General features: G+C 38.6%; 1 protein-coding gene across 1 annotated transcript; it reads left to right on the top strand.

The window, feature by feature from the left end:
- Nucleotides 1-14,737: 14,737 nt before the first annotated feature.
- LOC146322852 (aryl hydrocarbon receptor-like) lies at nucleotides 14,738-51,607 on the top strand. The gene is made up of 10 exons (XM_084724961.1): nucleotides 14,738-15,229; nucleotides 25,477-25,667; nucleotides 42,764-42,870; nucleotides 45,887-45,976; nucleotides 46,237-46,351; nucleotides 46,473-46,600; nucleotides 47,442-47,644; nucleotides 47,902-48,011; nucleotides 48,376-48,517; nucleotides 48,677-51,607. The coding sequence occupies exons 1-10, from the start codon at nucleotides 15,171-15,173 to the stop codon at nucleotides 50,445-50,447; spliced, it is 2,916 nt and encodes a 971-aa protein (XP_084581087.1). The 5' UTR covers nucleotides 14,738-15,170; the 3' UTR covers nucleotides 50,448-51,607.
- The last annotated feature ends 7,303 nt before the right edge of the window (nucleotides 51,608-58,910 follow it).

Here is a 58,910-nt window from a genome sequence, read left to right on the forward strand (position 1 = left end):
AAACAACAGGTATATTCCAAGACTCATACTACCATGCTATTGAGTATGCCACGAAAATATTTAGTATGTGCCTATATGTGGTATGTGAAATGCAATATGCCAAAAATACCAGGATGTCCTATTGCATCTGGTTGTATTTTGCAGTATGGAAGCCATCATGCTTTTTCTGGTTTTTCTGACCCACAGTCCTCTGTGCAGCAGAAGATTCATGACATCAGCTGAGCTGCTGAGAGAGAACAGACAGATGAATGCTCATTGATGCTATGTTCCAAATCACATACTTTTTCTTTTTTACTTTGAATTTCATGCTTCCAACTGCAACGAATGAGCAAGAGTCTCGAAGATACAGTGTTATGATGAGGCAGTATGTCCCAGTTTCATGTATACTGAAGGCAACAGTGCATACCTTGTAAGTGCAGCTGCCAAGCATACTAAAAGTAAAAAGAAAAAGTATGGGATTTTAAAATGAAATATTGATATCACGTTCATATTGTCTTGTTTTGAAAAAAATGAGAACTGATTCTCAATTGGCTTATCTGATTGAATAAAGGATTTTTTTTATTTCAAAATTTCTATTATAACGTGATAATATTGTTATTGTGAATTCTTTTGGCCTCATTAATTGAAAATCTGATATTATGACAGCCCTAGTGTTAGTGCTGGAGAAACTACTAGCACTACAGCCTTGAATTCAGCATCACATCAAAGGGAATGTCTGTGAGGATGACTACTTATCAAACATTTCATTAATGTGTCTGATTCAGCTTTCAGTTTTTCATGATAGAAATGTTCAGGATCGGGACTGGAATTTACACAATGTGAGTCTAAACAATGCGTGACATGTCATCACGTCTTTGTAGTACAGTAATGACTCACCAAAAGGACAGGTGTAGTCGAAGAGGTGTGGCAGAGATGTTGTTGATATTTTAACATGCTGCTATTTTAATGCAGGTCTACAGAAAATAATGCCAAATTATTATGAATCATTCTACTCTCTCGGTTTTCTCACTGGTCTCACAGTGACGGTAATGACTTCACACATATGCAGTCACCTCCTGTTTTGATTAGGCTCATCTTTTCCTGCACTTGCACTTTCACCTACGGCTACAATCTTGCTGCATTCACACCTGAATTCTCAAGACTTTATATAACACTTCCAGCCTGTCAGCATACAAGTGTGACTCACTGGCTGTTTCCTCTGTCGGCCTGGAAACCACCAATGTCAACACGGCTGACAGTCGACTACACCACTTCGTATTTCAGAGGCCGCTCAGTATGAGCAACGGTGTTTCAGTTTTGCACAGTCACGTCTGCTCATACCTGCCGTCTGGTGGATGTGCTTCATGTTTGATCAGTTGGAGAGAGAGGAGATGCATCATCCACCTTTATTTTACAGTCAGTGCTCAGGACACACAACAAACTGATGAACCATTCTAGGGCATTAACATTAGTGGAGTTAACTTCTTTTGGAGGAGAGCGAGGATGGAGCAACCACGTCTCAAAATACAATTTAATACACCTTTTGTTAAGGCATGACAATATGCTATTTAGACAGCAATTAAATCCTTTATTAGACTTTATTAGAGGGTAATTAGGGACTCATTACAACAGAACTGCACTGTAAACTAAAGTGTATTGATTTCTATTATTAGACCTTTACTAGATTTGATTAGAGAGCAGTTAGGGACATGTTATAACAGAAATGTAGACCTTGACAGTAAACAAAGTTACACCCTTGCTAGACACCATACATCTAAATTATGCTGTAATTAGAAACTGCATATCATGCCATATTAGACCCAAAATATAATATATGTATACTTACTTATTGTAGCATCAACTCCAATGGTCTCTGAGTGGTACAAGAACATAGCATTGTTGTCATTGAATTTAATTAATGCAGGAATTATGTTGTCTTTAAAACATTAACAGACAAATATACTACAGTATTTATTAATATATCAACATGTTTTAGGAGAAAGAGCTGCATGGGGGCCATCATAATCAAAAATGGAGATCTTTGAGGAGGTAGAACATACTCTGCAAATGTCATGGTTTGAGACATCTTCTGTCCAGGCAATTTAACCTGATGTTGACACAAGTAGAAAAGGTCAGGGGGTCAAAGTGCGGACAATGAATAGCCAAAGCTATTTTCATGGCTGTCTGGCCAATAGGTGTGGAGATTATTCTTGTTTTGGACTGATGGATGGATTGTTGAACTGATTAACTGAGCAGTTCATTATTTTTGTTAATAAACTTTGATTGTCTTATTTTTTCAGCTCCATTGATTAAAAAAGAACAGCCAAAGTTGTTGAATAAAAGACACAGCATGTAAAGTAGCCGTAACGGGGAAAGGGGAGGGTGTTGAACATTGGGAAGCAAGCAATAGATCTTTGCAGCCGACTTTGAGGAATGAATTCATTCCTCACACACACACACACAGTTACAGTACAGTACCAACACTTTCCTGTGTACACATCCTGACACACAAAGACACCCACACCCACAGGAACCAGAGTAATTAGTCAACAGTAAAACAACAATACTCCACATTCAGGTCTCACGGCTGAAGCCCTGTGAGGCCAGCTGAGGGGTTTGGCAAATCTATCTGTGCCAAATTTCCCCTGGTTTTACAGCAGGTTTTATTTCACTTCTCTGCAGTTTGGACTGGCTTTAACGGTGCCAGCAGGGAGGAGGTTCGGCTGCATTGTTTATCATTAAAACAACTCAAAAGCATGGCAACCGAAATGGTAGCTGACATTTTCTGCTCTACTCCACACCTGCATTAAAGCATACAAAGAAACGTACTGCAGCAGTAAGATGCTTCGCCTTGACTGTACAGAGAGTATAACACACAACAGACAGTAAATGTATTACTGTTATTTATCATACTTAGAAAGTTCCCTGCTTTGAGTTTTTTCATGAAACAATCTGTGTTTCAGCGTTTCTTATTGTGTTATGCATCTCACAGTTGAAAAACAATGACGAATTGACATAAAAACAGTTTTTCCACATTGTGGTGCAGGGTTTAGAAAACAATATAACACAATAATAATTCTTTGAAATACATTTTACTGAATATTTGCAGAGCACTCAAATCTGAAATTGGCACCACGGTTTCAAAGTTACCGCTTGACTGACATTAAGTGGCTGACGCCTAGGATCATTTCCCATTGTAGTTATTTCTTGTACACTAGCTGCCAAAATAGTGCACTGTCAATGTTAGAACATGCAAGGTTACATAAAGTCTTTTGTCTGAAAGAGAACAACACAAGGAAACAACCACAGTTTGTTCAATATGAAATTATTTTGCAAGATGTTTTTTGTTTTGTTTTCCTTTCATAATATTTTGCAAAGATCTCTCAGTTTTGTTGAATAGATTAACCTACAAATCAACTAAGAGAAAACAACCGGCAACTACTTTGATAAGTGATTAAAGTAAAAATTATTTAAAGATCCCCTCAGTGCATGAATTAAAAGGTCAAGCTAAAGGCTTCAAGTTAGAAGATTTACTGGGATTTATTGGCAGATTAAGGCAGGACTAGAATATAATTTTTATGAACAGCTTTTCATTAGTGTATAAAATAAGAGTTGCATTTTCATTACCTTAGAATTTTCAAGAGTTTAGTGATCACTACAGGTTCTTCTTCACACCTGGAGAGGGAGAAGCAAAATGTTTACAGTCTGCAAGCTCAATGTGAGACGCCATTAAATCCCTCACACTAGTCCTTCAATATATATATAAATAGCAAATTTTGTTAATTTTTAAAGTTTTCCTGCTGGACACAAGATGTCTCCTACCTCACTGTTAAATCCATTGTCAATGTAAGGACACTGGTTGCTTCAAGTTTCACACTCATATAAGTTACAAATCTGCGCAATTGTGATGTCACAAATCATGCTCATAGGCCCGCCCCTTAAAATCAGATTTTCAGTGAGCATAGAGAAACCTTCTACTTTCAGCAGAGGATTGTGAAAAGAACCTTTTATTTTCAACCTCTGCACATACAACATCCTGCTCAGTGAAGCTCAAACATCCAACAATAGAAACTGAATATATATTCTATTATTGCAATGATGACATCACCATGGGTGTTATAATTATGAGGGCTATTCTTCATTTCTGTATCACAGTGTTGCAATATGTGTTTTGCACATCTCTTTGCACATACTGCATGTCATGAAGTCTTCAAGCCTAAAGCTGAGTTTCTATGAACTGAAGGACTTTAAGTTGGCAGTGTGAACCTCTGTGTGATGCCACTGCAGCTGGTGACTCCATGTCACTCAGAAGAAGCACATGGTCGTCTCCTATAAAATACAACTAATTTGCATCAGCTAATATATTTCAGGCTAAACATAATCCCGCCAAGATTTTTTTTTATCATCACAATAAAACATTTATATTTATAGTTAAGTACAACAACTACTAGTGAGTAGTAATAACACACAGGGAACCACTAACTATTAAACCATTTAGAAGCACGTTTCATCCACCTTAAAAGCAACCAAGGGGGCACCTTTGCAGAATTTTTTCCAAACACTAAGGCACCAGGGGCCTTAAAAGATGTACTTCTGGGTAATAGAGCATAATGATGGCTATTTAAGGCAGCTTACAGTACAGCACTTGGTTAAAATTAGGGAATGATTGAGGTCTTAGTGAGACATTTGGAAAGTTAATGCTCATGCTTCAGCATCATTTTTGAGCAATGAATGAGGATCATCTTGACTTAACGTTAAGTAACAGTACACATATGGGATATAGGGCGAAAACCTATGACTGTATGTGTACTTGTATTATGTACTTCCTGTAGAGTACTGCCCCAAGCAGTGACAAGATATTGTACTCAGAAAGTACATTTTTGTTCTCCTGTTTTTTCTGTCGGTGGGATCCCTCCCTCTGGCTGCCAACCAAACACACAGTAGTAACTTCCATACCAAACTAATAACGTCACACTCGAAACTGTCTGACCACACAAGTGCAAATGAACAGAAATCCTGACACTCACAGCGTGCTTTATACGACCTGATGCTCATTTTAATGGAGCTGTGGTTGAGGGTATAATGGATCTCAGTTACATCTCACTGTGTTAAAAACTGCCCTCCCGTCCTTCACACGCGATTCTTCCCTTGCCAGAGGGCAGCAGTCCTGCTTCTTGTCAAGCCTCTGCCTGTTTGAAAAGGACTCTGCAGTTCAGAGAGACTCTGCTGATGGCCAACAGAACATCTGATCGTCCACGCTGGGTTGTCTACTTTTCCGCTAGATACTTCAACTGCGGCATCAAGTCCTTTGGAAACCCATTCCCACCACCGAAACAAACACACAATGAAGTTTAAGAGGCAAAAATGAAAACTCTCATGAGTGAGAGTGTTACAATGAATCAGAATTATCAGTCCCCCTCCACTCAAAAATATATTTTCCTTCTTTTTACAACATTTGGATATTTGAGCTTCACTGAGCAGAATGATGCATGTGCAGAGTTTGATACTAAAAAGCTGTTTTCACATTCATCTGCTGAAAGTGGAAAGTTCCTCTGTGCTCAATGACAATTTAATTCTTAAGGGGCAGCTGGAATAAGGGCATCAAAAATGCTCTGAAAATGTGTAAAGCCTCTTTTACAGTGGACCAAAAACCAATAACACCCATCAACATCTGTCTTTTGTTTTCCGTGGGAAAAGGTACTGTCACCATTCAGTCCCGAGTCACATGACACTGCAGTAGTTACAGGTATTTATCGCCTCCAGCTCTGATTGGCATTAATGTAAACATCACAACCGGGTGGACATGCTATTTTTGCCTCTTTTCAGCTGAGGCAATGAAGGCTTGTTGCCTCCACTGGGAACTTCTGTGACCCTGTTGCCTCTTTTGCTGCTTGGCTTGACTCAGTTTGACTATGTGTGTGTCAGCCCAGCACATTCAGCAGCAAAATCAAAACATAACACGACTTCTACAGCAGAAAGCAAAGACGAAACAAACTAAACTTTAAATGACGGAGATTCAGTCACAAGGTACAATAGTACTGAGAGCTGAACACAGAAACTTATAAAAACTGTTTTTCTCTCTGCTCTCCTGCACGCACATCGGCTTTTCAGCACATCAGATGGTTGTTATAAACCAACAGCTTGTTACCTTCCATTTTATAACTGACATGTAATCGTATACTAACAGTATCTAGTAGCCGCTAATTGTCTTGTTACTTCATCAGTGCTCATTTGTTTTTTACCGCTACAAAATGAGTAGTGCTAGTTACAAAGTAAGGATCAACCAATTTCCATGGCACCAAAAATTAAGAAAGAGAAATTATACTTTAAAAAAAAAAAATCACATCATGCACACATTATCGTTCTAAGCAGACTGTTTGTATATATATGTCTTCATACATGTCTGCAGGAGACCTTTCAATAATGTTAAGTGCCTGATAATTTTCATTTAAGTATAAATAATGGCATAATATCTGATAATTATTCCTAAGTGTTACACTTAATTCATCCAGGGTGGTTTACTGACCACGAGTGGTATGAACTTAACAAAGCCCTGCTCAAAATTAAGAGATAGTATTTCATAATTACCTACTAGTAAGTCATAATCATAGGTTACCCATTTATGACTCTTTATTATCCAGTAATTATGATTTATGCCTTATATCGTCAAACTGGTCTCATAACATTTAATAACATCTTACCTACAACTCCACCTGGTACCACTTCACTTTAAGTCCAGGAAATTCTTCATGATACGCCTCTAATGGTCTCATGACAGCCAGTGTCAAAACCAGACACACACGACAGTGTCATGTAATGTTGAAACATAAAGCTAAGCAGTTTCTTTAAGTTGGATAATGTCAAGTTGTCGTGACAAAGACATTGGCAGGTTATGCTGGTATGATTAAAGTCAAGTTGTCATAACAAAGACATCTCAAACAATGTCAGCTTTGCATTATAAGTGGCATAACTGACCACTCAGTGATAACAATCATAAACATGCATGCAGACCCCTTCATGTTCATGACAAGTGTCTTGACATGGTTATGACAGTATAATGTCTTAGCACACCCCTTCAAATAAAGTCTTACCATCTTAACCATGTAATATTAAGTCTTTTTTTTTGTTTGTTTGTTTGCTTGTTTTAAGAAATTCATAATTGTACTGGAAAATAATTCTGACTTTCAAGCACAATTTTGTCAAATGAGAATTAACATTTTTATTATTGGTCATTCTTGACAAATGTATTTACACTATTTACCTGGTGGGAGCACTGAGCTGCAATAAATCTTGCTCAAAGTAAAGGAAAGAATTAATTACAAAAGATTTTCTAACATATACCTGAAGGCTTCCGAGGCTCACTGCCACAGCTTCATGTGCTTTCTCTCTGAGGACTCATTTGAACAGACTGAACTGTACAAATGATGAAATCAAAACAGTAAAACCAGTGTTGTAATAAGTTTGAGGGAAGTTATAGAGAACAATAAAAGGCAGTGAGGTAGCTGGCCGTCCTAAATGAAAACCGCTGCCGGGCTGAATAAAACATTGCTCTAAAGTTAGTGTGAAATAAAGACATTGAGCCTGGTGTTGATGGCCGTGCACCGGTGGCTATCACACAGGAATGCGCCAGAGCCAAATAAACAAGCACACAAAGTGGGTGAAATGCATGGGAACAGTTGCATAGCGCTCACCAGCAACCACACGGCAGATTCTGTGGTATGACAGCTGCCATATTCACATTTCCCATTTCCCTAAATGCTTGGCTGCTTTGTTATCCTGCTCAGTGTGGGGGTCTCTGGCGGTACACGCAACCAGGTCAGCTAAAAAGGCACAGTTCAACTCCAAATCAAATATAGGCCTACATATTTTGCCTCTGGCCTGTAGTGCTGTTTATCCATCTAAAGTGTTTTGGTGTGAGTTGCAAAGTTTTAGAAGTTCACGTGGTGAAAAATGCATTCGGAATATAATTAACAGATCTTTTTTTTAATTCATATAGGAACTATTTTCTTTCTATTGAACAACACCTGCCAACTGTATCACTGTGCAGGAGGATGTGTGCATCTACTCATGGATGAGAGGTTACAGTTCAGCTGAGGAGGACAGAAATGTTTTTCCTGCACACAAGCATGAGCGTCTTATCCATGAGTAGATGCACAATTCTTTCTGCACAGGGATACATTTGGCAGTCAGTAGAAAGAAAATAGTTCCTACAATCCACAATTGAGTTTATATTGGAATGACACTCACAAAAGATAAAGCACAACTTAAAATCCTCAAATAGCCCAGGACTTTGAGAGTCTTTATCTGGGCCACATTTTCAAAGCTGCTGAGGGTCTTTTTGGTGGCAATTGAAAAACAAAAAACAAATAAAGTGGCTAAATCCAGTACCAGTGGAAGCTTTTTTGGAAATATTTAAAATGGAGCAGCTGACCTATTGAGAATCCAAAAAGTAATTAAATAAATATTAAAAATCCTGGTTTCTTTACTTTTGGCAGTAAACTGACTGTTTTTGGGTTGTCCGCAAAACAAGAAGCATTGGTTTAAGCCTAAATGTTAAGGTGCAAACTGTATGATCAAGTGGAGACTGGCCAGCTACTGGTCTGAAATCTCTTTGAGAAACTGGTCCTACATTCTCACCATCACACACTCAGTGTCTCTTTTCATTATCTACTGGGAGCATGTCTTTTGATCAGGGGCTGATTGTTTGTGGATACTGCAGGCATGGGCACCAGGACACAAGTCTTCTTTAATGAGATTATATTTCATACTGTATACTGATATTCCTGACTCTGTGTAAATTCAATGTTTTGTACTTTATAATCCATGAAGTAAACAGTGCAGATGCTGCTGCATATTGTGTGTTCTGTCAGTGGAAGGTACAGTGAACAAGAGAAAAATAAATCTCCTTATGTCATACTGACACAGATACGAAATGTTGAATTTTGATTGCTGAAAATCATTGAGTAATGTGATTACATACAAAAGACCACAACCCTGGTGATAAATACCCACAACACTGTAAGCACGAATGATTAGTGGCCTACAAAGTATGGTAATGAAGATATGTATAAAACAATAGCACATGTATGCAACAAATTAATTATCTTTTTGTTGTTGTTGTTGTTAAAGGAAAACTTTATCTTTTACATCGTGGGTCATAGATTTAGTTATGATGCCAATTGATTCACAAGTTTCATTGTAGAGATCTTGTGGGGTTTTACTCTCTGAGACAAAGCTTTACAAAGGAAATCAACACAAGTGATGATCAGACACATTTAAAGTCCACAGTTTAAACCAACCCACCCACCAACAAACAAACAAACAAAATACATTTCCTTCATGTCAAGTCATTTGCTCGACTTCTCTGGTCTTTTTTTTTTTTTTTTAGATGTTTTTGTAATAGGGTCTCACAATTTCAATTCTTAATCAAAAATTGATTGAAATGGGTTAAATCAAATTTTCCAAAGAAAAAAGAAAACAAAACAGTAGATCAAAGATGACATATCAGAGCCTACCACTAACCTGCAACTGCAGTTTTCTATCTTTTTAAAGAAGAATTTAAAATGTAAATGACAGTCAGGGTATAAAACTAATGATCTGACATCTCTATTTGCGCTTAGAAGTTTTGTTGCTATGGCTTTGTGTTGCCGTTTTGTGTTCATTCATACGCAAATGTGGAAAATAATAGAGCATGTTGTGACAATAGTGTCAGTAAAAACACCAAACACACGCTCACTTAAGACAGCAAAACAAAAAACAAGCCTCTTTTGTCACAACAGCTAATCCAATCATGCATTTAGGGGTGAAATAATTAAGCTGTGACACAAAAGTAAAATAAAGAAAAAAAAATACATGCAGTCATTGTGCCTGAGCAGCACGCAGTCAAGATTTTCTACACTGTCAGCCTGTCATGACTGAAAGTTAAACTGTTTTCTTTAGTGCCTTCACGGGTTTAATATCTGAACCTTTAACAAACTTCAAGCAGGGAATGTGAGCGTGACGGACAGCTGTTATGAGGAAGTATAGCGTGCCCAAGAGAAACGCTGCTGTTTACAGAAGAACAACAGGAAAAGCTTAGGGTGTGAATGGTCTCCATGGAAACTGTCAGCAACATGTCTGTAGCTGTCACTGATGTGTGGTGAGGTGATAAAAATCACATTTGCAACAGCTATATGTGAAAGGTTAGAGAGCTGCTTTTTGAATCATGAAGGAAATCAAAACATGAAACAATCACACAGAGAGGTTTTTCTGTTACTTAGACTATATTTTCATTGATATAAAGTAGCCATAATAATAGGAACACCTGTCATTATAACATAGTACAGTTTAGCAGCACTGCAACCTGCAGCCCCAGCCCTTGATCATACAAATCAACACCTCTCTTTAACAGTGGCAACAAAAACTGAGCACAATAACCTTGATGGAGGGAGGATTTATGGCAGGATTGTGGTGTTAAACCGCATTAGTTTTAAATAGGTATACCTAATAAACTGGCAACTGTATGCATGTCTTAATATTTTGCAGTTGTGAGCTGCAGCTCCATTTTCAAAGTGATCAAATGCCCTGTACTTCCAGTGGAAAAAAAACATGATTAGGTTTCCTTCCAGTGGACAAAACATGATAAAGTGCAGGATGCCCTTAAAGTGGACAAAACAAGATTCAGGGCCCTGTCTTACACCGGGGGGAAAGCTGTTGCACCAGTGGTGCAAGGCGCAGGACAGGACAGGATACCTCTGTGCCCCTGGCGCATGACAGCAAAGGTGGGTTTGGACACACCTTGAATAAATTAAATCTCTCTCTCACCTCGTGCTTTCCACTTGCACTTTAGATCAGCAAAATAGGGACCCAAAGTCCTAAAGTGTGCACTTCCAGTGGAAAGAATCATGACAAAGTGTACTTCCAGAGAACAAAGCATGACAGTGAAGTGCCCTCTAGAGGGCCTTAAGGTGGACAAAAGTGTTGTCTAGGGTGCACTTCCAGTGGAAGAAACATTGGACAAACATGAAAAAGTGCCCTCAAGGATGCCCTTCCAATGGAGTGGTCAAGGGGTTGAGAGGGTGGGTCGGGGGTGGGTGTGTCAGCAGGAGCTGCTCAGTGTGGTGGGCTGCCAACCTCTGATTAGACAACATTCATTTTTTTAAGGTAGAGTCAGTAGGATTTGTCCAAGCTGTTCCAAAACACATCAGGATGTAAAATACCAACATTTTTGGGTTGGTGAAATGTCCCAAGCACAGCAAAACAATGCGAAAAAAAATGAGGAAATAGAGGCAGAGGGATTTGTATGCAGATACAGCCATCACCCCACACTTCTACTGGATCGTAAGTGATGATCAAAAGGGATTATATCATATGGAGATTATACCTTTAACATAAATTAGTCCCAAACACTTGATTATATGTCAGCATTGGCTGTGCAAAGTTCAAGATGATTTCAAACTAATGTAACCCGATCTCTTATAATTAACCTGCATAGAGAGCAACACACAACACTCAGCTCCTGAGTCGGTGAGCCACGGGCCTGCTAGCCTCCAACCAGTTCCTGTTCCAGACTTGACCTGGGTCTTGTCTGCTTCCCCTTTTGGACGATTCCCACAAGTCTTTTCTGGGGGACAAGCTTTCAAGACAGCCCCCACAAGAAAGCAAGATTCTTCATGATGTCAAGGCTCTTTGTCGTCCAGTTCCCTATCAAATATGTTCAATTTGTTTATTTAAATGTACTTTGTTAATTATGCTATTCAAACTTCGCATTCAAACATTAAGTAAACTGCCATGAACTATTTCTGGGGCTTCTATTTTCACCCACACACCATCCTAGTCACCGGATTCATAACCTACAGACTCCAAATATTTCTCTGTATAGTACAATGGACAGTTTAGCTAGCTAGCTGCATTTCTATGTGGCTAATGCTAGCGATTGGTCCAACCTGTGACATTCAATGTTTGTCCTAAATGAGATGGATGGATGATGGATGATGACTGTACTGTCACAGCTGAAGGCAGAACTGTCTGTACTGTGATGTTATCCCTCTTTTTGATTTTAAAATAACATAATGTTGAAATTTCCATCCATTTTTTTCACTAGAGGCCATTATAATGAACTGACCGTAAGGTTAACTGGTATCACTGAGACATAAGTGGTGTTGTGAGATATCATGTGAACACGGCACATGGTAGTATATCAGTCTTTGTCATTTATTTTAAAATCTTGTAATCGTGCTAAATAATCCCAATTTTTACTAAATGTAACTGTAATCTGATTACGACTTTTTTTTTCTGCAATGGAGTACAGTTACCTTTTTTTGTATCCTGATTATGTAATCCTGTTTTATGTCATTTGTTACTCCCCACGCCTGCATTTAGTTTACAGCTCAAAAAACACGTTTAAAGGTCAAGTGTTTAAGATGAAGTGGAAAGTCCGTAGGGGTAGTGTTTGGTTTGTTCATTCTCATTCTTGTCCTCCGTTTCTGTTTTTCAGTGCTGTTCTTGTTTCAGTGCTTTGTCAGTTACAGTCATTGCTTTGTGTGAGTGTGAGTGTGGGTGGGGTGATTATTGTTTTATTGTATGAAGCACTTTTTACATTTTTTTGTATGAAAAGTGCTATATAAATAAAGTCTGAATGATTGATTGACACCTCCTTCTAAGGTATAAAATAACAACAAGTCTTATTTTAAGGTGATTATACAGTAATTAAATCACACTTATGGCACATCTGCCACATACATTTGAATACTTTTGCTCTAGGGCTGGTTTCAGTTAGACTCCTTAGTTACAGTGATAGTTTAGACAATGGTGTGCTACCAATGTTGTGGCAGCGGTTTGGGTACGGCCCTTTCCTGTTTCAACATGACAATGCCCCTATGCACAAAGCCAGATCCATGAAGAAAATGGTCTCCCGGTTTGGTGTGGAGGAACTTCAAACCCGTTGAATTTCTCGGAAAGGAAACATCAGCCAACATCAGCGGCCGATCTCAATGATCACGTGGCTGAATGGGAGCAAATTTCTGCAGCTTGGTTCCAAAATCTGGCGGCAGGCCTTTCCTGTAGACTGGAGAGTGACTGCAGCAAATGTTTACTATTTTGGAATGAGATGTTAAATCATAATGGGTGCAATATTTGATTAAAATATAACATTACTATATCAGTATAAAGTATTTACTGCAAAGTGCAGACATATATTTTCTAATTTAAAAGCCCTAAATATTCCTCTTTGAGTTACCCCACATTAGAACAAATCTTATTGACTGTTTTCATCACCATTGTATAAAACCAGTAGCAGTTAATCATATTGGACATTTGACGTGGACTAATGCTAAAATGTGTTAATTAATTCATTCATTCATTAACATGCTGAGAATGGCTTTAAAACTCTAATAGGGCTTCAACTAACAAATATTTTTATTATGGATTAATCTGACAATTATTTTAATGATTAATCAATTAATCATGAAAAATGCTCATCACAATGTCCCAGAGTTTCAAGTGACATTCAAATTTCATCTTTTGTCCAACTAACAGTCCAAAACCCAAAGACTCTTCACTTACTACTATAAATGAGAAAGAGAGAAAAGCAGCAAATCCTTTTATTTAAGAAGGTGAAATCAGAAAATGTTTGATTTTGCATGAGAAACGACTCTAACAATTACTCACTTATCACAGTAGTTGGCCCTGTTGTAGCTGTGCTGTAGCTCTACTCTCTAATAAGAGTGACAAACTTTGTTTTTGTTATTATTAAGAAATAAATCATGGATAATGAGCATTAGTTTATTCTCAGCAGTGAATTAAATACATGGGCGTAGTAGCCTGTGGGGTTAAATGTAGTGGTGGAAAGAGTACTGAAAATCTGTACTCAAGTACAAGTACTGTTACATTACTAAAATATTACTCAATTACAGGGAAAAAGTCCTGGTGCATTCAGTCAAAAGGGGTTTCTGTTTGTCCAAATTTTCTGCCTAAAATCTATTTAATTCTCATTTTTTTCTATTTTTCTTTTGTCAGTTTTTAAAGTTTTTAATATTCCTTATTGAATAAATGGCTCCGCCAGACAAAACATGTTATGTGGTGCAATTGACGCATGTACTACTGATTAAATACATTCTTAATTGACTTAATTATTAACAACAATCAATTGATTCATGATTAATCATTACAATCCTTACCCCAAAACTGTGTTGCTGCAGTGTTTCATTTTTCATTTGTGATTTTATTAGTGATTGTTCTCATTGCCCTGTTTGTGATAAGATAACCTCATTGGTTACAAAAAACAGATGAATTGTTTAAAATTTAATTCAAATTGTACTCACTGTGATATTATATCATGATTTTAAAAGTAACTAAGTAGATTACATGGTGTAATCCATACTTAAGTACAAGTAAAAGTACAGACTTCAAAATTTACTCACAAAAGTACAAGTACCCAAAAAACTACTTAATCACAGTAATTCGAGTATTTGTAATTAGTTACTTCCACCCCAGGTTAAATGTATGATCACACATCCAGTAATAAAGTTGGAAACTGTCACTAAATCCAGGTTGTAAAAACGTGCATCATATGATGCAAGTTGTGAGGGACAGTTTTACATTATATTTCTTGCTGTGGTCAGAAAACTTAGCCAAAGCAAAACATGTTTCCCAACCAAGTCAAAAATCACAACACATTTGGATTATTACAAAGACAGACGCGAACGTAAAGAGTCCGGTCCACCTTAAAACACGGCTCCGGCAGACTGTACGCACACATTTCCTGAAAACGCCCCGTACAAGAAAAAGCAGAGAACTTAAGTGACTCTGAATAATAATAATAAGGCTGCGCTGTTTATCCAGAGGTGGGGGTTGGACATAGGCTGGATCCTGCGCCGAGCTTTTTCTTGGTTTCCTTTTCCTCCCCCCCTTTCGCAAAACTTCCCAGCAGCATTCAGTCTTAACTTTTCCTGCCTCAACAGTCTCACCCTCACCGCAGCGCACTACCGACCAAGGTCAGTGACAGTGACCGCCCACGGGAGTTGTCAACGCGGCACCGAACTTGCTCGGACCCCGGCAGCTTTTTAACATGGGAGTTTGACTCGGCGGCTGAGGAGACGACGGACCACCGACTGCCCCCGTATGGATGAGAGAAGCCTCTAGCGAAGGAGTGAATCGGCCGCACAAACATTAGCCTAACGTCAAGTTAGTGAGCTTTAAAACGAAGTGACACCATGTTGGGAAACCCAGGGTCTTATGCTAACAAGAAGAGGAAGAAGCCTGTTCTCAAACAGTAAGACTTGTCACAAACCGTTGGGCTTAATTTAAGGTTTTTTTTTTAACTTAATATAATCTGTTGGCAGTTTTTGTGGTTATTCTGATTATATGTGAAACTGTAACCTTTATTCATTACATTTTGAAGTTTATGATACAAGTATTTTACTTTGCACCAACTACTAGAGAGTAGCTAACTTTCAGTTCACCTTTACGCTGCGTGTTGTAAAAGGTGGCCAGTAAAATGAACACGGAGATCAAATCTCGGCGAAAATGAAAATAAACCGGTCAGGTTTTATAATACTGAAGGAAAGGGGGCACAAGTTTACAGAATACCGATTATAAAACCAGGTAGTGCAGTCTTGCGTTTTGTGTTCACAGTCACGGTCTCCTAGGGTTTTGTTTCCATTTTTGCGGACTACCTTAAGAATGTGTGTCTCGCTCGGATCTGGCATGGATATCTTGCCCTCGCGCATTAATCACAATCAAGTTGGAGAGTCGGCTGCTGCTCTCACGCGATGCTCCGAGGAGGGCGGGGGGGAGGCGGGGGTGAGGGCTCGCGGGCTCCGAGTATGTTATTGTAATCTGATACGGCCTCGCGCTTCATGGTTTTGGGATCACTGATGGCTGCGCTGTGCGTGCGTGCGTGCGTGCGTGTGTGTGTGTGTGTGTGTGTGTGTGTTTGCTGCAGTGCCTGTTCTTCTCTGTATCCCACTCTTGTTTCGTCCTCATAAAACTTTGACATTAGTCAGTTACCAATCCAACTCACAAGGTAAAGTCCTCCCCCCCAAAAAGTAATTTAGTTTTAGTTAGTTTTTTCCTTCATCATCAAAATATACCCAAATACAACTTGAAGAAGGGTTCTTTTCAGTGTTGAATTGTTTATGTCAGAGATTGACTTTTTCAGCGTGTGGACCACCAAATGCTGATTTGTGTCAAAAAACAAAACAAAAAAGAAAAACAAAAAGGGATTTTAAAAGTAACATAGTCTTCCTCAAAGATACTACACGGAGTTTTTAACTGGTTATGAAGCACTGATACTGATGTCTCTATATGACCTACATAACCAAACAAGACCATCCTGAGAAGATTTATATTTTGTGGTTATTACGAAGAAAACACAATATGAAAGTTCCTTGTAGTTTTTACTTAAAGTAAAATAGTAATGTCCTGAAATCCGTCATATTATTGTCACTTGAATTCCTGCTTCCATTCACTCCTAATTTCATTGAGGTTTCGTTCTTTCTTAGTCCGCCTGTTATGTTTCTGGTTCTCCTGGTAAGGACTGCATTAGCAGTGTGAGTAGGCTTAGTAAACTCATAATTCAGTAGCCCCGACATATCAGTAGCTCGCCAGCGACAAGTAGACCGCTCTTTGTTGTTTTCACGTTCAATTTAAAGGCACAAAGTAATCGGGATGTTTGTGGAACTGTAACATGTTGATGAATGCTCACCGTATGGGGATCAAATGTCCATCATATTCTCAGAGGTCAAATTACCAACCAGACAGACAAAGTCAGCAACCAGCTGTTGAACACATCATTTAGTCGCTGAAAAGCCGGATATTTTTCTCAGGAGTTGGTGGAGACCAAAAACTAGCTAAATGGAGAGTGAATATTGGACATTTGTCAGTTGACCCAAAGTTTCATACTCAAGCATGAAGTTTAATACTAATCAGGGCTGCACGATAAGGTTAAAAAAAAAGTCATATTGCGATTTGCAATACAATTAGTGGGAATGATAATTTTTAAAATAAAATTTTCATTTTTACTGAAAAAAAAACACTATCAAAGAAGTGATGATGCTGTTAATATTATTTTTTGGAGTTTGTATGAAACAAACATGTATTCTTTCATCTGAAGAACAAGATTTTTAGGGTCGGACATCTCTGCACCACTACAGTACTTCTCTATAATGCTTTTTTTCTCACATGTTTATCTTTTTCAAACTATTGTGTTTTGGTTCTGGTTCTGTGATTTTGATATAGCACTTGGCCATATTTCGATGATATTGTGATTAATTGTGCAGCCCTAATGCTAATCAGTCAGTCAATCAATCAATCAATCAATCAATCAATCAATCAATCAATCAATCAATCAATCAGTTTTGTTAACTTGCAAGTTTATAGTTAAAGTGAATGTCCTTTACAGTAAAACATCATAAAAAATTAAGCAAATGAGAGAGAAAACAAATGCAGAACTACACAGTAGTGAAGTGTGAAATGTGAACAATAGTACATAGCTACACCCAACTTTATATTTATTTTATTTAAATATTTTAAACAAAAGGCCTTGCCCTCTATCACAACCCAAAAGACTGGCTCCTGTTATTACTTTTAAATTGATTGACATCTCATTATTACAGGGATTAACAGCAGGCAACAAATCAAATCCAAGTTAAAGTTTGTTTACATAAGTAGCATAAACACATAGCAGTTTAAACTTTTTTACTTTTAAAATGTAGTAAAAGTACCATTTTACAGTTATTAGAAATCACATTGTCAAACACAGATTTACTATGAGTCCACAGAGTGTAGTATAGACATGCCTGCTTTTAGTGATTGCATAGAGGCTGTTCCCAGTTTAACTCCCAAAATAAAAAAGGTGGCCTGTGTGCAGACGTCTGTGTTTCTGAAGATGTGGGACTGCAATGAGGACTGAGGTTTCCTGGACGGCCAGCTGGGCTCAGCTGCACAAAGGCACCATTGAGCCTGACTGTAAAAAGCTGTGGTCACCACACAGGGGCATTCCATGGAAGATCTGGCCATCCAAATTTTCTTTTTTATTACCCGGACGCCCTTTGCGTATGCCGTACATCATACTATAAAAGTACCAATTTAATGTATTGTGTGTAAAAATGCATCTTCCACTCACAACACACGTTTTCAGCATTTTTAGTTTGTTTGCATGTAACGTTGATCTAATGCATTTAACGTAATCACTGGATCATGTTCAAAAACGCATATTCACAAATTCCAAACTGTCAAGCATCATCTGGCCACGAGCCCACATTTATAGCCCAACTATAGTCTTCCACATTGACAACTAAGTGACGAGAACTGACTGATTTATTGCATTGCTTTTATCGTCTTTGTGTACCTGCTGTGCAGCACTGCTGAAAACACAGTAATAACACGGAAAATTCATTTGGAACCTGCTTTGTCCCTTCTTAGCTCTATCCAGTGTTATTTTTCAAAAGTAGCAGTATTTGTGCAGGTTGCTGAGAAAGTATGAATTCATTTGGTGCGTAAGGCTCATTAGCGGAAAGGTCTGGTTAAAGCCCCCATATCCTGCCCAGAGAGTACAATGGTAATGTGTGAATATGTGCTTAACACCGACTAAGTGGATTAGTAAATTATACGCTTTAAAGTGTGACTATGCATTTATTTTATCAGGCAATTCTACCCTTAATTAGAAGGGATAATATGTTTCACCAGCGCAAGTACTTTTTGCACAGTAATCTAAAGGGATTGTGAGAAACACAGGCAGACGTGCTGATAAGAGGTTTGGCAGAACACCAAAACACTCCCGGTGTACAACAAAGTTGCCCTTTGTTCTTTGCCCTTTGTTTCATTTTCAAAGAGGAGTCCTCACATACACCAGTGAAACACTTTTTTTAATCATTGTCTAACACTCATACAGGAAAAATGTCTCCATTTATGATGTATATGAGGTAGAAGATCAATTAGTTAGAAGTAAAGTAAAACTCATTTTATTATTGTTGTATCACCATTATCTCATTAACATTTGAAAGTTATAATGTCTCTCAGTCAGTCTGGTTTCGCTTTATATCAATCTGCATGGTGGTGGAGAGCAAAACAAATGAGGCAGTTGTTCAGGAGGTAAAGCTGGTTGGTAGGCCATTAAACGTAGGGTTGGAGACTTCATCCCCAGTTAGTCCTGTCCACATGTTTAAGTGCCCTGAAGGAAGACACTGACCAAAATTGCTCCCCATGTCTATGGGATAGGGAAAAAAAGTTGCTTTTTACAGAAGTGACTGTCAGAATGCGATGTAAACAATGGCTCAGGGTGACAAATCATGTTTTAACCCCTTGTAACAGCCCTGTTTTTTTTTTCCACATGAGTATTGTCCAGTATCTCTAGAAGTTAAAAAACAATTTGCATGTTTGACAATAAGTAGGGCTGGGTGATATGATCAAGGTTATAAATAATGTCTTGATAATTGAAGTCAGTTCTGTAATATATGATAAATATCTTCTATATAGATGTACACATTTTCTTAAGCTTAATATGTGTAAAATGCAGACATGTTTCCTGTAGTGGAGTCTGTTCACAGTGGGGTCGGTATTAGTACTTGTGCCTGAGTAATGGACCTGAATACTTCTTTCACTTCTGTTTAGCACACCCACAGCCTAACTGTGTTACTGACTGAGCCTTCCCCCTTTAAGGAAGGTGGGCTTGTGGGTAACCTGTGTGTGTGGGCTAGAGAGGTTTGCTATGAAAGTGAGCTTAGCTAGTTAGCAGTTATAAGTCATGGTGAAGACAATTAAATTAGTCTAAAACTTGACGTCTCCCAGGTATATTTTGGAGCTGGAAGCTATGGGTAGATGATTGATCGTGCTTTCTCATGTGATTACTTTCTGCCACAACAACAACAACAAAAATCCCAATGACTTGTAGTTGCTAACAAGTTAGCTTTCCATGGACCAACTCTGCTGTAAAGAGAACAAGAAGATGCTGCAGTAATGTTATATAAAGAGGGATTTGATATTTTTTCCTGTGGCTGCAAACATTACACATGCTTTTAGTAAATATTATAGCCTGCTGCGACTTGAGCTTATCTACAGACTTTATGGCTGACTTAAGTAACAAAACTACCTCTCATAGGCAATCAGCAGGAACTCTGAAAACTCAGATATGATGATATGGTCATCTGCTAAATTGCACATTTATTCATACTTGATTATATTGACTATATGTGATCTCCCAGCCCTGTATAAGGTAAAAGCAACCCGTGTGTCATGCGTCAACAGAAGAGACTGTTTCCCAGAGTATTACTTGGGGCAGAAATGTCAGTCCAAAGCAGTCCCACAGCCATTAAAAACTTTGGCACAAGTCTGATCTGAAACCAGTATTTGAAAGTTGGCTCTACAGAATTGGTAGCTCCCTCCCTCCCAGAGGATGGTACTTTCAATGGACTTCTCACTTCAACTTCTGCATCCAATTCTCCTCTGTGAAGCCACATCCTTCTAACACTCTTCCACATTCATAGTTTCTCCAGAACAAAACTGACTACACGACTTGTGTTGCATAGCTGAGGCTCCTCTGGCAAAGTGATGCCTCAGATTATATCTGTTCTTGATTTTGGTATGCATTCGTGCCGCTTTGTAATTTTGTTTTTGCCGTATGATGCAACTAGAGAGCAGCATTCATCATCTTTTCTGTGAAATGAACAGGAGTAGGATTTTTTTTCAGCATGAGCATGAAGTAACAGACAAAGGATTTATTGCAGAATGCTTTGAATGTTTGGTGAAAATCACTCCTCCCTGTTGGATATAGTTAAATAGAACTGTTTCTGTTGTAACCCTGTCATTATCTTTGTTGTCATACATTTATGTACAACATAGCCTATGCATGTTATTTAGTGTCAGTTCTCTATTCTATTTTTTGCCTCTCTTTGGAAAGCTCTTTGTAGGCTTGAGTCCGCTTTTGTAAACTATTCTACTTCCAAATCCACAGTCTGTGTTTGTCAGCAGCCAAACATGTGTATGGAAAGCACACTTTTCATACTTTTGAGCCACTGAGTCATCCTTGTGGATCTGGCAGTCGCTCCACCTACTTTGGGCAGACAAATGTGTGTCAGTGTCATTACAACAGACTGAGTGCAACATGGACTGCCTTGACTCTGAGACAGAGGTGTTTGGGTTCAAATCCCTGCTCTTTTGCCCTTAAGATAAGGAATCCAAACAGAAATGGAGGGATGAGGTAAAACATCCCCTTTCGGGCAATGAATGTCCTGATGTCTGCTGCTCAACCCCGTGATCCATAGCAAATCAAGGTGGAAAAAAACAGTTCTGAATGCTGGCTTTTGTTTCCGTTAGGCATTTCTTGAGAGTGAGATCAGTCCCGCTACTCTGAGAAGGTACAGCTCGGGTCCAAAGCCAGCAATCAAGTTTAGGCTATGTTCCCTGCAGACTGTTCAGTGGCAGAGGAGGACATTTTATAGCCTATCATTAACCAAAGTTTAAGTTAAAGAGATACATTTAGGGAAAGTAGAGAAATTGCAATGGAAACTGACAGGGCAGATATGTTTCGTTGATAACTGACCTGGATTTGTTGCTGAGGCTACTCTGAAGCGTTTTAGGGCGGAAGCCAACTGATTTAATGCGATAAGAATAGGCTGGTCAGATACAGTCACTGATTGCTTCCTCTTCCTAAATATTTACAAAGAAAACTCCTGCTTTTATAAAAAAAAAAAAAAAAAATCAGTGACCACTAGAGTCAGCCATCAGTCTCACACTCTGGATGTGAATGGTGACCTACTAATGTTTTGTCTGACCGTAAATAAACCGTAAATAAATCACATTTTATAAGCAGAGCATATCTATGATATTGACTGCTTTCACATTGAACACAACAAAGCCTTTGTCAGGATGTGGATTAAATAGCACTTTCAGGATTTGTTGATTGAAACATGGTTAAACTAAACATCGAGGGGCAGATCGACTCATGCTTATTAAAATCACAGTGATCTCATAACCTTGTTACTTTGCAAGGTTCTCTGTAAACCATGGCCCAATGGCACATGGCCCTGCGGGCACCAAGCTTTATCGTTGTACCACGACCTTTGCCAGCACAACGCCACAGGTCCACAAACATCCTGATTCCTTCACGGCTTCTAGTCCAACATTTTATGATCACAACAAACAGTCCTCTTGTTGGATAACTACTGATATGATGGGGCTACAGAAATATGGGTTTACTAAACTTAGTCAAACTGCTAACAAGACCTTTAAGTGCAGAATCTAGTACATTTCACTATTACAGCTGGAGTTTGCGGACGTGAGTCAGTATCACTATCCCTATCCCATTGCAGATACCTGAAACAAATGAGGGAACAATAAAGTGATATTACTTGTGAGTTGTGATAGTAAATACTGTGACGCAGAAACACAATTCAGCGGTAAGTAGGAAGATATTGGGGGTGAAAATAAAAATAAGTGCAAGTTAAATTAGAGTAGGAATTGATAAACAGGATCAGAAATTCACTTTCTTGAAGATTCCTTAAGAATCGTAATTTTGGAACTGGTTCCACTTGAGAACTGGCTCTCAATGCCCAACCCTAGCAAAGAACCAGAAACACAAAAGGTGAACTATCAAAAAAAAAATTTAGGAGTGAATGGAAGCAGGAGTTTGAGTGGCTAGAATCAAGGACTCAATACACTGCAGTGTGTGCCAACAGCTTCCTTAACTAGCCCAGACGTCTGGCTTGTTTTTCATCAGAGACAATCACGAAACACCACATCACAATTTGGGAAAATTAAATAGCTTTTTCTCTGTTGTTTTTTCATAAGTTTACAGTGTGGCCACCAAAAATATGCCTTGGCCACCAAATTTTTGGGCTTTATGGCCTGTAAAGCCAGTGCTTACAAATATTAGCCTCTCTCAGGACTTTGATAGACTACCCACTCCTTCTGCAAAATGCGACTTCACCACTGTGTATATAATAGAAGCTGGCATGATTGGAGCAACAGCTGGCAGCTGGCACTTTTGAATTGTTCCAGAGAGAACTTTGATGCAGTTAGGAATTATTTTCCCACCCATTTGAGGATATAACCATTAACATTTGCTCAACTTGTGCAAGAAGATTATCCCTTTTAAGTAAACAAAATAAATCACTCTTATTCTCTAAAAAGTCACAAATGTGAGATACTTTGATTTAATATTGTATCTATTTCTGTCATTTTGGTTTACTATATTATCATTTTAAGATACTTATCATTCTCTACTACAGACTTGGTATTCCCTGTTCTTTACTTTTGTTTTCCTGCAAGGAATGAGCTTTAATTTACTTTGAGGTGGGTTTCTTAAAACTCCAGAAAGTTTTAGTTTTTTTCTTTATGTGGTGTATATAAAGGCTTTCTAGGACCTGAAAACTGTAAGCCTTTAAGGTTTGTGTTTTTCTCAGCAGGTGCGTAGCAGAGGAATGTCAACAGCACTGCAGTTGCTCCCTTTCACTGTCACTTGGTTTAACTCCCGGTGTAGCATGTGTGTCTGATTTGTGAGTAATGTACTTCCAGCAAGCCTGGTGTGTTTGTATTTTACACTTGAGCATGGGTGGTCTCAAACCCTGCTGACCCTAAAGTGAAAGTCAAGCAGAGAAAATAAAGAGGCTGTCATGGTTAAAAAAAAGTGGTTTTAATTATGACAAACTGCATGAGTAGCCAATGGAATGACTTGTGGTAACATTGTGTATTTTGCATGGTGGTGTCGGTACCATTTATTATGGGTCGAATATCATTTCCGTGAGAGAGAAACCAACTCTGTATTGAAAAGACGGACAGCGGACTGGGTCTTCTGAGTGGCTCATCTTTCTCTAGATAAACTATCATGACGATGGCAGCAATTTACATACAGACCTGGGTTCACACCAGGTGAAAATTTAAGTGGCGGTTTTATACTTATCACCATAATAGCCCATAATTGAGGCTTAAAGTATCTCTTCTTGTCTGTGAGGGAAACATTAGCTCAAGCAGCTAGATTACAGAGGTGTCAATGATATTAGAAGTAACACGTCAGATATAAAAACTTTTACAATGTTTGGGTGACTTACTTTCAGTTTATCTTGATTACTTTAGTTGGTCATTTTTATTTCATAGGAAATGAGCCATGTGAGGTGTGGAGGTGACTGTGTCAGCATCATGTGTTGTGATTCCTTTTATGTAAACTAAGATATGATTGTGACACACTCTCTTGACACATTATTCTGTTGCTCAACGCCCACTTGATATCCTTTTCACCACCAAAAAGACTAGTGGTTCAATTCCTGCTGCTGTACTTTCAGATTAACCATGCATTTAAAAGATCCTGGCAAGAAATGTAGCTTCAGCTGTCAGAAAAGTTGATCCCATCAGAGCTTTTTATGCTCAGTATCATCTAGAATGGCAGGTCTACCACACAGTGCTGTTCTCTGTTGCTAAACTGGGTTTTTCTTTTTCAGCTCAATTCAATAATTTATTGTCATATCAACCACAGTTTATTGAAATTTGTTTTGGTGTGCTTTACACAACAAAGACATAACATATAATCACAAACAAAACAAAGTAACACAAAGATAGATTACATTGCAGTGACAGTACAGTACAATAAATACACAAGTGCAATTCATCATATTCATCATCTTGATTTAGGATGCAAATGGCTTCAGGGTAAGTGCCATTGTGAAAGCGAGATTTTCTGGTCTTGATACTGCATAATCTTTTGCCCAAAGGAAGAAGACTGGGTAAAGTTTTGCAGGGTGTGAGGAGTCCTTTAAAACTTTCAGAGCTTTCCACCGGATGCAGATGTGGCACAGTTCAGACATGGTGGAGAGATTAGTCATCATCAGATATTCCTCTTGGGCTATAGAATTACCATAGCATATAGTTAATGAGAAGGTAAGCAGATCACTTTGTAGATCTTTAACATTTGACATTGTGAATTCCCTAAGCTGTCTCACAAAGAAAAGTCTTTGGTGAGCTTTTTTCAGGATGATGGAGGAGGTAGTGCTCCAGAAGAATTTCAAATTATTCACTTTCTTTACCTCCCGGTTGTTGATAACCAGCTGTAGTAGCTCTTCCAGGTCATTATGGAAGTCCAACAGTTCTTTAGTTTTTAGTTGTTTCTTTCATCAGTCTTTCTGAAAAGCTGAAACATGATACTGTTTTTTTTTTGGTTCCAAGCTAAATGAGGATCTTGTACTCATTGTTTTAACTAAAATGATTGCGTTGGACTTGATTAACTGCAGCTTCCATGAGGCTTTGATAGGATTCCTGTATTTAACACTCATCATGGAAACTGATGCACTGTTGACTCACCTGATCCACAGTTGCATTTGTGAGTTGCTCAGTAGGTTTGAAACTGGAACATTGTGAAAAGTTAATATGTCTCATTTTTAATTGGCATGTACCACACTAGACTGCGCAACAGAAGGCATGCTGTGGCAGGGCTGGTCAGCGAGGCCTGACCTGAGTCAGTCATGGTCCACTTTCTTAATCACAGCATATTTAACCCTTCGATAAACAGCTGTACATTTCTTTACTCCACAGAAAGAAGCTCCCTGACAGTAATGAAGTCATTAAATCAAACCCTTCAAAACGCCACCGGGATCGGCTGAATGGGGAGCTGGACCGGCTGACGGAGCTCCTGCCCTTTTCTGAGGAGGTTCGCTCTCGTCTGGACAAACTGTCGGTCCTTCGCCTCAGTGTTGGATACCTGAGAGTCAAGAGCTACTTCAAAGGTAAGGGCCAGCCTGGGTCAACTACAGAATTCTGTTACATCTCCTAAAATTCCTTTTATTTAACCGTATCATACACTACTGTCTACTTTATGGGTTACCAGACGGCATTAATTCAAAATCTCTGTCACAAGGGCAATCACAAGACATCTATCAAATGACAATAACAAGAGCCAATCAGATGACAAAGTGGTAACACTCACCAAGTGCCAAATGCGGGTGGATTTTCCATTTGGCAAGTAAATCTTGAAGAGGCTATCCACCACACTGGAGGGGGAATGTTTGCACCAAAATAGTCATGTAATAAAGAACTGTGCTGACAGTCTCTACCACAATTTGGTGTCATTTACGGGCAGGCTGCTTCTGTCCTCTGTTTTGTGTGTCAGAGTTTGACACATACACGTGCACACACACACACACACACACACACACACACACACACACACACACACACACACACACACACACACACACACACACACACACACACAGGGACAAGGAATCATGGTGCATTCAAGTACAAAACTCATATTCGTTCTCAACAACAGGTCCCCAACTATCTCTATAATCATTTTCAAGATGTTTTATACTTATACTTAATACACAATGTTGTAAAGAATACATAAATAAATAATTCCACATGATAAATATAAGGCTACAAAATAGACCCAATCTGTTATTGGTATCAGCTGACACTGCTTCCAGCGATTGGTAAATCAAGATCGGCTCCAGAAATCCTGATTGGAGCACCCTTAGTCTGGATAGATGTAAGATAAGCTAATTCGGAATAATTAATTTAGATTTATATGATTCATAGAAAACATGATTGCCTTTGGCACAGAAGTTTAGTTGTTCAGGCTTGTGCATATCTCATCTTCTTAAGAAAGTAAGAATTATGACTACATGGATTAAGATAAATGGAGTCAAGACTTAGTTACTGAAGAATTGAATTAATAAACAGGCAAAACAAAATTACTTACAATCCAATCGTTGGACCTGGGCCTGATTTTAGAGTGAGATATGTAAATGTACCGGCAGTACATTTGACAGACACGGCAGGAATGAGAAGCATGCTGGAATCTGGTTTTAGGAAACAACACATCCTCAATACTAGTAACCTTACTCCACCCTCTGTGTAAGCAACACAATAGTCACCGTCACCCTAAAATAAATTATCAAGTGTTTTTTTTTAAAAGATCAAGTCTTCGATCCAAGTTAACTAAACTCGCAGGCACACTGGCTTTGAAAAACCCGATGAGTCGTGCATGAGTCAGTTATATGAGTCACGCACATAACATCTCCGCCACCCACAGATGATAGGTTTCTTTGAGTTAAACAGACATTTTAACTGAGGTGTTGGCAGATCGACTGCTGAGTAAGTTGCCTAGTTGCCTCTGGGTTCATTGAGGTTGTCAGAATTTATGTGTCTTGTCTCTGTTTCTTTAAATCAAACAATAAAAGCTGGTAGTTACGCTGAAGAAGTAGCCTAAGTGTGCAAAAAATGTATTCCAATAGTATGACATTGTATATATTTTATATATATCATATATATCAGGATTTGATGTCTTATTAATTGTAATTTTTCAGAAATGTATTCTTATCTGTGTAAGAGGGTGCTAGTGCACTTTAGAAGTCGACCTTCTATAATGTTTTTAATGCAGTCTTATCCGATAAGTACCTGTTTATACATAGTTAGCAAGCTAGTTGTTTGCAGTGTGAACATTCAGTATGAATGGACATGTTTCCTGCAGTCTGAGGAGTTGTGACATTCCAGCGCCGCTTGTTCTCACACCCTTTTGCCTACTTCTTTCCAATGCGGGTGAGACAGGCTTTAGTGACACTGTTGCACCATCATGTCAGATAGCAGTGTCCATAAACCTTCCAAACTGCTGCATGACAATTAACAGCTGTAATGGGAATTTATAACTCTGTAATGGAACTTGTACTGTACTTGTCTGTCCTTTAGCTAATAATACGGGGTGATACTTTGTCCTCTTTGTGCTTGTGTGAGAGTGCTCAAATAGCTGATCACAACTTGTTGCCAAATATTATCATGGGAAAGTAAACTGACGGATGCAGAATGCTTCTCCTTGGGATAGATAAAGCTATGAATGAACAACTGTGCAACTTAAAAAAAACTGTGTATTATAAAGGTTGAGTGCCAGTGTCTGAGGAAGACAAACTGTTCTGGCATGCATGACACTGCAGGCAACAATACAGCTTCTAAAGCAGGGGAATCTGTCTGCAGATGAGAATGAATATCATAGTAAAACTCTGAAAGAGTTGCTTCTTTAAATTCACTTATTTCAGAACTTTCCATAGCACCAATAATAAACACCCCCCCAGCTTTGACCACCTGCTTTAAGTAATTTTGCTGAGGTAAATCTACGGATGCACAATCAATTAAAATACTATCGCAATATGAACAAGTGCAATATCCAAATTGCAGAATGCCTGTTTCCAGAAGAGAAAAAATGTTTATTTTATGACATTTATTCATATATTTATATACTTTTTTGTGTGAAGCATAAAGGGATAACAACTAGCATTCTGTCATACAACCCATATAATGAACCTTGTACCTGGTTAAATAGCCAAGTAGCCTTCAACAGCATGATTTGTCACTCTAGGTCTTGGAAAGCCCACCATTGCTCATGTTTGTCCTAATGTATAATCTAAAAAGATGTGTAAAGACATGTAACAAAAAGACATAGTATAGTAGTCGTAATTCAGACACATACATCACAATACAGCAACAATATTTAACAGTTATTTGCTCGTGTCTTGTGTGCATATGCAACAGTTTCTCAAATTTAGATTTCCTTTCTAGACATGACCTCACAGAAGCTGCATTTTTTTAATGAAGAAAAAATGTGTGACAAAGAGTATCATAATGAAATACTGTAGTACTGCAGAGATGCCCTGGCTTACAAATCTTCTCCAGATGTAAGAAAACATGTTTGGTACAGACCCCAACAGATGTCACATTATCATGATGTTAATGGTTAAATCGTGCTGCAAAAATGATCATGCCCACAAATTGTGAATCTTAGTGCAATCGCCTGAGGTAAATCTGTTTTGCTATTGATAGAGTTGGGAGGAATATGTGGACAGTTCATCTCTAATGATTTGTCCTAGAAGTTGAAGAGATTCCATCTAGTTTACACGCACCTGCTGAACACCATATCTCATGATCATAACTCAAATGTAGTTTGTATTCTGTTCATGTAGTGTGCACTATGAAAGATTATAGTGCCCTCTCAGGTACAGAATTTGTCATGAATTCAAATAAATCATTTTGAAGCATAAAAAACAAGTTTTCCATGCAGGGTTTGTTTTAGATGGTTTGCCTCTACTGTTATATGTAGACAGACAGCACATTTGGAGTATCAGTGAAATCATGTCAAACTCCTCTCAAACACCTGGGGCCAGATGTAAAAATGGTGCTTTAACACTAAAACTATGCCTTTTCTAAAACATAACCTAGCGATGATAAATGAGGAACATGCAGTAGGAATGTGTGCACCTCACACAGACCATGCAAACACATAGTTTTACAGTGCCAGACAAAAATGTTATGAAGTGAAAACTGAATCTCATATCTAAGGTTGAAATCCAATGTCAGTGCATGTTGCCATCTACACCCCTAGCTTAATTATGCTAGTGTAAAAGAGAACAATGTGTGCTTTGTGTGGCTTAATAAATATGACAAATAAGTGATATGCATTGTTCTTGCTCTGGGCAGTTGTTGAGTTTTAGTCTTAAACTTGCACAGACATTTGGTATTTGTTCTCAGGTCCTGTTGTTTGTAGGTCGTAGAAGAGTTTGTCAGCTCTTCCACTCCAGAAATCCTCTTGGCATATAGACATAGACTTACAAAAACTTTATTGCCCTCTGAAAGGCAATTTTTTTATAGAGCACAGAAACATATTGACACTGATGACCCATGAAACCTAGCTGCTGTTTGAGACCGTCTCAGCAGTATCAACAGCTGGATGGCCCAAACTGTTCTTCAGTGCAAAAACTCAAAATCAGAAATCATGTTGTTCAGTTCACCAAATTCTGTCAGTCCAACTGAGAATAACCTTGGTCCGTCTGGTTGTCTGCAAATGTGAACTCTACTGCCAGAAATTTAGGAGAAATATTTGATTCAGATCTTAGCTTTGATCCACACAACAAAAAAGTTGTCCTGGCCTGCTACCTCTATTTATGAACCATTTCCAGAATCAAATCAATGTTCCCACACACTGACCTGCACGTATTTTCTCTTGACAAGACTGCTGCAACTTTTTCCTTTCTGGCATAAACCAAAAATCACTTGCCTCCAACTGGTTCCTCTTACTGGTTTTAACAGACCATATCACATCACCCCAATCCCTGCTTCCCTCCACTGGCTTTCCATTTGTGCAGTATACTGCATAACACCTATGTATTCATGTGTTTCACATCCTCTAGTCCATATATTTCCACAGAATCATAGTTGCTATTGCATCCTGGTTAATCAAGTTATCGCCATGGGAATAAATTGGAGACACTGAAATCAGAGAATTTGGACATTCTTTCTTAAAAATGACTCAAAGCAATTAAAAGATCATTTTACAGGTTTGAGCGCAAATGAACTTGAAAAGCGAACAACTGCATCCAGAACTTTGAGCTCATTTGTAATGTTTTATAGAAAACAGAGAATTTGATGAGCTGTCATTTTTATTTTTTCTCTTTTTGCAGCTTCATACGTTGCGGTAACTTCCTGCAGTTTCTCAGTGTTTATGTCACTGCTCGTCTCCACAACACTGCCTTACCCTCTCCTTCGGTTCTTTTGACATCAGCAGTTATCAGGCACACAGAAAAGATGGTCCATGCCCTGCTGCCATGGTATCAGAATCACATGTCACGTCACACTTCCCATATGCAACCCATCACCCATAAATACAGCTGCTTTGTCATTGTATCTGTGCTCACTGCAGATAATTTTACAAGTTAATTAAATTTTGTCATCTCAGCAGTTAATAAATATTCTTTGACTTAAGTGATTACAGAAACACAGTCTTGATTAAATAGTCTGTTAGTCATTGAGTTGTGCCAGTACAAATAAAATTATCCGGTTACAGCTAAAAATCAGACAGCATCTGGGTAAAACGAGCTGCTTACACGATGGGTACATAAATATTTATGAGTCTGTGAGTTGCTGGCTGAAGACACTCCCTCCACTGCAAGTTATTCATTTTTTTTTCTGAGAGAAGGACACAGCACTCAGTAAATAGATGTTAGCAGGCTGTTAGCTGGTCGAACAGGAAGTACATCTCAGACATCTTCAGAGCTTTAAAAAACAAGAAAACAATGGATGAGACCAAGTTTGAAGCATGTCAGTAACAGAACATCTTTGGTATGTTTCATCCAGCTGTTTACATTGTTGTACGAGAACTGATAGAGTCGTGGATGGTTCAGCATGCTCAAAGGTTACTTAATGTAACTCACATCTGAGCTTTTATGAGCATAATCACATTAACATATTCAAAATATGGGCTGCCGCACCATAGTCACATTGCTGCCTGACAAATGCTACATGTGGGTCAGTTTATGAGTCATAATAAGTGCGACAGCCTGTGAAACAGTTGTATTTACACCTTCCGTGGCTCTGGAGTTCATCATGTCTAATAAAATAATCTCAGCTTTAACAGAGCATTTTATTTACTAACTAGGAACATGGAGTTACAGAGATGTTGGCATTTTCCTGGCGGGAAAAATATGCCATTGGTAACATTTTGAGAAATGTAGGATCCAGTGTTTTTGAAGCCTGACCAATACAAGCTGGCTGTGGCAGAGCCATTCTGTGTGGAGTTTGCTTGTTCTCTCTGCGCTTTCGTGGGTGCCCTCCAGGCGCTATGGTTTCCCCCACTGTCAAAAATATGTATGCTAGGTCAGTTCTCCAGTCAGTACCCCTGACCAAGGCACTGGCCTAGAGTTGGATGGGTTAAATCAGTGGTTCCCAAACTGGGGGGCAGGTCCCCTCTAGGGGGGCATATGGTCACTGCACGGGGGTGTGGATGAACAAGAGAAAAATATAGAATGGATCAAAGTTTATGCTGATGCTATCATGCTGACCTTTACTTCACTAAAATTCAATTTGAATCTGTTTTTATCAGATGCTTCTAAAATAAGTTTAGGATTGCTAATAATTGTTGGGGCGGAGTGAACTTTTTCATCTTTTGAAGGGGGGCATTTCAGGACAAGTCCATTAACCACTGGGTTAAATGCAGAAGCTGAATCTCACTGCATTTTGCACTATTATATATGTGACAATAAGGCTGAATATTCGCTTTGAAAAGTCAGGGTACCTCAGGTACTCCTGCTTTGATTTTCACTGATCTTTCTTCAGTCTCACTCTTGTTAGCCCCCTAACTTAATAGATGTGTAAGACAAAATCAGTGGACTACAGCTTTAACTGCATTACGACTGATGTGTATGTGAAGGTTGCCTCTGATTACTGTTGGAATATTCAGACTGACACCAAACATCAGCCAACCCCTCTCCATGACACTCATCCTGACTTAGGTTGGAAGTTTGTGGGACGCTGTCTGACTGTGGTGACCAGAGTACGTCATCAGCTATAACTTATTTGAACTATGTTTAAAAGTCATTTTGATAGGGTTACCCAATTAACTTGCTACCAACTCACTGCCTCTTGTCCCTGCCAGAACCTGCTCCTTATTCATCGTCCCCAAGAACCAGAGTCGTGGTCAGAGCCGCTGTAAATCACCCTGCTACTATATTCCCAGTTGTCAAACTGGCCTCTGTCTGTGTCCAAGGCTGTGTCCCAGTCTAATAGGATTGCTGACTGAGCTAATTAGCTAATAGCACCCACAAGTCTCCAGCACAGTTAGCAGCAGTATGCCAGGGTTTTTTTGCAACCAACAGATAAATCAAAACTTGGTCCATTGAGATTCTTCTCACCGACTAACAGTTGAGTAGACTATTAGGGGGCAGCATTATGTTTTAAATGTCAACTTTTTGAACACGAGAGATAAGGAAAGAGTGCGTTTGTGTTTGTGCAGGAAAGAAGAGAGAGAGAACCTGACTGGTTAAAATGTGATATAATTGTGCATAATTAGTGGTAAATTGTAGTAAACTACACTGCAGACTGGAGTCTCTATTAACAGTCAGAGATTTACCCGCGACAGTCATCTGTTGGCACTGATGTGGAAGTGACATGCGATACACCTATACAACAACAATACACAGTGTCAGCCATGCCAAACTTTCTTCTTGTGTGCCATGACACTTTACACCAGCTGAGTGTTTTGAAAAGACTCGCTGAAAGGGATCAGTATTATACTGATGACACGAGTGTTTGATAAGTGAACAATGGACGTTTAAAAAAAAAGTGTGTTATTCATTATTAGTGGGATATTGGGTTGCAGCATCACGTATCTCAGTGTTTTGTTTGTCTGCTTTCAATAAAGTAATCATGTGGTGTGATAAGTAAGGTGTGATATCACCTTTAATAAGACAGGTTACTGTCTGTTTATTCCAACCAATTTCTCACACACTTGATCATAGTTTGTTTAGGAATCAAGCTTATTGCAAGATTATTGTGATTTCCCAATTTTTCCAGCCAAAGTTACAGTGAGTACTATGTTAGCCAGTTAAAAGGAAGAACGTGGAGATTTCATTGCGATATATTTTGGCGGCATGTTTTGTGGTTATGGCATAGGAAACACTACTGCTTTTGTCTACAGGGGCCTCTGAAGTCAACACAATATTAAAGTTCCTTGTAATAGCTTTACAAGAAAGTGCACTGTAAGCTTCAATGCAATAAATGAATGAATGAAGACAGACATCAGATCAGAAGCGGGATCAAATGGTGAGGAAACCTTAAAGGAATGTTTGAGAATGCTCAGACTTGATGACTGAAATAAAAAAAAAGTACAGTTTCAGACATGAGTCATTGTCTAATCGCTGCTATTATCAGAAAAGCCAGTGGTGAAGGGACATCACATAGATGTTTTGATGTGTTCAAAGAGTGTTAAAAGACCTGTACACTCTGCATACACATGTAATACCAAGTCAACAAGTAGTTTTTGAGATAATGAAGAAAGTAAACACACACTTTTCCAGATACAAACACACAGCAACAGCTGGGCAGAGTGATAAGCTCAACTAAAACTCTAGTTTCAATTGTATCAGCTTCGACATGATGAATTTGCACAATGTTCAGACAGATGATGGCTGTATACAGCATTGAATTTTCAAACACAGAGTCTGCTATATGTCTACTCTGTGGGGTTATCCCAGTCAAAACATAAGCCAGGGATAGGTGTTCAAGTGTGGACATGCCTAGAGTTTAAGATAAGCATCCCGTAAATCGTTAGGTAAAAGAAAAGGCTTTTGAGAAAACAGCAAACATAAGCAATGTCAGAGGGAACGGGTGAGATTAAAAGACCTGATAGTGAGACAAGCTATTTATGGCTGCCTTGAAATGGCAGATTTCTCTGAGCATGCTGGACTGTTCGCCTCATCGCGTGACTTTATGAGGCAGTACTGGATATTTTGAAAGGCTTGTGGCTCGCTGCTGCTGACATATTTGTGTGACGCTGTTAGAAATTTGAGAAAAATGTGGACTGGCTTTCCAAGCTCATTGAAAACATCCAGGGCCTGTTAGCAATCATAGTTGATGTGGTAACACTGTATCATGTGCTATAATTTGATATAATTCGGTATTTGGGATATCTGAACCATGTATGCACAAATCCATACACAAGTATAACAGAGAGAATAAAGAGGTTAAGAGCAACATTTCAATTCCTGGCGAACTTTTTGCAACTTGGAGGAGAGAGTATCGGTATGGAGAAGCCCGGTCTTGTTTGGTACTGAATCCCAATGGACTCATTATGCAAATATTTTTTGTTTTACTTATACATGCCCTTAAAAAAACCTCAGCATAATTCACCTGTCAGTCTCAGTATCATAATAGGTGAGAAGAGGACATCTTACTGTGGTGACAGAAGTTGCCTGTTGGCTCTTGATTCCTGACTCGCCTTTCAGTATATCGTGAGAATGCAAGCAACCGCTGGGAGACAGATTTAATCATGTTTTCATTTTTTTCCAATTTCCATTCTCTGGAAGGTTTGTTCTCAGTCCCTCCAGCTTTAAACCACAGCACTACATCTCCCTTCATACCCAAACCTTTCTTTTTTTGGTTCCTTGTTGGCTGGAGCTGAGCGCAGCTCGCCCACCAAGGCTTTCTGTGACATTTAGTGTCTTCCAAAAATGCTGTTGTTTGTTTATGTGCTGAACCAAAATCAGCTGTCGTCCCACTCAGAGTCTGGTTGGTGGGATCAGAAACACACAAGATGCATTATTGCATTTATTTAAGGGCTATGATTCAAATCTGTCAGGGTTTGGAAGGAATTTGAAAATATACACAGTGATTTTTATCCAGGGCAGTAAATTAGCTTTCAGTGTTGATTGTAATTTGCATATATTTCCAGACTTCAAACATTACTCATTTCCATCAGTCAAAGCTTTAATATCCAAGTACTCTGTGTCACTGTGTGCCAGGGCTGGATTTTGAATTCTTGTAGGAGACAAAGTTGGTATTTCTGTCTCAAACTGAGAGCTTTGATTGACCGCACGGAGACTGATAAGAATCATTTTAGTGATACGATATGTGAGGCACGCCTAGCATAGCAACCTGGGCCAAAATTGTTGACGTTACTTTTCAAGCAGATAAAAAGAGCCCAGACGGCCATAAATAGCTCAGTGTTGATTAAAAAAACAGATGCCCCCAGACTCTGCGACCACCACCGCCGCCACAACAGACATTGTGTCTTGAATAGTATATAATCACTGTTTATTTTGATCATCAAGGTCTGCTCGTGGGTTTTGTGCTGCAGCACACACACCTTTACAAACCTGCAGGGCTGGCTCGAGGTTGTTTGGGGCCTTAAACAAGGTGTGATAACAAACACAGGAACAATTAACCCATCCCTTTTGGGACCTTGTTAAACTTTCACCTTTCCTGTTTCCTCTACTTAGATATGATATGTGCAAGGCTTGGCTATGTTGAGAAGAAAACCACATTTTGAAGATGGTTAAAACATGTAGCTTAGCAGGCCTGTCGTTGCTGTGTATTTTAACTGTCAATCCTGTGCTGTTTTTGTCTTTGCTGTTCTTCTTCGTATTTGTTATATTAATTTTTATTGATGTAAAACACTCTGTGATTTTGTATCTGTGAAAGGTGCCATATAAACGAACTTTATACTTACTTAGTAAACATACACAAGGTATATAGTCACATCTTAAGTTAGCAAATGTTAAAAAAATACTTGCTAACTATTTAGTTAATCAACAGCAGTCATTAGCTAGCTAGTTATATCTGGTAACATTGGCTAATTTAAGACATTAATCTGATGCATTTACAGATCCCCCAGCAACATCTCTTGAACACCAACAAAAATTATTTTTCTTTTCAACGTAGATGAGCCTCACACATAGCATATTTAAGAACAGGACACAGCAAAGGAGAAAGTTGACCGAGGTTCAGGCAGGTATCAAGTTTGCTCAACTGTTATTGGAGCTTAGAGCAACAGGTGGGACTTGAAGAAAATAAAATTCCCTCTGTGAAAAAATACCTGGTATGATACGATACCCTAAAATACAGTGTGATACACTTCTAAGTTTTGTAATAACACTTTGAGATTCAACAACTTGCAATGCAAGTAGCTATTGCAAAATAGTGCCTTTATATGCATAACAAGCCTTGGGCTGGCGGTGCAAACCTCTGTTTTCCATCCAAAGTCGCTCTGTCTTTCTTTTCCTTGACATGTCTAGATGACAGTCTTGTCTGATCATGAAAAAAACTGGGGCTGTTTCTTTCCTCTGAAAGTCACGGAAGTAAACGGGGACATTAATCAAAAGACTAATGGGAGGTTGAACCTATGGACTGAGTGACCCAGCTCATTGGCTGTTGTTTGTTGAAAGCGCTGCCCTTTCCTGCACATCTGCGTGAGAACAGAGATCTCTGTACAGGATCTACTGGAACTAAATGTTTTCAAATCAAGATAATATTCCCCTATGCATTGCTGGCATGCTTTATACTCTCTCTGAATCTGGCCGACTTCCAACCCGTGACTGCATTTCCTTTTTCTCTCTTTAGTTTCCGTGTGTCCTAACTCCGTACCACATAATACTGTAAAGTACATACTGTGTAGGTTATTTTAGTTCAACTTAAAGCAGGAGCAGCACTTCAAGTTACACTACTGCCACTACTTTATGTTTACTGTTGTTTTTTCTTTACTTTGATCTGTTTCCCTGAGTAGTCAGACTGGAACGCATGTAGAAAAATAGAAAAATGTCCGGACCCTGCTGCCCTTCATAGTTATGCGGATTTCACTAATTACCCCATGATGAAAAGATGTCAAATCCTTTAAATACTACCTCATTCCCTGAGTGACAGGGATCTTTGCCTGGAGTGAATCTTGCATCAAAAGCATGCTCTGCGTTTCACCAATCCTATAATGGCCTATTTTCTGAAACAGGAAGCTGCAGTTTTATGTTGAAAAGTGGCCTCTCTTGGTGTCGAATTACAACTTGGCCTGAAAAAGAGACTGAAGGTATTGGAAGAAGATTTAAGGGCAGCTGAAAAATGTTCTGTGTGAGACTGTCTTTATTGTTGATTATGCTATATGGGCTGTTTTAGCCAACAGTAAAGAGCCACAAAATTTAAATTAGCCAAAGTTACATTCCTAGATGCTTTGATTTATAGCAATCAGATGTCAAAGGCAAAACTTACTATTATCTAGAAGAGCTGCATTATTTAGTCCATTAATCAGTTAGTAGGTAGAAAGAAATATTCTTGCTAACTATTTTGGTAATCAATTAATCATTTGAGTCATTTTTCAAGCAAAAACGTCAAAAATTTACTGGTTATGGCTTCTTAAACGTAAGGATTTGTTGTTTTTCTTTGGCATTAATGATAGTGAGTGAAGTCTCTGCGAAACTGTGATGAGCATTTTTCTCATTGTTTTTTACATTTTATACACTAATTGACGACTCATGAAAATAATTGGCAGATGAATCCATAATCAAAATAATCATTAGTTGCAGTCCCACTAGAGCTGTGTTTTGGCACAAATCTGGTGATATAATTCAAAATTTTTGATATATTGCAAGACTATAAGCATGGTGATCTATTGCTGTTTTTTAAATCTAATTTTAGGAACAAAAATAAGTAAAAAAAAAAAACATTTTTATAAAATCAGAATGTGAAGATAGATAACTACACTGATATCTAATGGTCGGAGATTTAAATTTAACACAAATTGAATCACTGCCTCAAATCTTTGCATGTATCACAAAACGTCAATAGTGTTTTTGAGAATCGATGCAGTATCACAGAACATAACATTGCGATACTCAAGTGTACCGATATTCTCTTACACTCCTAAGTCCTGCTGTTGAGGGGTTCATGGGTGTCATGTGATTAAATCCCCATCAGCCACCACAGAGACCTTGGGTTTCAATTCTTGATGATATTACCTCTGACTTAGTCTGAATTCAAACAAACACAGTTGTCATGTTTGCATGCAAAGCTGTAGTAGTGACTCCCCCTGGTTTGGTGGGAGCAGCTGCAGTGGAACTGGTGTGAATGTAATCATTTGTGTTACATCAGAATGAAGTGACTGTACTGAATCACCATTGTTGCCACTGACTGAATTGGTAGCTTTTAGCAGTGGAGATCCCCTCACTGGTGACTGAGAACGTCATTATCAGCTCAGCTGTGATCCACAATCTGTTGCTTTCTCATTAAAAGCTTATTAAAAAGACCACAGAAGCCACATAAACAATTATAATATGATTACTGTCAGAAATAAGTGGTTTCCTAGCTATTAACCTCATAAAGCGTCATGTAATTGGTTAGATAATGCTTATTTGTGTTTTAATTTCTACTACAGGTTTCCAGAGTCAGTTGTTTGGTGACAACAACACTGAGTAGATGAGACGGAGTAGTGCTAGACAGATGTGAATTTTGTGTTTTAATTAAAAAAAAATTAAATTAAATTAAATTTTTTTTTTTTGTGTGTTTAATTAAGATTGTCAAAACTTTTCTATATCACATTTAAACGGACACAGTAATAACAACAAATATCTGAGCTCATTCAAGAGTTCAGTTCAGGCTTTGTTGTCCTGCCTGCCTTTTAGTAGTATTATATCAAAATTCTGGTATCGTCAAAACTTTTCTAGCAGATATTTTCCTGCTGGAAACCTTTTCTCACTCTCTCTATGACCGTTGCTCTCTATCAGAGGTGAATGAAGTAATGTTAACATACCAACTTCAGCTTTATAATTATTGTATCCATCTAGGGCTGCAACTAATGATTATTTTAAATATCAGTTTATCTGTTAATAATTTGTAATCATTTAGTTTATAAAATGTCAGTTTCCCAGAGCTATCTTTTGTTTTTTTTCCATGATTTTCTCAGGCAACAGTTCAAAACTTAAATTTATCCAGTAAAACTAATAATAACAGCAGAAGCTGTCTTCAGAGAATGTTTGGCATTCTTGTGCACTAAATGACAATTAATGGATCATCCGGATGTTAATTTTTTCTGTTGATGTGCTAAGTTTATTACAATACATCTAGTGTTGCAGTGGTGCTGGGAATATCCTACTCTGACATGTAAATCAATCCTTAACAGATACAATCAAATGTTATCAATCAAACAATATTGAAAAAATACTGTGCTGCAATATTTTGGTCACATGTAAAGTTGTGAACGCCCCTTTCTTGTTCCACTGAGGCGGTGTGCATGTTTGATGTTGGTGGGAATCTGTGTATTTCTTCCTTCACTGCCTCCCACAAACTTACAGGAATATCTTTCCAACCTCTGGTCAAGCTCCGGCCAAGTGTCATTTAACATGTTTCTCCTGCGGCCGCATTGACAACTGTAAGTGCACACAAACAACTCTGCAGTGGCAAAAAACTGTTGCCCTGTTAGCAGCGGAAAAAGATGGGGAGGGAGAACACGATGCGGAGTAGTATGAAAACAAACAGACAGCCACAAAGAGGTCCTATTACTCACGCAAACACTGAAGAGAGAGAAAAAAAATACAAGGGATCAGGGATGTGGTGGATTATCCAGATTTGGGCTTGAACTGACATGGTCTGTATTTGCTTGTGTATGTTTGGCTGAGGCAATAAGAATTAATTGCGTGTATGTGTGACTGTGTGCATATTTGTTTATGTCTAATGAATGATTTAAATTGTCATCTGTCTGATGGCTTGTTTTTGAGGCTTTTGATGCTACTGACTAATATCCTGTACTGACTACATATGTAACACATTTTATGGCTGCAGCCTTGTGCGGTGTAGAAGTGTGATTGTCAAGCTGTACAGGTCTGAGTGTTTGTGTAAACACTGTCTGACTTATAACAGAGGGGTGGGGAGTATCACTGTGTCTGGGTTTGAGGGGGGAGTGTGCAGGGGCCCCTTCCCTCCTTAAAGAAGTTGCGTGACAGCACTGGACGGACGGGTTGGAAGAGGCCATATCCTGGGATTTTCCTGTAGTGGCCGTCCAGATAAGGGAAGCGCTCTTGTTGGCTATTGCTTACAAAAATCCCCCAGGGGCAGATGCGAGAGGACGGAGTGTGTTTGTGTGTGCTGTGTGTGTGATATGCAGGCTGCCAGATCAGTTCTCCAGCAATGAGAAAACCTGTCTTCTGGCAAGGGACCAACAATTGAAGCTCGGCTCAAGTCAGACAGCTAGCCTTGCCTTTTTTTTTACTGCTGCACACTCATGATCTCACATTCACATTATTTATAGATGCATAACAGAGTATTGTCTTGTACAGCTCCAATTCCAGAAAAGCTGGGGCGTTTTATAAAACGTAAATAAAAATAAAATGATTTGCTGACTTGTATTCAATTAAATACAGTATAAAGACAAGATATTTAATGTTAAAACTGATAAACTCCATTGTTTTTTGTAAATATACACTAATTCTGAATTTGATGTCTTTAATATGTTTCACAAAAGTTGGGACAAGTGCAACAAAAGACTGGGAAAGTTGTTGAATGCTTGAAAAACTACTTTGGAACATTTCATAGATAAACAGGTTAATTGATAACAGGTAGCAGTGACATGATTGAGTATGAAAGGGGCATCCTTGAAAGGCTCAGTCTTTCACAAGCATGGATGGGGTGAGTGGGTAAATAGTACAGCAGTTTAAGAACAATGTTTCTCAACACAAAACTGCATGAAATTTAGGATTTCACCTTCTACAATTCATGATATCATCCAGAGAAATCTCTTCATGTACAGTAAGGGACAAGGCTGAAAACCAACATTGAATGCCTGTGACCTTTGACCCCTCCTGCAGCACTGCATCAAAAGCTGCATTAAAAACCCACTTAATTATATAAAGGATCCTATATGGGCTTAATTTCAAAGGAAGTTCACAAACATCTCTCTAAATGGACGCAGGATAAGTAAGGCAGCCGTGATGCGTCTCCGGCCTTAGTGGCCTTAAACTAAAGAAAATGTGATGTATCACAGTGGTAAATGTGCTCCTGTCCCAGACTTTTTGGAACATGTTGTAGGCATCAAATTCAGAGTGTATATGTACAAAATCAATAAAGTTAAGCAGATTGAACATTAAATATCTTGTCTTTGTACTGTATTGAAATGAATACAGGATGAAAAAAAACATCTTTGCATTCTGTTTTTATTGACATTTTACACTTTTTGTACACTGGTTTGTATGGTAACCAGTTGCTAGAATGTAACATGAACTCAAATGCTGCCACAGTGATACAAACGTGTTGTTTCTGGTTTGCAGTGCATTAGCCACATCTAACTTATACTATTATTTGCATGCTTCTGAATTGTGATCAGCCTTAACGCGTGCAGCATAAGCATGTTCAACCATAAACATACAAAATTATTGTCATGCTAGCATCTCTTAAAACAATAGCATTACTCTTTTGAATTTGAGAAGCAGTACAAACATGACATGATGTGGTGGTCTGCCCAGATAATAATGAACAGTGAGCCAGCTTTCAGCAGGGACTGGGTGTCTTCACTAGTGGAGTGTTTGATATACAGCACTGGCAGGAGATACCAAGGTAAAGACAAAACAAACAGCAGGACTGAACTGAAGTTTTGTTTTTTTCTAGATCTTTTACCTGCAAGTGGTTGTCTTAACAGCCTTTGTTCTCTCAGCAGTTCAAATGAATGCCTGTGGTGTCTTATTACTGCAGGTTCAAGTCAACAGATCTTTATAATGGTACAGATGACAGTGGTGACTCATGTGACAAGGTTGAATACACTTACATACATGATTGGTGGACAGGCCTCATAAGTGGCCATTCCAACATGGCCAAGTGCAACATTTCAGAAGCTACAATTTTTTGATGAAGGAAAAAGGTGAGAAAACAGCATTATAATAAAATACTGCAGCAGGGCTCAACAATAAGGATGGCCCACATGCCTGGGGAGAGTAAAAGCCATGTCGGCAAGTAAATCTGGCAACTCACTGGCCGACTATTTTGATAACTGAGTAATTGTAATTTTTCCAGCGAAATGGCAGAAAATGCTGTTTTCCACAAAAAGCACCTTACAATCAATTTGGTAATGACAATTTATTCTGCATTTCTATGTCACTCATTGTATATTGGAAATAAATATAAACTAGCTGTATCATTTGTCAGACATTTTAACAATAAAGTTGGACTTTCATTCATTTAAAACACTGCTAGGTGGGTAAATCTTGACTATGAACATCAGCCAAAACAATGAAAAGAACATGCATGAACATGTCATGAGTTCAACAGTAGTGGTTCTTGGTCTGTGCTGCACATGTTGCGCTTTACACACTTCACGAACATCTGGTGGCTGAAGGACCAGAATTGAAAATTTAAAAATTATTCCAACACCTACAAGGTGTCTGGTATCCCCTACCTGAGGTTTTCATCAGGTTGAATCCTGATCATATCTTCGCTGAGGGATACAATGTGTAACCTTGCTAAAGTGCTTAAAGCCTTAAAAGAATATAATATTACCTCTGCTGACCCCTCTTCTGTCTTGTCACCATCTGTGCAGCGACCATGAAGAACAGTAACAACAGTCTGATGTTTCCTGGAGTAAACGGGCAGAACGGGAACAACATGGACACCGCAGGCTTCTCTGAGGGGGACCTACTGCTCCAGGTATGAGACAGGATCTAATTAACCTCTTGGAGAAAACACCCATTCACACACTACCATGTCTGTAATAACTAACATTTGTCATATGTTATTCTTATTTATCTAAATGCCTTTGTACACTGTCATGCCATGCTTGGGACATGGCTTGGTTATTTTCACAGCAGTATAATTTTTGGATGTATATGAAAATGAGATAGTTAAACTAAATTTTGCTGACTCCTGTAGGCGCCTTGAATTTATTTCTAACTCTATCCAACAGCACCACAGCTGTCACAGATTTAGTGCTGTTTCCAGCTGTTTTGGTGTCAAAATCAAAGTCAGCCGAGTTCAAACTGACCACATTAATCGGTCACAGCATGCTTGGTGTTAGACCCTTACACCAACAATATTCAAGTACCAACCAATAGCAGTGCCTACAAAGTGCCAATGAGTGCAGCTATTCATGTGAAGCTACCTTTAATCCTTTCATGAAGAACTGTGTCATGACAAACATGACAGGTTGTTGTAAATGCATCTTTTCATTTAAGATTGTTACTCTTAATGATAGTCACTGTTCACAGAGACTGCAGTCTGAAACTTAACTTCCACACTTTCTACATACATTAAGATGGATGACATGCAGCTCCCCAAAGGTGAGGCTAAAACACCTCTATCGCCCCCTAGTGGCTAGAGATGGGCGGCTCCGTACTACAGGATCCATACTTAACTACTCAAAACTTACCCATTTGGTATCAGTTTCTTTAAAAAATAAAATTATGTACATGCTAAATGTGGGTGGCGGCATCACTTCCAAATGTTTTCAGTACTTTTGTATGATGATTCTACCAATAAACAGACATATTGAGGCTGTGGCAGAAAAGAAGGTGGCGTGTTCAAAATAATTATTCATCAGTCAATAAGAAAGTGATCAAACACATTTTTAAAAGCCCTCTTATAAGTAAGGCCTCTTAGCATGATGCTGTATTCATTCTATATATTTATTCTATACATAATAATTCAAAATTCTTTTGGGTGGACCATTTTTTAAGTGGCTAAAATATGTTTTCCTGTCCACAATAATACCTTTGTTAGCTTCCATGCTGGTACTCCTCTCTGCTTCTCTCTATAGTACTGCACAGGTTTTCTCTCAGCTCTCGTGTTACTGTTTGTGTTAAATGGGAGAATTATATTTCCTTATATTGATCGCTGCAGTTTCAGTTTCAGTTAGATTAGTTTTTTAGTTAGTTTGTCTCCCTAAAAGAAACCTATTCTTCAAAGCTAAGCAGTGTCTGACCTTGCTTAAACTGTTGTCAGGAGGAGCAGTGTCAGATGACGTTCATTTAGCCCGCTCACATAGGCCTCCAACACAGAATAAAGCTGTGTGAGTCAGAAAGCAGTACTGGACAGCTCACACAAAAAGATCACAACAAGCAAAGAGCACAATGTCACACACATAGCAGAAAAAATATGAGTAATAGATTAAAGCCAGGCACTCAAAAAATAGTGTAAATACATTTGTAGTGAATGTTAGTATTGTACAATGAAGAAAAAATCCCACGGCCTGACTGATAGCTGAACAGCCTGAGGCTAGCAGGTGCACTGTCAGACTGTTTATTTGTGCGCTGGTCGTGTTGTGTAGAGCTAATCCGGGTCTATCCATTGAGGAGGAAGTTACGACAGGTGAGGCTGCCTGTCACGGTCCCTCTTGCCAACGTTCAGCCACGCTTTGTGGCACTTAACAAAACCCGTGCTTGTCAAATGCCCGACACTTTGTTTATTGACACTCACCTGTCAGGTACATTTTCACACGTTGTTCTGCATAATGGTCACAACTGGCAGTGATTATGTAACACAAAGGCCCTTTGAGAAGCAGCTGTTGATGTTATTTTGGATTAAAAACAGGCTGCAAGATTTACAACTCAGTGCTCTCAGCAAAGCAGTGCTGAAACTGAAAAATGGATAGTAGTTCATAACATTATATAGTGATTTAAAGGTAAAGCATTTTTAATTGTGACAGAACGGGATTTAATCTGGACTTACTTTGACTGTAAAATGCTACTTTAAGTGAAACTTATAATTTTTTTTCCTGTGGAGACTTGCAGTCAGTGGAAAATATTCTGAGCTGTCTTTTTCACCATAAATGAAATATATGGGTAATTATACACATGTCATAATACACATGCTGTGTAGCATTATACCAAGAGGAAAACATAAAATATTGATGGATGATGGATGGAATGGATGACTGCACAGAAATTTAGTGTGAATAGATGCTGGGATAATTGTACATGGAAATATATATGAAATACATTATTGCACGGGATTTACTGTATGTGTGTGTGTGAAATATATAAGATTATATATAACCTCTGCTAATTTCCCTCTGTTAGAAGAGTGAAGATCTCTGCCAAGGTCAATAGTCCAGTCCATGATATGAAAATCTGCAAGTGTAACCATTATAAGAATTATGTTAAAATATGGTTGTAGCTAACTGAAGCGGCATCATTTCAGCTGATTTATTTCACAATAAGAAATGCACAATTGACAGAAGTTTTTTTCTGTAATCCTGCTGACAAACACACAAACAAACCAAACCTCTGTGGCAGAGTTAATAAATTGCAAATGGAAATCTCATACCACTGACTGACAAGATGCTAGCACCTTCATAGACTGCTGATACAATGAAAAATCCCATGAATATAAACAACATACAATAACAACATTTTAATCACTGTGGCCTTTTTCAGAAAGAATGACCTGTGGCAACCAATTATTTCTTTAAAAATGTCATTTTAATTAAAAAAAAAAAATAAACAGCAAGAATGAGAAGCTTCTTGTTACATAATTGAATATTTTACAATCTGTTTGCAGCCCTTATCCTGTGTATCTGTTTGTTACATGTGATTCTGTGTCCATTACATTCAGTATATGCATGTCTCTTCTGTTTATGTGTGTCAGTAACATACTTGACATATATGACTGTACTTTACAGGTCCTTTAAGAAACCTGTTTAAGGGCTAACAGACTGTTTCTTGTGCAGGCATTGAACGGGTTTGTGATTGTGGTCACGTCAGAGGGATCGGTGTTTTATGTTTCTCCCACAATCAAGGACTACCTGGGCTTTCATCAGGTGAGATGCTGGCCTTAAAGACCGTCCTACAATTCAGTATTCTTTATGTGTTAAACACTCACTCTTTGACCGCATGAAAGGTTTCAGATGAATTTTGGTATTTTCCTAGGAAATAAACCACTCTTGAGCTGTAATTTCATCTGGTCTGTATGTTCTAAACAGTCATGCTTTAGCCAGATAATAGTCTGAATCTGCACGCTGCTCATCTCTTAATGACTTAAATTGTTGTTGAAGTGTTGTCTTGTTTTCTCTGCCGACAGTCGGACGTGGTTCATCAGAGTGTGTTTGAGCTCATCCATACTGATGACAGGGCCATGTTCAGACAGCAGCTTCACTTTGCGTTAAATCCCCCAGCTGCTGGTTCCAATGGAGAGGGTAAGAACTGTGTATAAAAAACAAGGCATTTGAGGACAGTCCCCACACGTCTGTGACACGAGTTTGGCATAAATCACTGGTTCAGGATTAAGTGAAATGTTTCTTATATGTGATGTCCCAGGCCTGCAGAACTGTGGTAATGCAGTGGTGTATAGTCCTGAGCAGCTTCCCCCAGAGAACTCTTCCTTCCTGGAGAGGAACTTTGTTTGTCGCTTCCGCTGCCTCCTGGACAACTCCTCCGGCTTTCTGGTTAGTATAATATTTTAAGTTTTATCATCCAAAAAAAAAAAAAGAAAAAAATGGCTCAACTACCTTTGCTTGAATTGAAAATCTTATCTCAGAAACAACAAAATTTGTATTTCAAAAATAGTTCACAGTGAACTGTGAACCTGATTTGTCATCATTTGGGTGCTTGAAAATTAAATGGTTGCAATTAAAAAATATTAAATTATTAACCATCATTCACTTTCACCTCAGTGAGTTAACTCAGCAATTTTTGAAATACCACTTTTGGGGGTTTCTAAGACTCAAAGATTGAAGTTTAAGTGAAGAAGAAAAGTAAATTATCCCACAAAACATTATTAGTTTTAAGATTTTCAGAGTTCTTAACACAAAAATTTATTGAAATAAGATGCCTTGAAATTTTGAGGTAAAATTAAATTAAAAGTAAAAAATCAGCATATCTGAAAAAAACAAATAAATTATGGAGTGTTAAGAAGTATTTTGTGATGTTACTGCATTAAGAAATCGTTTGGATCAATATGTTTTGTGTGTTTATTTAGTAAAATTTGATTTAAAAAAAGATTTTTCACTTTTTTAAAATTTATTACACAATTTTTATACTTTCATCAATTATAATGGTTTGTTGACTTTACATAACCTTTCAACTTAGGTTGTACAGATTTTAGGCATATGAGGAGCAGTGTCATAGCCATTTGAGGAAACTCTATGAAATGACATCACAAAAAAACAAAAATAGCAATGTTAGCACTGGTGGACCATTTCTATTGCATTCAAATGGTTAGAATCTCCCCTGAGGTATTCATATGTTTTTTGTTGTTGTTGTTGTTGTTTTTTTAATCCAAACCAGGCTCTGAAGTTCCAGGGGCGACTGAAGTATCTCCACGGCCAGAGGATTCTGAGGGACAACGGGACCTGTAACAAAAATCAGCTGGCACTGTTCTCCATCGCTATGCCCGTCCAGGCTCCATCCATTGTGGAGATCAGAGCAAAAATGCTCCTCTTTCAAAGCAAGCACAAGTTGGACTTCACACCCTTGGGCATTGATAGCAGGTGCTACATATTCTTCAGTTCCTTTTGTTTTATTTAATATGTTGGCTAGTGGATTTTTAAAACAGGTGTTTTAAATAAACTGTGCAACAGCAAATTCCAGATGCTGCATCTCACAACAACATCTTCCAGTAGTCCCAGGCCTTACTACAAAACATTTAACTATGACTGATTTCTTTAACTGTTTCTGATTAACTGAAGTTTATTGAATGCATACAATTGAATACAATTGAATGCTTTTTTCTTTTGTCTCTCTGCAGGGGGAAGGTTATTCTGGGCTATTCAGAGACTGAGCTGTGTATGAAAGGCTCCGGCTACCAATTCATCCATGCAGCTGATATGATGTACTGCGCTGACAACCACATCCGCAGTATGTTGACTTTTACATGAAATATTAATATTGTTTAGTATTTGATGGAGATCCAACACCACATTCATATTACTTGTTGCATCCAAGGATGTTTCTCACCAGAAAGGTAGACCAAATTAAGTTTTTAATAAAAATCATATCTACTTATAGCAATAGTAGTGAAGTAATGTAATGAACCAGTTTCATTTGATGAGTCAGCCAGTGGCCTTTTTTTCTGACGTTATAGTGCTACAGTACATCATATTATACAGTGAATAAGCCATAACTGGCAAAAAAACAACGTGTAAAGGTTACCTTTATGAATAGTAATGCCATTATACTGATTACCTCTCATTGTTGTGTTGTTTCTGTCTTTCTGCCACAGTGATAAAAACAGGAGAGAGCGGTCTGACTGTTTTCAGGCTCCTGAGTAAGTCGGGTAGCTGGGTGTGGGTGAAGGCTAACGCCAAGTTGATCTACAAAGGAGGAAGACCTGAGTTCATCATCGCATATCAGAGAGCTTTAGTGTGAGTGTTTGAGCCTGTAATAACTTCACTGTCCATGACTGTGTTGCTTCCAGAAATGATGAAAATAGCAAGCAGCTGTCAACCAGGACAGGAAATGCATGAAAAATAGGACCCTTATCTTGGTGGCAGTAATGTAACATGCTTTTTGGTCCATTTCAGCAATGCTGAGGGTGAGGAATATCTGCGTCAAAGGAGGCTGCAGCTTCCCTTCAGCGTCACCACAGGAGAGGGCATCCTGTACGATACCGGCCCCACAGTGGACATCACACAGTTTCAGTTCAACAAGATATTTAGTAGCAATGACACATCCAAGGATGTGAACCCCAGCAATTTGCTGGATTGCTTCCTGAGACAGGATGAATCAGCCTACACCCAGACGGTGGACCGCCCCTTACCTGTGGATCAGATGTTCATGGACAGCCGGGCCCTGCTCAGCATTCCCAGTAACGCATGGCAGGAAGGAGCGCCTGCAGCCACCACAGGTGAGCCTGTTGTGGTGAAAGCAGAGGCCAAACAGTCGGTGATGGCTGTGATTGACAACCTGGAAAAAATGTCTCAGAATGGAGAGCTCTGCACCGTGTTGGAGAATCTGGACGTCGATGAGGCGGAGCTGATGGAGTGGGAAAATGCCCTCAAGAGATTAAATCAGGATGAGAATCAGCAGAATAACGTCGGCTCTGACCTGGACAGCATCCTCACTAATGACATATTTGACTACATTGACTCTGTTTTGTTCAAGGAGAAGGGAGACGATAGCCGTCCCAGCTGTTTAACTGCAGCCAACAACCACCAGAAGGATGCGTTCGCCCAAGCCGCCCAGCTCTCAGCCACTGGACTCTGTGAGCCACAGTTGTTTCCGACACCGAGCCCTGACCCTGCATACTCTCCACTGAATGGTATCTATGCTCAACAACAGGATACAGTGAATGGTTCTGCTCAGATATTCAGCAGCACCCAGAAACTCTCCCACCACCCTCCCCTGATTCCTCAGGCTGACAACAACCTGCCCCATCTTCAACATTTACAGCTCCAGGACATTTTCAGCCCATGTATAGAGCTCCCAGAGCTCACTGTCCCTAATGCCTCAGCTGAAAACACCTCAGTCTCTTTTCAGTCCTGTGGGCAGGCACCTGTCAGTCACATGAGCTGTCCTCAGGGGATTTCTGGACAGACACAGTCCAGTCAATTTCTCTCGTGTCCTCAAAACAATTTGCAAGCTCCTTCAATGGCTGCAAATGGTCAGTTGCTGCAGGGTGCTGTTAAACAACCAAACCATGTAGCACCCAGTGTAATGGACGTCTTGCCAGCCCTGATCCCTTGTAATGACTTCAGTTCCACTAGCACACCTAATATTTCTGTCCTCTTTCCCACAGCGTGTTTGCAAGGAAGCAACCAGCAGGTTCAACAGTGGCCGCAGAGCCAGCAGCAGAAGCTGCCTCACTCTGGCATCATGCAGAACGGACATGAGCTGATGCCAGTGTGTCATAACCAAACTTCAGACAGCCAAACATTCCCACGCACTGGCCTCTGGCCGGGGAGTGTCACCGGACTAAACCACACTCAGCAGGGAGGGCTGGCGTGTGGTCAGGCAGCTAAACAGAGCAGCTGCATGTTCGACCAGCACTTTAATCCCAGTCCAGCAGGAGGCGACGTCGTGGCTATCTCAGGGTCTTCGGGCCTGAGGGGGGCTGACACGTCTCTGGATCAGAGTCCTCCTCAAGGCTCCTGCTATTTCCAGTGGAGCCACAGCGAGCCTGTGGTGGGAACGTCAGCCATCATCCAGGAGAACGCCAACATCAGTCCTCTGACTGCCCCGCCTGGCATGTCCTCCACAGAGCACACATTCAACATGCAGCACTACCTGGAGTGCCACAGACAGACACAAGCAAACATGTCCCACTGTGGGCTGGAGAACTTCACCCAACAATAGAGAAATTAAAAAGTTACAGAGGAAAATGAGTGTGAAATGTATTATCAGTTCCCAAAGTGACATCGCAATCGCTTGTTTTGTCAGACACTTCAAAACCCAAAGATACTATTTACTGTGATATAAAACAAAGAAAAGAGGCACATTCTCCACATTTAGAAAGTTTTACTTATCGTCAAACTAGTTTTCTGTCATTGGTTACTTGACTATTTGCAGCACTTAAATTAAAATGTATTATAGAAAATAAATTGAAAAGAAAACAGAAATTTGAAAAGACGATCGAAAGTGGAATTGAAAACCAGACATATCAATATAAATGTCTTTTATCAATTTGCATTTTCTTGTCTAGCATTTAACTTTATGGCTTAATTATCACTATCTATAAACAATTACTTTTATTTTTTTAATATTTGGATTTACTGTGTTGCTTTTCTTCTTGTGTTTGTTTGCCAAAAACAAACAAAAAGACTCAGTATCATTGTATCTTCTCTGATCTGTTCAGCTGAACACAGTGGAATATTTGCCATGAACCTGTCAGAGTAGAGCCAAGCCATGTCGTTATTTCTTTTGCAACAGATCCAGGAGGAGGGCAAAACACAGTACACTTTGCCTGTATCAGTGCTTATGCAGAATCTTATTGTCATATTTTTATATCACTCTGTATCATATGTACTTTGTCCAGTCTGTAATGTTTAAGAGCTGTAGCTTGTCAGTGAAGATACACTATAATAATAATAATGAAGTATAAAGCCACAGGTGCATTTACCGGGATGGAGCTTGAGCCAACTAAGAGGATTGGTCAAGTTAATCCAAATAGCCAAAGAAATATATTTGTGTAAGGGAAACTAGACTGCGTCACTTGCTTGTTTTCAGCCAGGGACATTCATTTATTTCCCAAATATAATTAAAGAACAACTGAACAGGGTGTTTTTATAACTTAAATGCTGACAAAGTGGAGACTTTTTCTACAAGAAATTGTGTAAAGGGTCACTGAAAGTGATGGCTACCTAAAGACACAGCTGTACATTCATATTAATATTATTACATATAAAATAACCTGTATAATTTAAATGAAATCCTTACATGTTGTTGATGTTTGTACTCACTGTGCTTGTGTTATTTGTAGCATCTGCTTTGGCTCACTAAAATCTGTACAGAATGCAGCAGCATGTGATACATATATTTGTCTGTGTGCAGTATAAATGTGCTTTAATGGAGACTGAGATATCTCAAATCCCAAACTTTGAGGCTGACAGTGAACACGTCAGAGGTAAGCAGAGAAAATCACAGTCAGAAACATTTGCATTGAAATTTTCAATTAATGAAGCAACATGGCCAAATAGGAAAATACGATCAGAAAACAGACAACAGCATACTTTGTACTGAGGAAAAAAGGAGACAGCCTGGCTGACTGTTTTCAACTGCTGTGAAAGAAACGAGACAAATCAAAACTGTTGTGGGTCGAGTTTCTCTTAAGGGAACTTGATTATTTTGGTTTGGTTCAACGTAATTTAAGAATTTATCCCTGTTGGTGCAACCCAGCCTAAGTGATGTTATACATACACAACATATGATGGACAACTGGTCAACAATGCAGCAGGCTGAACTGTAACTTGCAGCGGAGTTTCCACTTATTTACTTGCTGCAGTGGCTGTGATGTATTTTCTAATCACTTGAGAGCACCAACTGGCTTAACAAGTTATTGAAGATAGCCAGAATCCACTATTTAAAAAATGATGGATGGACTTATTAAAGCCTTTAAAATGTGTCTGCCCTGTCAGACTGCCTGTTGTACTGTTCTTATGCACAGGTGCAGTTCCTAAATTTGGAAACAGCCTCCATATCTTTTTATTACACCTGCCCTCAGTTACAGACGCAGGCCAATCACCCAAAATACTGTCTCCCATATTTTGTGATCCTACATAAAAACATCCTAAACTATGTATTGCCTTAACTGGACGTAAATTTATATGATATAGCCACGCTGAGCTCCATAAAGCATGATCATATACATTTTCTTGTGCCTTTTTGCTGCATAGCCAGCTCAAAAGTATCTCCATATAAATATATTTGTGCCGTCCTGTGTAAAGCATCTGAGAATAATATTTTCCTACATTTTCTAAGGCAATCCTTTAGAGCTGCACTACTTTAAGGGAAGCCGTGTTGGCAGGTGATATAGTATCCATAATGTAAATTAAGGTTTTATCCTGAAGTGCATTTCAAGGCTGAGAGGAAGCTCTTTACGTCTATTTTCCTTTACACAAACATCCTTAACAATGGAAACAAGGGAATACACTTAACTTCAGCTGTGACCTATCTCTAAAGAGACAGTAAGGTTTCCATCATTGACGAACAGAATGAAAATGTACTATGCAAGAAGATTTACCACTGAGACAGCAGAGATTTGAACTGGTGTAACGATGCATTCAGATCACATTTACTTTGCAGTGCCTGTGTCATGTTTTCAATCTATTTTTGTTCCTTTTTTTTAAAAAAATCTGATGATGTAATATCCACACTACACAATAACCGCATTAATGGTTTTGGATTAACGGGAGCAAGCACAGCATTAACATGGCAGCTTAACCGTATTCCTGCTGCACTGTGGGAAATCATGCAGTATTTTACCTTTCCTTAAGAATTTTATTGTATGTTTTTGGAAATACCTTTCAGTACAAAAATGGAAAAATCACAATTGTAAGTGAAACTATAAAGGAAACAGATTAAAGCACGGGGCACAGATTAATAAGGCCCGGGTTGCTAATTGTTCTTTGTTGTATGGAAAGCCTCACTCTTCCTCCTGCCGAGGATCTCAGTGTCGAGCAGACTGCGGAGGCCGAGGACAGCCTATAAATCGCCTCAGATGTTTTTGTCTTTGATACAGACATGACTGTAGCCACAATGAAAAAAAACCTGGAGCCAAATGTTTTTATTCACAGCTGTGTTGATGTTTTTAAAGCTCACATGTGCCTTGACAATTGCCATATTTCTGTTGTTTCTTAAAGAAAAAGAAAAAAAAAATCACAGCTGTTCAGTTTAATGCAGTCCACTTAAATGTCTCCAAGTAATTATATCTATATCAACCTATATGTTAAACAAATAACCACCCTTTGTCTACTGTTTAATGCTTTTTCATAAATACATGTGTGCAATGACTAAAATTGTGTTTGTATCTTTTCTTTGTCAAATCAGTGAAACTTATTGGACCACGGGGAGATGTTTAGTGACTGCTTCAGCAAAACTAATATTTGCTCCAAGCCAGTGGTGGAATGTAACTACATTTTCTCAGACATTGTACTGAAATTGGCCGTGTTATGCTAACCAGGGTTGTCCCTTCCTTCAGTGTGTTATATTGGTTTTCTGCGCACGTAACAGATCTGCAAAGTCATAAAGACCAAAGCTCAAGTCAAAAGGGAGTTACTCGCTCCTGCAGAAAACACTTCTCCTGAACTGCCTCGTTTGTAATCCAGCCTTTGTTCCATTACTTACATACGCGGTATTTGTACTGTTACTTAAAGGGATAGTTCAACCCTAATCAAAAAATAGATATTTTCTACTGGCCCATAATGCTATTTATGAATATAATGGGATAAATGGCACTTTGTGGTTTCCAAAAAATCAAGTCCTGATTACTCAAGATTACTCCTTTCTACTCTTGATTACTACTTTCTAGGAGAAATAAAGTGGTTCCAGTAGATTCTTCTGCAGAGTGAAAATAGTTCCTACGTGAAACTGCTTACAACAATGTCTGTGGATTATCTTGAGTAACCGGGTCATAATTTTTATTTTTTATTTTTTGACTCTTTGAGTACCACAAGCCGATTTCTATTTAGTACCATTACATTGGAGCAGAAATCACTATGAGCGATAAACACTGTGCAACTCAACAAAGAATCTAAATGGATGAATAGCTCTACATGCCAGGGGAAAAATATGTATTTTTAATTTTGGGGTGAACTGTCCCTTTAAGTAAACAATCTGAATCCGTCTTCCTCCACTGCTCTCAGCAGTAAAGGTTTGGGACAGCATACTTTTACTCAGTGTCTGGATTAGGTTACTTACACTTAGTTGAAACACAGTCAGTGACAGAATACAGTCACAAATCTATGATTTCATGAAGAGATTTCCAGCCTTCCTGTCACACATGAAACATCATCTTTAGGCTGCTGGAAACGGCATCCTGTTCGTTTCTTCTCCTCTGTTACTCCCACCTGTGTATTGTTAGGTGTCCATTGTAGATGATGTGGTCTGATTACAATCACAAAAGTGAAACAGTGTTAAAATGCTATGGATGTAAGCAAGAGATCCAAATGAGAGAGGTGAGGAGGCACATTAGCTAAATGGAAAGCCCTGAGATATGTAGGAAGTGAAAAGGAGGAGTCAGAGAAGGGACAAAGGTGGAGGTGTAGAGGGGAAACGCAGCACAGTGTTGATCGTGTGCTGGAGAAGGGAGGAAAGATTCTGAGCTGGATTTCTGTAGACAGATGTGATGGTTTGTCCAGTAGAGGGCACGTTCTCCACGTACTCACCCTCCAGTGTCTCAATACAGTTGGTGTTAGGAGGGTTGCTTTTGTTACAGACTAGTAACTAGTTACCCTGTTAACAATGTAATGAATAATCAAACTATTTTAATTACTTAATTAATGTAACTTATAACATTTGATTATACTTTGCTAACTTTTCCAACAAATATTTAAAATTGTGAAATAAAGCTGAACCAGGCAATATAAAGCTGAACTCTAAAATCAAAAGTATAAATTTTCCTCTGGCCTGTAGTGCTGTTTATCTGTCTATGCTGTTTTGGTTCAGGCTGCCTAGTTTGCAAGATATCGGCTGTAGAGATGTCTGCCTTTCTCCAGTATAATGGGACTCAATGACATAAGTCCTGTTTTGCTCCAAGCATAAAAAAAACACACACATTTGAAAAATTCGAAACCAGTGTCTCTTTCCACAAATTATGACCTCATTGCTCAAAATAATCTCAAAAACCTTGTTGTGAGCAGTTTCATAGGAACTATTTTTTACCTGCAATAGAATCTACCTTTTCTTTTTTCTAATAGAAAGAAAGTACTTTCTAATTTTAAAAAAAAATGTAATAATTGCAAGTAGTTCCTACATGCATTATCTTGAGTAACCAGGTCACGCTGTAGTGTGGAAGCCTGCATTGGCCAGAAACTCCAGCTCTTAGGAGACCAGTTTCACCGGGAACATCTGCAACTGTATCATCGAAATCAAAGGAACCAGGAGCCGCTGCGTTGGTTTAACACCGGTATTGCTTTTAAATGATAACATTAATAATTTAATTACGATGTCAACACTGCTGTCTTGTTTTCACAACACAAACAACACATTGATGTTTTAGGCTACCAGTAACTTCCTGGAGTAAGTGACAGCAAGGCAAGACGTTTCCTGGTATATAACTCCCCTAAAACCACAGCTTAGCCTTTTTACACTTTGGTTTTACAACATTAAACAAGCATATATATGTTAACTAGTGAGCTTCAGATTATTTCTGGCTTTTGGATGGTATTCCTGTGAAGAAGACATGGTGATTTTTGTTAGCTCAACAAATGTCACAGTAATTCAGACTGTGAATACAAATTAATGTTTCCAGACACAAAAACTCGGGAGGATTGACACTGTCAAAGTGGTGACCACAAGAGTTATTCTAATCCTCATCCTCTTCTTCACCAACAGCACTTGGTAACTCATCTAGAAAAGAAGAGAAATAGATCAGCATTTCTACTATAAATCCATTAAAATGTAGCTTTATAATTGAACAAATGCAGGTTCTCACCTGCATTATTATCAGAGTTTTTAACCCCCTGGTTAAAGTCTGTAGTTTGATGGGAAGAATATAAAATGAATACTGAAAGTTGACATCTTACATCTACATTTAGACACTGGGGGATAAAAAAAAAAAAACTCTCTACCTGAAACTGAGATGTTGATGGTGTGACTGATCTGCTCTGACTGTTTGTCATTCAGTATTATTTCTACGTTCTCTGTTTCTTTAATCTGTTTGTCTGTGTTGAGCAGTTTACACCAGGCGACACTCGGTGATTCTCCACAGTGTTTGACAGGACACTTGACTGTCACACGTTGTTGCGGGACTGCTTTCTGTGTCTCGCCTCTCCGGACCATCAGCCCAACTTCACATGAAGGAAGCAAACCTAAAACTAAAAAAGAAAATCACTCAGATCCCATCTTTAATCTTGTCTTCAATGAGTCACATTAGTTCAAACATCTTTATTGTGTAAACTTTTTACTTTCCTCCCCTCTGAAACACAATGTTGTTACCCTGCTATTCCCACATCTGTTGTTTTCTTCCCTTGTACTTACATATACTGTGGATACCCAATACTTATTGTATTTATGTGTCATGTATCCTAAATAATTACACTGTAATTTACAGGCTATGATCTGAAGTGTTGCTGCTCTCTCTTGTACAATTTATTGCTCCAATTTATTCAAAATATTCCCTCATTCTTTTATTTTGGAGTATACTTAAAAACTTTTTGTGTAAATGTGAAATATGCGTGTAGCTCCGCCCAGTAAAGGATTCAAGATCATTTATTATCATTATTCAACGCAAGATTGTACAATGAAATTAGTCGTGGTTGAGTTTCCTACACACAAAATACAAAATACAACATACAGCTAATTAATTAAATTCATAATTGAATAGGTTAAAAATATAAAGCACATTCACATATATACCCAGGAAATAATTCTGTAGTGCTTTCAAACAACGTAAGGCTTTGTTAAGTTTTAGCTAGCTAACAAGCAATACAACATTTTGTTAACTTTTTAACTGGCTAGCAAACAATATAACATTTTCTTAACCTTTTAGGTAGCAAATAGACAACATAAAACTTTAAAACTTTTTTGCTTGCCAACAAATTATGTAACATTTTGTTAGTGAATCAAGAGCAGATGAGAGTTAATGATTCTCTTTATATGTTGACAGTCTTTGAGTTTATTTTGTATGAATTCATTTGTCTTATTTTTGGTGAGCAAGCCTCTCCCACTAATTTCAGCTTCCAATAAACTTTGATTTACTAAATGGAGATTAGTTTTCTAATTGTGCAACAGACCTCTGGGTTAAATCTGGATTTACTCATTTTAAACCTAGATTTGCTAAACTCTGATTTGAACTAATCTTATATTAAATTGATATGTGTTGGTGCAACCCAGTCTTTATGTTTCTTTTTCATTAACTTGTCAAGCTGTATCTGTTTTCACCATTTTTCCTGACTTGCTGCCCAGTGATAATATTACTGTAGTGTTATTAAATAGGTAGCTCAGTCATTCAAAACAAAAAAAGAAAAGAAGGAACAGAAACCTCATCTAACCTTAACCTCTTGTCTTCATATTTTATTTATACTTCACATGTCTTAAATAAGTACACTGTAATTTATAGGCTGTTATCTGAAGCTTTACTGTTTTCTCTTGTCCAGTTAAGGAAATCAGTCTGTTCAAAATGTCCCCTCAAGCTGTTTTCGAAGTCATATCACAAGATAAAAGTGTGTTACGGCTTACCTTTATCTCCTCCATCTATGCAGACAGATGTGAAACAGTAAAATATCAGCAGACAGGTGTAGGGCAGTCTATAAATTATGCTTGGCATGTTCATCGCCTGAGATCTTACAGATTATCTAAAACTGTAGCTACTGCAGGGGCACGTTTCACTTGCTCACCACTTCCTGACCGCGTACATACATTTGAAGACTATCAGCACGTGTGTGTATTTCAGCACGTCATATAATACCACAGTTCACGATGTGCACTCGTGTGAAAATTGTTATCTGTGCAAATAAATTCCATCATACACCCTTGCAGAAACACTTATTTACACAGATGTGGGTCGTCCTAAACAGAGAAAGTAAGACACATAGCTCTTAATGTTATAAAGTGGGCTTTACCCATGAAAGCAGCTAAGCAGGAAGTTGTGACATCTTGGCTACAAAGTCAGACTGAAGTCTTGGATACATACATATAATTCCCACAAGTGACAAAAGGTAGATTAAAGCCATTTTAACACCAAACATATTACCGCAATAAACAGGCTACATGCTCTACAGGCCGTCTGAATGTTCCCATCATTCTTATGAAATAACAAGAGGCTTGCTTGCATCCCTTATCCATCCTGTGCAAAGACCTGCAGCCGCTGCAGATAGAAGAAAAAACTTGCTGTGTCTTGGATAAACCCCATTTCTAAAAGCAATGACTTGTTTTCACCACAGGTGTGTGTGTGATTGGTGGATGTGGATGACCTGCACCAACTTGTGTATTCTCACTGGACATATGTAGTCCATTGATACTGTTCGAAGTAAGTGTTTCTTTTGTTCGTTTGTATCAGTGCAACCAGTACATAATGTAAGATTACTGTAAAACTGAGGGCATGGTCTTGCTCACTGGTATGTGGTATCAACACTAAAAATGCTTAAGAACCCAGATATCAAC

This window comes from Lutjanus erythropterus, chromosome 8 (assembly GCF_056507025.1).
Source record: "Lutjanus erythropterus isolate fLutEry1 chromosome 8, fLutEry1.hap2, whole genome shotgun sequence".
Taxonomy (NCBI): Eukaryota; Metazoa; Chordata; class Actinopteri; order Lutjaniformes; family Lutjanidae; genus Lutjanus; species Lutjanus erythropterus.

What these genes read in the sequence shown, in the direction of transcription:
- LOC146322852 (XM_084724961.1), top strand. Translation starts at nt 15,171, where the DNA reads ATGTTGGGAAACCCAGGGTCTTATGCTAACAAGAAGAGGAAGAAGCCT. An exon ending in TGCTGGTTCCAATGGAGAGG is followed by an intron (nt 46,352 to 46,472) that starts GTAAGAACTGTG and finishes GTGATGTCCCAG; the next exon opens with GCCTGCAGAACTGTGGTAAT. An exon ending in GCATATCAGAGAGCTTTAGT is followed by an intron (nt 48,518 to 48,676) that starts GTGAGTGTTTGA and finishes GGTCCATTTCAG; the next exon opens with CAATGCTGAGGGTGAGGAAT.